General features: G+C 39.5%; 1 protein-coding gene across 1 annotated transcript; it reads right to left on the bottom strand.

The window, feature by feature from the left end:
- Window positions 1–52,865: 52,865 nt before the first annotated feature.
- On the bottom strand, window positions 52,866–53,456 carry C14H11orf87 (chromosome 14 C11orf87 homolog). The gene has a single exon (XM_046685169.1). The coding sequence runs from the start codon at window positions 53,454–53,456 to the stop codon at window positions 52,866–52,868; it is 591 nt and encodes a 196-aa protein (XP_046541125.1).
- Window positions 53,457–72,089: the final 18,633 nt, after the last annotated feature.

The raw sequence follows: 72,089 nt of genomic DNA, 5'->3' as shown, positions 1-72,089 counted from the left end.
TTTTTATTCTTCCATGCCATATCCTCATATTCTAGTCTAATCTCTCACTAACCTATATTTTTCCCCAAATTGGATTATTTTCAGCTTGAATGTGACTAAAATGTCCCTTTCCTTTTCAAATCAAAAATCTCTTCATCCTTTAAGACTCACTTCATTTGCCTTCTTTTGTCTATTTTGTTCCCTGACAGGCTCAAAAGCCCACCCTACCTCACCTCTCCATCTGTAAAGCTGATCATGTTGTGTTCTAGTTATTTTTGTGTATGTCTGTTTCTGCTTCTGAAAGTAAGCATCTTGAATTCATGCACTGCCTCATTCATTGGAATCCCCAGTACTTAGCACAATTCCTGGCAAATAGAGTGTTTACTACATGTTTATTCAATTAAATTGAAAACAATACTGACTGGAAACATCTTTTTTTTTCTTTTCTTTTATTGCTGGTACCTGAAAACACTTCCTATGCTGGGTTAACTTCCCACCCTCAGAATCTATATGGGTAAGAGAGTCTATCTCCCTTTGTTGAAGTTGAAATTAACTGGCTGTCCTAGTTTACTTTGGCATGAACATATGGACTATGACTCAGGAGCCACTGATCTGACATCCACTCTGGATTTCAAAGGAAGAGAACTCTCTCTGAAAGCCATGCATTACACAAGTTCTGGTTCTGTGGGTAGCTGTGGCAATGGTGGCTGCTGTGGCAAACAGTCTGCCATGCCAAATGCATTGAGACTGTTTGGCAGTGTGATTTGGGGCATTGCTTTAGGTTGCCTCTCAGTCTGATCCTGAGCCTTCCCAGTGGTTGCACAAGCCACTTTCAACATACCACTGAAATATTGCTGTTCCGGATATTATACAAGGCACCATGGGGATGAGATATAGAGTAGGTGTTCAGAAAATTTTCACTAATTTAAACACAATCTGATGGTTTGGCACATACTGAAGTGGAGCTTATCATTTCTGGGCCCTGCCAGGACATTTTCAAAGATAACTACAAGATCCGAATTTGCTGTGGGTTCCGTGACCTGAGGAGTGGATCAGGTGCTCACATCATTAACTTCCTGAGGCATAATACTGCTTTGGAGGTTACAGGGTTGGGGGAAGAGTTTTCCCTGTAGGTTACCTCGAAACCAACACAACCACAGGTTTCCCACAAATAAGAGTAGCATCCTGGCCTTGTATCCTTGAATGACTCATGATGGTCACGTGTTCCTTGAATATTCTTTGGATTTTTGGGGTACCATTTTTGGATTATCACTGGAGTCTAAAATACCATAGGCCCCAAGTATTTGAATCAAGAAAGGTCAAAGGACAATATATAATGGTTAAATTTTTGCAACCAGATAGATCTATGTAAAAATCCCATTTTACCCTCACAAATTTTTTGTAATCTTAGGTAAGTTATTAACCTAAGTGACTTTCCTTACTTACTAAATGAGAACTAAATTATTGACTATTGTAAGAAATCAATAAAAATCAACTAAATGAGAGTTCTGCAGGCCCAGGGATTCAGCTGTTTGATGGACCGAGATGTACAAGGATACTGCAGTGCCCGCTCCGTCTTCATCTCCCCCTACGCACACCAAACACTATTTTTATTTTAGAAGAAAACATTATATTTCTAACTCCCAATGACCTCTCCTCTTCGTCACCTCCCACAGACCTTTAATATCTGGATAATACATTTTTCATTTAATTAAACGCGATTGTGCCTCGTCCTTTAACTGCTTAATATTTATATAATCTTACTTTCCCACTTCCTCATCCTCCTCACTACTTCATGTCATGTGTCCGCCTAGGCTAGACTGTAACCTTCTAAGGACTGAGATCTAAACACGAAAATGCTTAAGGACTTTCACCAACTTATAGTGTCTGATGAAGGTTTAGACACCCAGGCATGGATAAGTCTCTGTAGAAACTGATTCCCTAATCCTGTGGCAAATATAAAAGTACTCCTAAACAAATCCTTTAGGTTTTGCAGGTTGCAGTAATGACTCTTGGAGACTATCTGGCTTCATTTCCAAGGAAGCTGGATTTCATTCACACCTTGAGGTGATCTTAGGTAAGAGGTTGTCTTACTTGCTTCATTACCCAACAAATTAGCAATTATAGCAGAATGGATAACCTCAACTCCAAATCTTTTTTATGTGGTGACTAAACCACATTGCCATAGAGGCAATGACCTGACACAGATTTTTCAAGAAGGATAAATGAATGTTTTTCTCACCTTTTCCTTTTTTCCCATGATCTTTCTTAAATAATCTAAAAAATATCAAGAAGAATTTAAAATAACAATCAACACTTGATTGACACATATAAAAGGAATAGTGTTATATGAAAGGAAAGACTTTCTGATGATTTTTCACATTAATTAAATAAAAATCAAAGCTGAATATGATGAGCCTGCTGGTAAAAATAAAATTTACGTGCAGTTCACTTGAAACAAGTAATAATCTATGGTGCCAACAGTTCAAACTATGTTTCTGAAAATCTTCAAAAACTTAAAAGTCAGTCACATTCTCTGCTACTAAAATTTGTGTACAGATTTGCAAAACTAATTTTATTTATTTTTCATTTCTTTTCCTTTTTTATTGTGATATAATATATATGCAATATATCCTAATTTCTCAGTTTAATAAGCTTTAACAATCATATACACCCATGTAATCACCAACCAAGAGAAGATTTAGGACGTTTCAATCACTCCAGAAAGTTTTCTAACAATCTTTTGCAGTCAAATCTCTCCCAAAAGGAATTATTTTCTGACTAACAATATAGGTTTGTTTTACCTGTTCTAGATTCCTATATATTTGGGATCATACAGTGTGTACTCTTGTCTCTGACTTTTTTTTACTCAGAACAATGTCTATGCGATTTAACCATATTTTTTGTGTATCAGTAGTTTGTTCTTTTTTTTTTTTATGCTGAGGAAGACTCACCCTGAGCTACCATCCGCTGACAATCTTCCCCCGTTTTTTTGTTGTTCTTTTTTTTGTGGTTGAGAAAGATTAGCCCCTGAGCTAACATGTGGGCCAATCTTCCTGTATTTTGTATGTAGGTCACCGCCACAGCATAGATGATGAATGGTGTAGGTCCATGACTGGGATCCGAACCCACAAACCTGGGCTGCTGAAGTGGAGCACACCAAACTTAAGCACTAAGCCATGGGCCTGGCCCTCGTAGTTTATTCTTTTAGTTGCTGAGTAGTATTACATTGACGAGCACAGCAGTTTGTTTACCTATTCTCCTCTTGATGGACATTTAAACTGTTTCCAGGTTTTGACTATTATGAATAAAGCTGCTGAAAACATGCATACTGAGGAGATAAGCTTTCCTTTCTCTTGGATATACTTATGGGAGTAGAATTGCTAAATTGTAGGATAGATATATCTTTAATGTTGTAACAAACAAAAACATTCTCCAAAGTGGTTGTACCTTTCCGCATTCCCACCAACAATGGATGGAAGTTTCAGTAGCCCCACAACCCTGCCAACAGTCAGTGGTGTCAGACTTTTTGATTTTAACTTCCTAGAGTGCATGAACTGATTTCAAATTATAGTTTTACTTTGCATTTATCTGATGACTAATAATGTTGAACATCTTTTCACGTGCTTAGTGGTCATTCTTATATCTCCTTTGGTGAAATGTCTGCTCAAAATTTTTGGTCACTAAAAATTTTTTATTGTGGTAAAATATATATACTATAAAATTTGCCATTTTAATCTTTTGTGTGTGTGTGAAGAAGATGAGCCAGGAGCTAACATCTGTTGCCAATCTTCCTCTTTGTTTTTTTTTTTTGCCTAAGGAAGATTACCCCTGATCTAATGTCTATGTATGCCAATCTCCCTCCACTTTGCACTTGGGATGCCTCCACAGCATGGCTGATGAGCGGAGTAGGTCTGCACCTGGGATCCAAACCTGCAAACCTGGCCCACCAAACAGGAGCAGGCAGAACTTTAACAACTCAGCCACAGGGCTGGCCCCATTTTAATCATTTTTAAGTGTACAATTCAGTGGTATTGATTATATTTACAATGTTGTGCAACTGTCACCATTATCTATTTCCAAAACTTATCATCAACCCAAACAGAAGCTCTTGTAACCATTAAGAAATATCTCATGTTCCCTCTCCTTCAGTCCCTGGTAATGCCTAATATACTTTTTGTCTCTATGAATTTGCCTATTCTAGACATTTCCTCTAAGGGGAACCATATCATATTTTTCCTTTTGCGTGTGGCTTACTTCACTTAGCATAATGTTTTCAAGACTTATCCATGTTATAGTATGTATCAAAACTTCATTCCTTTTTATGGCTGAAAAATATTCCACTGTATGTATAGTATGTCTTGTGTGTGTGTGTGTGTGTGTGTATGTGGGTGTGGGTGTGTGAGGAAGATTGGTCCTGAACTAACATCTGCTGCCAATCTTCCTCTTTTTGCTTGAGGAGGATTGTTGCTGAGCTAACATCTGTGCCAATCTTCCTCTATTTTTTGTGGGATGCCGCCACAGCACGGCTTGACAAGTGGTGCTAGGTCCACATCCAGGATCTGAACCTGCAAGCTCCAGGCTGCCAAAGCAGAGCATGCAGACTTAACCACTACACCACCGGGCTGGCCCCTAGTATGTCATATTTTATTTATCCATTCATCCACTGATAGACACTTGGCTTGTTTCCACCTTTTTGCTATTGTGAATAATGCTGCAGTGAACATTTATGTGCAGATATCTGCGCTCCTGTTTTCAACTTTATTGGGTATATAACCAGGAATTGCTGAGTCATATAGTAATTCTATGTTTAGATTTTTGAGGAACCACCAAACTCTTCTCCACAGCAGCTGCACCATTGTACATTTCCACTAGCAACGTAGGAGGGTTCCAGTTTCTCCACATCCTCACCAATGCTCATTATTTTCTGCTTTCTTTTTTTTTCTTTTTTTTAAGATTGGCACCTGGGATAACAACTGTTGCCAATCCTTTTTTTTTCTTTTTTCTGCTTTATCTCCCCAACCGCCTCCACCCCTGTACACAGTTGTATATCTTAGTTGCAGGTCCTACTAGTTGTGGGATGTGGGACGCCACCTCAACGTGGCCCGATGAGCAGTGCCATGTCCGTGCCCAGGATCCGAACCCTGGGCTGCCGCAGCGGAGCAAGCGAACTTAACCACTCGGCCACGGAGGTGGCCCCTCTGCTTTCTTTTTTAGATTATTATTATTATAGCCATCCTGGTAATTGTGAAGTGTTATCTCATTGTGGTTTTGATTTGCATTCCCGTAATGACTAATGATGTTGAACATTTTTTCATGTTCCTATTGGCTATTTGTATATCTTCTTTGAAGAAATATCTGCTCAATTCCTCTATCAATTTTTTAATTTGTTTTGTCTTTTAAGTTGTAGAAGTTCCTTATGTATTCTAGATATTGTCTTTATCAGATAAGTAATTTGTAAATATTTTCTCCCTTTATGTAGGTTGTCTTTTCATTTGCTTGATAATATCCTTTGATACACAAAATCTTTTAATTTTGATGAAGCCTAATTTATCTTTTTTCTTTTCTTGCTTGTGTTTTGGTGTCATGTCTAAGAATCCATTGCCAAATCCAGTCATTAATATTTTCCCCTATGTTTTCTTCTAATATTTTTGTGGTTTTAGCTCTAATATTTAGGTCATTGGCCCAATTTGAGTTAATTTTTGTATATGATGTGAAGTAGTGGTCCAAATTCATTCTGTTGCATGTGGAAATCCGGCTGACCCAGAACCATTTGTTGAAGACACTTTTCTTCCCACATTGAAAGGACTTGGCACCCTTGTCAAAAAGCAAGTGACCATAGATGTAGAGGTTTGTTTCTGGACTCTAAATTATATTCCATTGGTCAACATGTTTATCTCTATGCCAGTGCCACACTGTTTTGATTACTCTAGATTTGTGGGAACTTTTGAAATTGGGAAGTGTGCATCCAAGAAATGTGTTCTTTTGCAGGATTGTTTTGTCTATTTGGGGTCCATTGCAATTACATACAACTTTAAGGACTGGCTTTTCCATTTCTTCAAAAAGGTTTTTGAAATTTTCACAAAAATTGCAGTGAATCTGTAGGTAGCTTTGGATAATATTGACATCTTAACAAGATTAAATCTTTCTACCCATGAATACAGAATGTCTTTCCGTTTGTTTAGGACTACTTTAATTTCTTTCAGCAATATTTTGTAGTTTTAGTGTATAAATCTTTTACCTCCTTGGTCAAATTTATTCCTAGCAGTTTATTCTTTTACATACTATTATAAATGGAATTGTTTTCTTAATTTTCTTTTCAAATTGTTCTTTGCAGGTGTATAGAAACACAACTGATTTTTGTATGTTAGTCTTGCACCCTGCAATTTTGCTGAATTCATTTATTATCTCTGGTAGCTTTGTTGTTGATTATTTGGGATTTCTATGTATAGGACCATATCAGCTGAGAATACAGATAGTTTTACATCTTGCTTTCCAATTTGGATTCTCTTTATTTCTTTTTTTTTGTCTAATTGCTCTGGCTAGAACCTCCAGTACAGTGTTGAATGGCATTGGTGAAAGTGGGCATCCTTGTCTTGTTCCTGATCTTAGGGTCAGAGTTTTCAGTCTTTCACCATTGAGTATGATCTTATTTGTGAGTTTTCCATAAATGCTCTTTATCATGTTGAAGAAGTCCCTTCAATTCCTAGTTTTCTGAATCTTTTGATTATGAAATGTGTGGGATTTTGTCAAATGCTGTTTATTTTTTGTCAATTAAGCTAATCACATATTTTTTCCTTTATTCTATCAATCTAATGTATTAAGTTGATTGACTTCGCTATGTTGAACCATTCTTGCATTCCTGGGGTAAATCCCACTTGGTCATAGTGCATAATCCTTTTAAAATGCCGTTGGATTTGGTGTGCTAGTATTCTGTTGAGGATTTTTTATCTATTTTCATAAGAGGTATTCATCTATTATTTCATTTTCTTCTGATGCCTTTATCTGGCTTTGATACCAGGGTAATGCTTGCCTCAGAGAATGAGTTGGAAGTATTGCCTCCTTTTAAATTTTTGGAAGAATTTGAGAAATATTGGTGTTAATTCTTCTTTAAATGTTTGGTAAAATTCACCAGTGAAGTCATCTGGTCCTGCACTTTTCTGTGTTAGGAGGTTTTTAGTTACTGATTTTATTTATTAAAGATCTGTTGAGGTTTTCTAATTTTTAAGTCAATTTAGGTAATATGTGAATTTTTAGGAATTTTTCTATTTCATCTAAGTTATCTAATTTGTGTATAATTGTTCATAGTATTCTCTTTCAATTCTTTTCATTTGTATAAGGTAGGTAGCAACGTCTCCACTTTTATTTCTGATTTTAATTATTTTGTCTTCTCTTCTTAGTTGTCATTCTAGCTAAAAGATGGCAGTTTTGTTGATATTTTCAAAGAAACAACTCTTATTTTCATTGATTTTTCTCATTTTTTTCTTTGTCTTCTTTTCTATTTTATTTATCTCTGCTCTAATCTTTATTATTTCCTTCTTTTTACTAGTTTTGAGTTTAGTTTGTTTTTTTCCTAGTTCCTTAAGGTGTAAAGTTAGATTGCTGATTTGAGATCTTTCTTCTTTTCCAGTGTAAATGTTTACAGCTGAATAATTTAATGTTAGCTAATATATAAGTGTAATATATAAATATATATTACAGCCATATAAATAACTTTCTATATAACTATATTTGTATGTGTACACATAACCATATATATACAACTATATATATATATAAACTATGTATATACATAACTAAATATGCCTCTCTCTATACATATATACACATGTTTTAGCCTTGCTTTTACTGCATTCCCATAAATTTTGGTATGTGTGTTAGGTAGAATTTTATTTTCATTTAATTTGAAATGTTTTTAATTTCCCTTGAGATTTCCTATTTGGCCCGATAGTTATTTGGAAGTGTGTTGTTTAATTTTCTTGTGTTTGGGGATTTTCCAACTATCTTTCCATTGTTGATTTCTAGTTTAATTCCATTGTGGTCTGAGAACATACTTTGTATGATTTTTATTCTTTTAAATTTAAGTTGTGTTTTATGGCTATGAATGTGTTCTGCCTTGGTTAACCTTCCATGTGAGCTCGAGATAAAAGTGTATTCTGTTTTGGGGAAGAGTATTCTATAAATGTCAATGAGATCAAGTTGATTGATAGTGCTGATCAGGTCAACTACATTCTTAATGATTTTCTGTCTGCTTGATCTATCAATTACTGAAAAAAGTTGATATCTCCAACTATGGTAGTAAATTTGTCTGTTTCTCCTTTCAGTTCCATCAACTTTTGCCTCCTGCATTTTGACAATGCTGTTAGGTGCATACACATTTCAGATTGTCATTGGAGAATTGACCTTTTATCATTATGTGATGCCTTCCTTATTACTGATAATTTTCCTTGTTCTGAAGTCTGCTTTGTTTGAATTAATGTAGCTACTTCAGCTTTCTTTTGATCAGTGGTAACATGCTACATCTTTCTCCATCCCTTTACTATTAACCTGTCTACATCTTTATAATTAAACTGGATTTCTTGTAAACAAATCAGAGTTTTGTCTTATTTTATCTACTTTGACATTCTTTCCTTTAATTGCTGTATTGAGACCATTCATATTTACATTGTTGGATGATATCTACCATATTTTTACCATTTTCTATTTGTGGCTTTTATTTATTATATCTTCCCCCCACTTTTTCTCTTTTTTCTGATTTTAATCAAGCAGTTTAGGATTTCATTTTACCTTCAGTCTTAGCATATCTATTATACCTCTTTTAAAAAAATTTTGGTGGTTTCTCTATAGTTTTCAATATACTTTTTTTGTGTGTGAGGAAGATTGGCCCTGGGCTAACATCTGTTGCCAATCTTCATCTATTTTATGTGGGACGCTGCTACAGCATGGCTTGACGAGTGGTGGTAGGTCTGTGCCCAGGATCCGAATCTGAGAACCCTGGGCCACAAAAGCAGAGCATGCAAACTTAACCACTTTGCCACCAGGTTGGCCCCTCAATACACATTTTTAATTAATCTAAGTCTCTACTTAAAAAACACTACACCACTTCATGTGTAATATGGTACCTTATAACAGAGTATTTCCAAATCCTCCCATTCCTCATGACATTGCTGAAATTCATCTCACTTATCAACATGTTATGATGAACCAATACATTATCACTGTTAATACTTTAAATAAACTGCTGTCTTTTAGATCCACTAAGAACAAGAAAAATAAAAGATTTTATTTATTTCTTCTCTAGCATTATATCCACTGTGATATAGACACAGGTTTCTGATCAATATAATTTTCCATGTCTCTGAAGAATTCTTTTAGCATTTCCTGCAGGGAAGATTTGATGGTGATAAATGCCTTCAGTTTTTGTTTGTCTGACAAAAATCTTAATTTCTTCCTCACTTTTGAAGGATGATTTTTCTGAACATAACATTCTAGGTTGCTGGGGTCTTTTTCTTTTAATACCTTAAATATCTTACTACATCATCTTTTTGCTTGCATAGTTTCTGATAGAAACACTGCTTTTTTTAATCTTTTTTTTCCTGTATAGGTAATGTCCTCCTTTCCTCCACTTTTGGCTTTTCTCAACCTTTTCTCTGTGTCTTTGGTTTTATGCAGATTGAATATGAATTCCTGGATATAGTTTTTTGGGAGTGTGTATCGTTTTTGCTATTCTCTGAGCTTTCTGAATCTGTAATGTTGTCTGTCACTAATTTTGGAAAATTTGGCTATTATTACTCCTTGTGTTTTTCCTGCTCTTTTCTCTTTCTCCTCCTCTAGCATTCCATTTTACATATGTAATATCTTTTGAAACTTTCCCACAGTTTTTAGATGTTCTGTCCTTTTTTTTCTCTTCTTTTTCTTTTTTCTTGTTGCATTTCAGTTTGGGAAACTTCTGCTTCTGTTGCCCTACCTTCAAGCTTATTGATTCTTTCCTCATCTGTGTTGAGTCTATTGATGATCCAGTTAAATGCTTTCTTCATTTCTGTTAGTGTTTTTTATTTTTGGTGTTTCCTTTTGATACTTTCTTAGAGTTCTATCTCTCTGCTTACGTTATTCATCTGTTCTTGGATGATATCTACTTTTTCTATTAGAACCCTTAGCAAATTAATTGTGGCTATTTAAAATTGTCTTCTATTACCAACAACTATGTCATATCTGATTCTGGTTTAGACGTTTGCTTTTTCTTTCAATACTGTGTTTTTTCTTGCCTTTGACATGCTTTCTAATTTTTTTCTGAAAGCCAGACATGTTGTATTGGATAATAGGAACTGGAGTCAATAGGCCTCTTGTGTAAAGATTTACGTTAATCTAGCCAGGAGTTGGGTTGTGTATTTAATATTATCAAGGCCAGAGCCTTGAAATTCCTCTAGTGTCCTTGTTGTTGTCTTCTCTCTTGATTTGGGGCCTTCCTAAGTACTCTTCCTCAGAGAGAATCTATATCTTGCAGCTCTGTCAGCTTTAGTTCCATAATTGCACAGGAACCCTGGTAGTATGGTGGTTAAAGGTGGGGATGGGGTGTGTCATTTAGTCTCAATGTTTTAGGGGTTCTCTGTCTCTGAGCTGTGACCTTCACAAATGTTTCTCCAATGGTATAGTTCTACCATCCCACCAAGGCAAGACAAGAATGCTATAGAGGCCTGGAGTTGGGTAAACACCCTTACCTCAGTTAAGATAACAGTCTGGTAAAATCATTCCCCCTGGAAAGTCAGCCTTGTTTTGGAGAAATTCTCTGAAGTATTTCACAATGTTAACTCTATCCCTCCTCCTATCAGTGCCACAGGGAAATCTTTCTTGGATCTTCACTGTGAGAGCCTGGTGATTTTCCTGGAGGTAACGTCTTCAAAATTCAGGACATGGACCTCTCCACAGGGTGCCTTAATTGACCTTTTGTTATGGTGTCTGGCTTCTCCCAGAGGATGCAATTAAAGGACTAAAGTTCCAGTCTCCACAGAACTCAAACACTCCCATGAGTGTCTTGGAATCATGACTCCATGTATGTCATGATGATCTCACTATTTAGACATGTGGTATTAATTTCCAAATATTTTGGGATTCCAAAGATATCATATTGTTACTAATTTCTAATTTAATTCCACAGTGTCATAGCATACACATAGCATGCTTCAATCTTTTGGCATTTATTGAGACATATTTCATAGATCAGCATGTGATTCGCACTTGCAAACAATGAATGTGTATTCTGAAGTTGTTGGGTGTAGTGTTCTATAAATGTCAACTTGGCTAAGTTGTTGGACTCTTCTATATCTTTACTGATTTTTCTGTCTATCTCTTGTGTCAATTACAGAAACTACTTAATAAAATTTCTAAAAATGAATGCAGATTTTTCTCCTTTTCCCCTAAAGTTCTGTCCCTTTTTCTACATAAATTTTTCAGCTCTATTATTAGCTGTATACACATTTAGGATAATTTCATCTTGCAGATGAGTTGATCCTTGTATCATCATGAAATAACCCTCTTTATTTCTAATAATATACTTTGTCTCAAAATCTACTTGTCTGATATTGTTGTGGCCATACCGGCTCCTCTGTTGTTAGCATTTGCATGATGTAACTTTTTTCACCTTTTTACTTTCAACCTGTTTCTTTACATTTAAAATATTTTTCTTGATGAAATCTGGCCATTTGTGACAACATGGATGGACCTTCAGGGTATTATGCTAAGTGAAATAAATCAGAGGGACAAAGTCAAATACCATATGATCTCAGTCATAAGTAGAAGACACAAACAGCAACAAACAAACATGTAGCAACAGAGACTGGATTAGTGGTTACCAGAGGTGAGTGGGGGAGGGAGGGGTGACTAAGCATATTCATGTAGCGATGGATTGTAATTAATCTTTGGGTGGTGAACATGATGTAATCTACACAGAATTCAAAATATATTATGATGTACACCCAAAATTTGTATAATGTTATAAACCAATGTTACTGCAATAAAAAAATAAAATAAAATATTTTTCTGATAAATCACAAATATTGTTTTTCATTCAGCCTGATAATCTTTTCCTTTTAACTTAAGAGTTAATACATTTACACTTAATGTAAATATTGATATGACCAGGTTTAAGTCTCCCATGATATTTAGCTGTCATTTGATGTATTTGTGCTCTGTTCCTGTTTTCCTTTTCCTACTTTCTTTTTAGTATATATTTAATTTTTTTTCCTATCTTATCTCTTTTATTTACATTTTAATTTTTAATGGTTGCTAAGAGATTTTATTATGCATCTTTCAGTTATCACAGTCTACCTTCAAATAATACTTTACTACTTTATGAAGAGAGTAAAAAAACTACTTTTACTTTGATTTATCCTTCCATTCCTTTTAAGTCCTTGCTGTCTTCTATGTATGCTGTAAACCCATAATACATTGCTGTTGTTTTAAATAGTCAATGGGCTTTTAAAGTATACATTAACAAATAATTTTATATTTACTCTTTCTGGTGCCGTTAATTCCCTCTGACAGATCCTCAGTTTCATGTGCTATCATTTCCCTTCAGACTTAAGCACATTTTGCTTTTTAGCATTTCTTGTAATGCAGGTTTGCTGAAGATGAATTTTCTCAGTTTTTGTGTGTCTGCAAACATTTTTGTTTTATCTTCATTTTCATTTGCATTTTTGTACTTTGAAATAAACATAGACTTACAGAAAAGATGCAAAAATAGTGCAGAGTTCACATATACATTTCACCAGCTTCCTCTAATATTAACACTTACATTATGAAAAACCAAGAAACTACCATTCATACGATACTATTAACTAAACTATACTATACTACAAACTAAATTCTAGATCTTTTTCAAATTTTGTCAGTTTCCCCGCTAATGTTAGTTTTTTTGTCCAGGATCCAATCGAATACCTCACATTGCATTCAATTTGTGAGGAGCCTTAGTCTCCTCCAGTAAGTGACAGTTTCTCATTCTTTCTTTGACTTTCATGACCTTGAAAGTTTTTACGAGTACTGGTTGGTTCTTTTGTAGGACATCTTATGACTTTCGTTTGAGTAAATTGTCGTTACACGTTTTTGTCAAGAATACCATAGACTTGATATTGTGTCCCTGTCTCAGGGCTTCTACGATCACTTAGTAGTTTAGCAATTACTCATGGGACTTAACATAAGTCAGACTCATGGTTAAAATCATTGCAGCAGAGGATACTGTGCCGGAACAGCAGGAAGAAGAGATACAGAGGTGTATGCTGAAAAGATCAAACTCAGGCTTTGTCAGGACAAAGTTGCACAGACACATCTTTCTTTCCAGCTGTGAACTGGAGGAGTATGTGTGAGATGGTCCTCGCCCAGGAAAGCCAGCTTGAGTCTTGTAGTCCAAGTTCTTAAAGGTTGCTGGTCACATAGGGGCATCTCTGCCATATGACCAGACCCCAAACCAGGTACTAGGTAAATACCATCAATCTTCATATTTACTGTAAACATGCCAACAACCTGATTCATCTTGACTCACTGCTTTAGGCATATAGAATAACATCATTACCAAGTAACTGTGATCATTCCAGTAGTTCTCAGAATTTGACAAAAGGTCATCACTATGGATCCAGAGATAAGCAAGAACTGAGCAAAACAGATCTGCTGCATTAACTCTACTCGCTGTCTTTCTAACTGCATTATATTAGGGGAGTACAAAATGTTAATTTGTCTTACTACTAGTTTTATTAATTGACCCTTTAGTTAGGGTGGTGTCTGCTGGGCATTTATCTTAGAGATATGTTCACACAAATATGTTTATGTTCACACAAAAAACTGTCCATGAATGTTCATAGCAGCTTTATTCGTAATAGCATTTCCTTTTTAACTGACAAATACCTTGGGAGAGATACTTTGCGGCTATATTAGTAGCCTGTTTCTCCTCAAATTTTTGCCCACAGATTTTAGAATAATTGTGGATGTTACCTACAATACTTATTTTTGAGTTATTTACCTAATGGTTATTTTATATTTCTCTAATTTCTTCTGCATTTGTACTTGGGATTCCTCTGTATAGAAGAATTGTCTCTTCTCTTCCATTTATATATTTATTCACTATTTGTATCAGTTTCACCTCATGGATATTTACTTTATTTTATAGATTACAATCTAATACTCAAGATATTCATTTTGTTGTTCAGATTGTTCCAGCATCAGCCATTGGGAGCCCCTTCTGTTGGCATTTGTGCTCTTTTTTCATTTCACCATCCTTTTTCTTTAATTAAAGCTTTTGTTTAGAGATAATTGTAGATTTACATGCAGTTGTAAGAAATAATACAGGGAGTTCCTTTGTACCTTTCACTCAGCTCTCCCCAGTGGGAGAGCTTGCAAAACTAAAGTACAATATCACAGTCAGGATACTGACACCGATATGAATCTTATTTGTATTTCCCATTTCACTTGTACTTGTTTGTGTGTGTGTGTTTGCATATTTAGTTCTATGCAGTTTTACCACATGTTTACATTTATGTATTCACCACTATTCCATTTTATAAACCCCATCTCCTTCTCACCACCCTCCCCATCATGGCCCCTAACTCTTAGCAACCACTAATTCGTTTTTCGTTTCTAAAATTTGTCATCTCAAAAATGTTATACAAACGGACTCACAGTATATAACCTTTTGGGAATGGATTTTTTTCACTCAGTATAATTCCCTGGAGATTAATCTAAGTTTTTGTGTGTATCAATAATTCATTCTTTTTTATTACTGAGTGATATGCCATGGTATAGATGTACAATAGGTTTTTTGACCATTCACCCATTGAAGGACATCTGGGTTGTTTCCACTTTGGGGCTATTATGAATAAAGTTGCTATGAACATTCATGTACAGATTTTTGTGTGAACATAAGTTTTCATTTCTTTTGAATAAATGCCCAGAGTGAAATTTCTAGGTCTTAAGATAATTGCATGTTTAATTTTATATAAGAAACTGTTAAACTGTTTTCCAGAGTGGCTGTACAATTTTACATTCCTACCAGCAATGTATGAGTGATCCAATTTTTCTCCATACATTTTTAAGTACTTTATATTCTGACATCACAAGACATTTTAGGCTCACCTTGTACTTCCCATGTTTCTGTCCTAGAACCAACTTCTCCAAGGATCTCTTTTGTTCTTCTATTGCAAAATGATATTTCTCAATATCTGGGCTCCAGCTATTCTCATTGCTCCTAGGCCCTCTCAGCAAAAAGAGCTATGAAATATATGTAAATATGTTAAGTATCCTAAACTGCACACACACACGTGTATATGCGTGTGTGTATACTCACAGTGTGAAGTATTTCTATATCTATCTATCTGTATATACATTAGTCCCCCCTTATCTGCAGTTTCGCTTTCCATGATTTCAGTTACCCACAGTCAACTGCGGTTCACAAATGTTAAATGGAAAATTCCAGAAATAAGCAAATCATAATTTTTAAATTGCACACCTTTCTGAATACTGTGATGTCCTGCTTCATCTCACCTGGGACATGACTCATCCCTTTGTCCAGCATACCACACTGTATACACTACCTACCTGTTAGTCACTTAGTCTCTTTCTCAGTTATCAGATGGAGTGTCCCAGTATCCCAGTGTTTGTGTTCAAGTAACCCTTATTTTACTTGATAATGATCCCAAAGCACAAGAGTAGTGATGCTGGTAAATCGAATATGCCAAAGAGAAGCCATAAAATGCTTCCTTTAAGTGAAAAGTTGAAAGTTCTAGACTTAATAAAGAAAAAAAAGAACCATATGCTGAGGTTACTAGGATCTATGGTAACTTTTATTAGAATATATTGCTATAATTGTTCTATTTTATTATTAGTTATTGTTGCTAATCTCTTACTGTGTCTAGTTTATAAATTAAGCTTTATCAATCATTGGTATATATGTATAGAAAGAAACATAGTATACATAGGGTTCAGTACTATCCACAGTTTTGGGCATCCACTGGGGGTATTGGAACCCATCCCCCATGGGTAAGGGGGGACTACTATATATTTTTAAAAACATCTGAGCAGCACATACTGATATGTTTCACTGCAAGCCAATACTACAAGTTTTACTCTAGTTTTTCCTGATTCCTTATTTGTAAATTCTTTCTCTAACAGTGAGAAATCTTGCTCTCCTTATCTATAATATATTCACTTATATGTTTAATCACAGTATAGACATAAAGTAATTAGAGTTGGTAACCCATATGCCTCTGAATAACAGAATTACTAGCTAGACTACAGTATTTTAGTGCAGATCTTTTTGTCTTTAACCTTACAGTATCCAGTCAAAATACTGCTTTCAAAAATTACTTAGGTTAGTTCTTTTCTTCTTTATCCCTTTCAATGAGGTTATATTATTTATTCATATACTGCGTTTGTAATAAAGTTGGATTAATTGGATATTGCTTGGATTCCATTTTGAGTTTTCCCTACAACCTGGTTAATTTTAATTATTTATTTTCTGGAGCATATGAAATCTTACTACGGTTCTGAAAGCCAAAATTATACAAAAAGTTATGCTTCAAGAAGTATCACTCTGGAGTCCGCCCCGTGGCCGAGTGGTTAAGTTTGCGCACTCCACTCGGTAGCCTGGTGTTTCGCAGGTTCGAATCCTGGGCAGAGACATTGCACCGCTCATCAGGCCACGCTGAGGCAGCATCCCACATGGCACAACCAGAGGCACATCACAACTGGAATATACAACTATGCACTGGGGGACTTTCAGGAGAAGAATTAAAAAAAAAGAAAGATTGGCAACAGTCGTTAGCTCAGGTGCCAATCTCAAAAAAAAAAAAAAGAGAGAGAAGTATCACTCTATCCTCATCTCTACTAATCTGCTCCCGTTCCCCACTCCTTTTCACCCCTTTCCCACCCTCCTATATGTCATATATGTATCCAATCTCTTTAGTATCTGGTGTAGCCTTCACATATTTCTTTTGCACAAATGACTGAAAGCATGTGTATATTATTATATCCCCTTCTTTCTTCTTGAAAGGTAGCACAACAGCTACTCTTACACTTTGCTTTTTTTCACTCAATTATATATCCTAGAAATCATTCCAAATCTGTTCATACAGATCTACCTTATTCTTTTTGACAATTACTTAATACTTCCTTGTGTGGATATACTATTTATTCAACCACCACTTTCCTATGCGTAGACATTTAGATTATTTTCAATATTTTGCTATTACAAACAATGCTGCAATGAATAAGCTTGCACATAGGTATGTTTGTATTGTTCGAGGTGTATCTTCAGGTTTTTTTCCTAGGAGTGGGACTCATGGGTCAGAGGTAAGTGCATATGTAGTTTTAGTAGGTATTACCAAATTTTCTTTTAGAAAGGATAAAACAATTTGCATTTCCACAATAGCACTGTATCAGTGACTATTTCTCCACAACATTGCCAGGAGAATTTTAATTTTGTCAGTCTAATAAGTCATTAATGGTTCCTCAGTGTTGTTTTATTTGCATTTTCTAATTATGAGTGACTTGGGGAGCCATTTTTTATAGCTTTGTTTGCAAATTATCTCTCCATATCCCTTTGTTATTTTTTATTGAATTTTTAGTCTTTTGTCCCTCAAATTTTTATGTAGTCAAACATCAATTTTTATTTTATTGTCTCAGAATTTTGAATTATTTTTAGATAGCATTTCCCTACACTAAGGGTAGGTAAGAATTTATCTCTACTTTCTTATAGTATTTATAATTTAGTCTTGTATATGGTGTAAGATATGGATCTAATTTTAACTTCTTGCAAACTGCTATCCAGTTGTCTCAGAATCATTTCTTTAAAAGTCTATCTTTAACCATGATCAAGTGAGATTTATTCCAGGGATGCAAGGATGGTTTAACATTCACAAATCAATCATGCTATACCATATTAACAAAACGAAGGATAAAAATCGTATTATCACCTCAATAGATGCGAAAAAAGCATTTGACAAAATTCAATATCCATTTATGATAAACCCTCTCAACAAAGTAGGTATAGAGGGAATGTACCTCAACATAGTACAGGTCATATATGACAAGACCACAGCTAACACCATTCTCAATGGTGAAAAGCTGAAAGCTTTTCCTCTAAGATTAGGAACAAGACAAGGATGCACACTCTCACCACTTTTATTCAACATAGTATTGGAAGTCCCAGCCAGAGCAATTAGGCAAAAAAAGGAAAGAAATAAAATTCATACAAATTGGAAGAGAAGAAGTAAAATTTTCACTATTTTCCAATGAGATATTACATATAGAAAACTCTAAAGACTTCATCAAAAAACTGTTAGAACTAATAAACAAATTCAGTAAGGTTGCAGGATACAAAATTAGTATACAAAAGTCTGTCGTGTTTCTATACACTAATAACAAACTGTCAGAAAGTGAAATTAAGCAAACAGTCCCATTTAGAATTGCATCAAAAAGAATAAAATACTCAGGATAAATTTAACCAAGGATGTGAAAAATATGAAATCCGAAAAGTTGTTTTTGTTGTTTTTATTAGGGTCATCAAGTCAGTTCTGACTCCTAGCAACCTTGTGTACAGTGGAGCTGAATCCTGACTGGTCTTTTCTGCACCATCCTCTCACCTTCTAGAGCTATATCAGACAATGCTCTGGTGCTGCTCATAGGGTTTCTATGGTTAATTTTTTCAGAGGTGAGAGACCATGTTCTTCTTCCTAGTCTGTATTAGTCCGGGAGCTCCACTTAAACCTGTCAACCTGTCGGTGTCACAATCCAATGTACACATCAGGATAGATGCGGAGAGGGCTGATGGCCACTCTGAGTTTATTATAACCAGTGTTTCAATATATACATAGCTTACATCTGTTAAACATACACAGGTGTTCTGGATGAAGTAATTAGCGAATGCCAAGAATTCTTAGTGATTTCTCAAGGAGCCCTCCCTTGGCTTCTGTTTTGATATTATCATGCTATTGCTGTGCTCCTATATTTTTATCTCGGAGCAGGCAATGTCTCTTAGGCAAAGGTCCCTCCTGCTCCCGATATCGATATCATTTCTCCATCTGTGCCCCCAGGCGGCCGCCCCCTGGCTTAGGTTGCCCCCCCAGGGGGTCTTACCCGTCATTGGCTAACCGGCCTTCTCACCTCCGGGTCACAGTTTGTTGGCAAGCTTTTTCCAGTGATTATTAACCCTTCCTGTGTCAGGGGCGGCTACCTAACTATGGGTGACCCTGCTGGTATTTGAAGTACTGTTGGCATAGCTTTCAGTATCGTAGCAACATGCAGTTGGCACAGCATGACAACTGACAGACAGGTACTGTGGTTCCCTGATGGGGAAACAAACCTGGGCCACAGCAGTGACAGCACTGAATCTTAACCACTAAACCACCAGGGCTGGCTACTCTGAAAACTATAAGAAATTAATAAAGGAAATTGAAGAAGATACAAGTAAATGGAAAAATATTCTGTGCTTATAGATTAGTAACGTTAAAATGTCCATATTACCCAAAGCAATCTGTAGATTCATTGCAATTCTTATCAAAATTCCCATGGTATTTTTCACATAAATAAAACAAACAGTCCTAAAATTTGTATGGAACCACAAAAGACCCTGAATAGCCAAAGCAATCCGCAGAAAGAAGAACAAAACTGGAGGCATCATGCTCCCTGATTTCAAACTCTATTAAAAGCTATAGTAATCAAAACAGTATGGTATTGGCATAAAAACAGACACAGAGATCAATGCAACAGAAAAGAGAGCCCAGAGATAAACCCACAATATGTATGTGGGTTTATATACATCAAAGACAGTCTTTAATAAACAGTATTGGAGAAGACTGGACAGCCAGATGCAAAAGAATGAAACTAGACTACTATCTTACACCACACACAAAACTTAGTTCAAAATGGATTAAAGATTTAAATCTAAGACCTGAAAACACAAAACTCCTAGAAGAAAACATAGAAGGTAAGCTCCTTGACATCAGTCTTAGAGATGACTTTTTGGATCTGACTCCAAAAGCAAAGACAACAAAAGCAAATATAAACAAGGGAGACTATTTCAAACTAAAAAGGTTCTGTGCAGCAAAAGAAATCATCAACAAAATGAAAAGTTAATCTACTGAATGTGAGAAAATATTTGCAGATTATATATCTGATAAAGGGTTAATATCCAAAATATATAAAGCATTCGTACAACTCAAAAGGAAAAAACAAACAATCTGATTAAAAAGTGGTTAGAGGATCTGAGTAAACCTTTTTCCAAAAGATGGCCAACAGGCACATGAAAAGATGCTCAGCATCACTAATCATCAGGGAAATACAAGTCAAAACTATGATGAGATATCACCTAACACATATTAGAATGGCTATTATCAAAAAGACAAGACATAACAAATGTTGGGGAGCATGTGGAGAAAAGGGAACTCTTGTGCACTGTTGGTAGGAATGTAAATTGTGCAGCCACTATGGAGTTTCCTCAAAAAATTAAAAATAGAACTACCATATGGTGCAGCAATTTCACTTTTGGGTATTTATCCAAATAAAACAAAAGATATATGCCCACCCATGTTCACTGCAGCATTATTTACAATAGCCAACATATGGAAACAACCTAAGTGTCCATCAATGAATTGGTGGATAAAGAAAATTTTGACCCCCTCACCTCTTCCCCAACCCCCACCTTCCACCTCTGGCAATGACGAATCTGTTCCCTTATCTAGGAGCTTGGTTTTTTGATGTTGTTGCTGTTTTACATTCCACATATAAATGAGATCATACAGCATTTGTCTTTGTCTGACTTATGTCACTTAGCATAATGCCTTCAAGGTCTATCTATGTTGTCACAAATGGCAATATTTTGTTCTGTTTTATGGCTTGATAGTTCTTCATTTGTTGTATCTAGTCTGTCCATCTATTGAACTCTTATTTCTGTTGTTTTGCTTTTCAGTTCTAGCATTCCCATTTGATTCTTTTTTCAGTTTCCATGTCTCTGCCAAAGTTTCCCATCAGCTCACACATTTTGTCTCCCTTTCCATAGATCCTTTAGCACTTTTTTAAAAATCACATTTATTTTGACTTTTCTGTTTGATAATACCAATGTTTACATCATCTCTGGGTCTGCTTCAGTTGACTATTTCTTCTGTTGTCCATGGGTCATATTTTCTTTGGGCTTCATATGTATTGTAATGGTTTTATGAAAGATATTTTATATTAAATAAAAAATAGACACAAGTAAATAATATTCACCTCCAGAAAAAGGGCACATTCCTTGTTGTGTCAGGCTTCTAGATTGGCTGCTTAGTTTTACTTAGTTCTGCTTTAGCTTCACATGTTTTAATGGTAGAATCAGGGCTTTTCCTTCTGTATGACTTAAGGTCTGAGCACTGGTGAGTTTCCAGAGTTCTCATTATGATTTAAAGTTGAACTACCAGCTTTCTTAACCATAAAAGATCTCTCTTTCTGCATTACAGCTAGCTGCCAGCTTATTAAGTAACTGCAGAGTTCTTAATGCTCTCTGGCACCATCATCAGTTTTCTGTACCTTGGGAATTTCTCTCATCCCTGCTTCTCTGTCCCCAATCTTTGGAGTAGAGGTACCTTACATTTGATGAAGGTCTTCAATGCCTCAGAGGGCTCTCTCTCAGTTCTCTTGCCCATCCCCCAAGCCTTTGGTGGATGAATTCTCAAAGGGCCTCAGATGGATTTCTCTCAGCAATCACACCCTTTCCCTCTCTTACCGAGAGTGGCTGATTTTCATTTAGCGTAAACACTGTGCTTCAGGGGGTGTGTGTCTCAGTTCTCCTGTCCCATCTCCAGGCTTTAGTTTACTATCTCTGAGCCCCCGGTGAATCCCTGAAAGAAACAGTTGGAGGATGGTTCAGATTCACTCTGTGACTGGGTCATCTTGGAATTCTTGGAACTCTAATCTATCATGACTCCCTTTCTGCTGTTAAATTACTTAACATTTTGGCTAGTTTCTCCTTTTACTTGTCTATGGCAGATTCCACCTCCCACCACTCTATTTGAGTTGAGAGTAGCCATGAGTCTCCTTTCTTCTATGAAATATTTGTCATTTTTCTGGAGGCTAGTTAATTTAAGTTTCTTTATATCATATTCTCATCTCTTTGATGAGTTAAAAAGACAATATGATTTTCTAGCTTATCCAGATTATTTTGGTTGTTAGGATAAGAGTTATGGTCTATTGTGTTTTCCACTTGCCAGGTCAATCTTGGAACCAAAGATAGACCTCCCTGGAGAGATCCACAACCCACTCGTACCATCATTTTTTCTCACATTGAAACATCAGGTATCATATCATAATAAGGAATGGAAATTACTCTTGACATTACTCATAAATACCATGAAATTCTCATTTCCCTTTAAATATATATTATAGATACTTTATTTATATGACTTTTTTCTTGACATATTTATATCTGTAAAGTTTACTTTCTGTGGAGGTTAATGTGTACTGTATGCTCACTATGCAATATGTGAAGCATCACTTCTTTTTGAAAAATAATTCCCAATCTTATAATTAGTTGTGACTTTGTTACAATTAGTTGTTCACAACTCTAGCCAACGCTTACTACGGCATGTAATGATGTCTTCATACTCTCCTTAGAGATATATTTTTAGTTCTGTACTTCTAGAGCCATGAAATTCTAACTAATTAAAATATTATCAGAGTATTTATAAGTAATGGGATCACTCATATTTTCAGAGATGACTCCCCTCCATTTTCAGATGTCTATGTTTGTTGCTGGGTTATATAAACCCTGTGGCTGCCTCCACACAATGTCATGCTGCTGTGAGGATACATATGTTTGTTTGATTTCCTGTTGTTTTAGAGATATCTATAGAACTATGTGCATGCCTCAATTAGAACATTTAATGCTTCTCTGTCTTGCAGTAGAGCCACTCAGATGTTTGACTGTGTGTGTCTCCCCCAACCAAGATGGGAGTGCTTAAGGTCAGGGACTGATTTCCCTCAACTTTCTATTCTGGATTCCCAAAACAGTCAGGGCTCCTACATAAGGCTAGGCAGCTTGTTCACCACACAAATGTGCCTGATCAACATGGCAAGCCTGTGTTGAAAATGATCACTAGCTCTACTAGCCAAGCTTTACACCCTGGTTCAGGGCTTAAAGAAAGGTGCAAATTACCATTCTGTCAGACAAAAGCTTTATCTCATAATTTATCCTCCTGGAGGTGATGCGCTTTTTTTTTTTTTTTTAGCTTTACAAAAGCATAGTAGCCTTGAGTACAGTCCATTGCACATAGTAGGTGCTCAGGATACATTTTTCTGTCAGATTGAATCCCGTGAAAAGCTTTAAATTATAGCCCTACCTCCTTGTTAGTGTTCTTGGAGTGCAGAAATGCTATCAGGAGTCCCTTAATTTGATTTTCTAAAGAATCCTTTCCATGAACGTGGGCATCTTTGTTGTATTCCTACCCCATCAGAGGATCTTCTGCCCTCTAGACATGCCAGCAAGTGCTGGAGACATAATACACACATGCTCATAGAGAAAATCCTCATAATTCATTCTGTACATATTTCTGAGTTTCTTGAGATCAACTGCAAAACAACAAAGAAGGCTCCCTCCTACTGACCCTTTCTCTAGAATCTATAATGTAATAAAAGAACATAAAAGGACATTTCCTTTATTTGTGGTACTTGTAAACAGTTGTGCCTCAAGAAAAGCTAGGACCATGACTAACTCGAAAGGCTATTAAACCCCAAATGATTCATAGTCTTAAACACACATTTACTCTCACGCTGGATCCATATGAGATACTGACCCATTACTGAGTTGCGAGAAACAAACCACATTTATTGATTATCTACTAAGCTTCATTTACCATACCAGATATGAGTATATAAAAAAAGAAGAAGACATTAGGGCCCGCCCACAAGAATCCTATAGTTTGGTTACAATGGCAGTGGAAGAGATAGTGTTCAACTCCTTTGCAGTAAGAAGTGTATGATAATAAGCTTCTTACCTCATTATCTGTATTTGTAGATAGATAGCTGACAAATAAGTCTCAGAATTCCATGGAAAAGAAGACCCTCCTCCCGTGAAGGTCTAATTCCTACCTCAGCTCTAGATTTAATTCCCTTCTGACTCCTTGGGACCTCACTCCAGCAATGATCCCCTCTCTCACTCTTCTCTACAACCTCTCCTACTCTTCTTGATATATGCTTCGAAAATATCCCTTTATTCAGCCCATACATCTCTTTCAGGCCCTCACCACATGGAAGGATGCCACAACCTTCTAAGTCATCTCCCTGAATATAGGCATGACATCCTGTGCAGCCAGTGCCATACTTTCAAAATCTAAATCTAACCACATTACCCTCCTACTCAAAACGTTCACATTTTTTTATAGAATGAAATCTCAACTCTTGCATAACATACAGGGTTCTTTATGATTTGACTCCATTTATCTCTCTAGTCCCATTTCCCACCATCTCTCTTTTTTAAAAAACAGCTTCATGGAAGTATAAGTGATGCATGAAGAACTATACATATTTAATGCGTACAATTTGATGAATTTGGCCATAGGTAAACATCCATGATACCCTCACCACAATGAAGGTAACAGGCATATCCAACACCTCCCAGAGTTTCCTTGTATCCTTTGTTTTTTGTTTTTTTGTTTTTTTTTTACGGTAAGAACATTTAACATGAGATATACCCTTTTAAAACATTTTGAAGTGTACAACACTGTGTTGTTAACTACAGGCACTGTGCTATGCAGTACATCTCTAAAACTTATTCATGATGCGGAACTGAAACTTGATACCCACTGAATAAAATCTCCCCATTTCCCCCACCCTTCCAGCCCCTTGCAGCCACTATTTTATTCTCTGCTTCTAAGAGTTTGACTGTTTTAGATACTTTTATAAGTGGAATCATGCAGTATTTGTCCTTCTGTGACTGGGTTATTTCACTTAGAATAACGTCCTCTAGGTTTACAATGTTGTTGTAAATAGCAAGAGTTCCTTCTTTTTTTAAGGCTAAATAACATTCCATTGTATATATACACCACGTTTTCTTTACCCATTCATCTGTTGATCGGGCACATTATCTGTTTCCGTATCTTAGCTGTTGTGAATAGCACTGCATTGAACATTTCCCACCATCTTTTTTTAATCTCCTTTCCTTATCCTTGCCTTGTATGCTACACTTAGCTAATTTTTCGTTACCAGTACACCTCATGATCTCTTGCCTCCCAACATTGCAAGAAACATCTTTCTTCTCCATTAGTACACAGATAACCTGATTCTTACTTGTCTTATAATATTCAGCCAAGGCATTACTTTCTCTTTGAAATATTCCCTGAAAACTGGTTCTACCTTATCCCATACACTCTGGGTTCTTTCTTCCATGGTTCCATAGCACTTTACACATACCTTAATAATAATGCCTACACCACATTGTAATTGTATGTTTCAGCATCTGTCTCGCTCAAAGATTGTAAACACCTTCAGGATAAAGACTGTGTCTTTTCATCTTCCTATTTCCAAGACTTTTTACAGAGCCTGGCACAAAATAGACTCTTAATAGATATTTGATGAATAAGTAATTTAATTATTTTCTACATTTTATCTGAATCTTATTCTATTCTTCAAAAATCTTACCCTGTTGTATGGAAAATATACAATAGGGGAGAAAGAGTAGAAGCCTTATTTAGTCGTCTGAAAAATAAAAATGATTGCCTATTTTATAACCCAATTGGATGGTTAGCAATTACTCAAATCCATTACTTAGGCAAGCAACTGTGTATGGAGCATCAGTTAGTTACCACTACTGAGAAAACAACTCTAAGGCTGAGGTGGGTATGGAGATGTCAGTTAGCATCAGTAGCTTCAGATACACACACACATGTGAACACGCAAATTCATTTGACACTGTATTGAACATCTATTTTGCCCCATGCTCTTCCTTCTTTTAACAAATATTTATTGATGGTCTACAGAGTACTGGTGGATGCTCAGTGCTGGGATAGAAAGATGAGCAGACATAGACTCTACCATCATGAAACTTTAGTGCTCTTAGAATGCCTTCCATCCATACACTATGCTCCCACCTCTTTGGAAATTCAGAACAATGCTTTCTTCCCTGAAATCCTTGCCTGACTCCCAAAGATGGGTGCCTCTGGGCCTGAATTCCTCTACCTGGAATTGTAATTTCATCTCATTTCTCTACCCCACTTGACTAGCAGCTGCAAAAGAAGAGTAGAAGTGTCTTTCTTTTTTGTTTTGTTTCCCCAGTGCTCAAACAGTTCCCAGTGAAAAGGAAGCACTAAATAAATGTTTTCTTAATAACTAAGGGAGCAGATAATCACCTGGCATGAAACAAGGCACTCACTGCACTAAAAAGCACATATTTCACCACGAACAGCAAAAGTCTATGATAGAGTGCCCTGCCACTTTACAGATCATTTCAAAAGGGAAAACAATGCCGTTTTAACTCTTTGAAGCTGCAGCTTTAACATGTTGTTTTTTATTTTTTCCCCAGAATAAGAAGCAGACATAATATTTCATGGCTGTCCTGCTGTTAACTTCCATATTAGGTGGTCGTCAAGCTACTAGAGCCTGACATCCCATTACTATCCCATTGATAACTACGCCATTGATTTATACATCACTCTAATGTGCCCTCTTCATGGTAAGTTAATATCTCTCAGGAAAGAACTAAAAATAATGAATGTTTGTCAAACACGTAACAGGATCCATTTCTATAAGAGGCCTATCGTGAGAAGGTAATAGGAGCAAACCATTGACCCCAGAAATTTAAATGCTAAGTCCTTGGGGAAAAAAGCTTAAACTCTGTAGTAGAATGTTGACTTTTCTGCATTTAGATAGGCTAGATAACAATGTTAGGCAAACTGGATACCAATTTTCCATATACAATTATTTGCAAGGCTAGGAAAATAGGAAGAGCTAGGTAGAATTATTGGGAAACTGATTTCAAAATGTTAAACAAATTGTGTTTGAAAAAGGTATTGTGTGTTATTTTATTAATATCTTCTAATAGAATTGGAGTGCTTGTAGCAGTGATCTCTAGGGATCAGAGAAACCCTTACCAATAAGATGTCTTGAAACTGAGTCCACTTAGGGATATCTAAATTTTTCATAAGCCTGTTTAGCCTAACAGACCTGAAGAAGAACAAGATCTACAATTGTGTTAGAAAATACAGTTAGAATTTCATTTAACCTTAGTGGGTTAAGCATATATATTTATCTTTGCTCTCTTCCCAAGACCTCACTAAAATGACTATAAAGGAATTTTTTTAAGTAAAAACCCAAGATATTAAACAGAAAAAGATGGTAGGTGAGAGAGGACACCTTATCAGAGAGACGTTCCTGACCGCTCTGTATGAAATAGCACCCCAACCCCAATTCCCAGCTTGACCACCCTGCTTGTTTCACTCTATAGTACTTAACACATCATAAGTTGTATTATATATTTATGGCTTTATTATCTGTCTCCTTCCACTATAATTTAAGCTTCAGGAGGGCAGGGGCTTTCTTTCTGCTATATTCTTAACACCTAAAATATTTCCTGATATAGTCACGTAATAAATATTTGTTGAACAAAACAGCAACGTATATTTGGAAGAAGGAAAGCAGATAGAATAATGGAAGCTAATTCACCAGAATGGAGAAGCTAAAACCTAGGAGCTCAAAGAGAGACATTCTGATAAAATGCAAGTAGATTCTTAGTGAAGAATACCAGGAAAACTCAGAAAATCAAGACAGGGGTTCTTTGGAGTACAGAGATGAGGGAAGGGCAAAAGTTAGAAAAAATGACTGAAAATTGGAATAAGGAGAAATTAGACACCTAGATCCTTTTTCTGGCCCCTATTATACCAATAATCACATTAGATGTTAATGGCATAAGTACTGCAATTAAAAGGAGGAGTTTGACAGACTGAATTAAAATAAGCAAGATTTGACTATATGCTGTATACAGGAGATATACTTTGAATGTAAAGACATAGTTTGAAAGTAAGTGGATGCAGAATATGTACCATGCAAACCATAAGTATAAGAAGACTAGCACAATTAGATGAATATCAGACAAAATAGATTTCAAGAGACAGAGTATTACCAAGGATAAAGAGAGACATTTTATGATGAAACATGTAACAGTCATAGATATGTATATACCTAATAAAAGAAGATCAATGTGCAAAAAGCAAAGATTGAGAGAATCACGCACAGAAATAAGCAACTTAAGATTTTTCTCTTCATTTTTCAGAAATTTTATTTGGATGTACTTAAGTTTACTTTTGTTTTTCTTGCTTAAGATTAACTGAGCATCTTGAATCTGTAAATTTGTTTCCTCCCTGTGGGTATTTTCAACCATTACTATTTAAAACATTTTTCTACTCCATTGTCTCTCTCCTTTTCTTCTGAGATTCTAATTATGTATATGTTTGTTTTTTCTTTATTTTCCAAAGGCCCCTTGACCCTGTTACGTGTTTGTTTGTTTGTTGGATAATCATTTTTTTCCTCTCTCCTTCAGACTGGATAATTTTTATTGATCTATTTTCAAGGTCACTGATTCCCTCTTCTGTCACCTCCACTCTGCTTTTGGGCCTAGCCCATAAATTTTTATTTCAGATATTTTTCCTTTTAGTTCGATAATTTCTATTTAGCTCTCTTTTATAGTTTCTCCCTACTTATAAGCACTTTTTACTCTACCTCATTGAGCACAGTTATAAGAGCTGCTTTGAAGTCTCCATCTGCTATTTCCAACATCTAAGTCTTCTAGGGTATATTCTGTGTTGATTGTATTTTCCCTCAGAAATGAGTCAACTTTCTTAGTCCTTCAAATGTTAAGTAATTTTGGATTGTCTCCTGGCTGTTGTGAATGGTATGTTGCAAAGATTCTGGATTCTATTATATTCCTCTCAAAAGTGTTGCAACTTTGTTTAAGAAGTCAATTAACTTGGTTGGACTCAAATTGAAAATTCTGTCCCTTGGGGTGGCAGTTCAAGCCCTTTGGTCCTTAGCTGGGTTCTCTGAGTGTGCTTTGTGCATGAGTGGTTCAGAGGTCAATCTGAGATTTGAAGAGAGTTTACATAAAGAATTCAAGGATTTACCTCTCTCCTACTTTTCTTTCCAGAACTCTTCTCTCACTTTTTCAGCAGCCATAATTGCCCTGACCTTTGCTGTTTGGTTTTTCAGGTCAGAAAAATTGCAGGTTTTCTATCAGGGTTTTGTTGCTTAAGCAGTCTGGATATACCCTTCGCACATGCTAAAAGATGTCAAAACAGGAAACTCAACTGTGATGCCCTCTTTTTCCTCTTCTGCCTGCAGTGCAAAATTTGCCTGCTTTGTTCACTCTCCAGAGCCTTTAGGCAGTTGCTTTTGTCTTTTGTCTAGAGTTTATAGTTGTAAACTAAAGATCAGTCTGTTAGGAAGTTACTAAGCCATGCTAGAAGCAGAACTCTTCTTACATCTTTTTAAACTGTCAAATCATGTTGAGTGCTGAAAGCAAGACATAATATTTGGAGAGTAAGAGAACAGTAAGTTATAATGAAAGCAAGGTGTTTGTACTGAGTGTCTAAAAAAGGTAATAAGGGAATCAGAAAATACAGCAATGACAAATCTCTAACCAGGTCACCCTTAGAAATCCAGGCAGTATCTGGATGTCTCTCAGCAGGAAGGATGACTCCAGACTGGAATCAAGACAAACTTCAGTCTTTAATGAAGCAACTGGAGATGGCAGGACTGGCAAGTTAGGGCCCCACTGATTAAGACTAAGACTCAGGTGCGGGGAAACAAGGCAGAAGGCCAGGTAGTCTCAGAAAGAGGACCAAAGCACAGGACCAGACAAAGAGCAGGTGTGTTGATGCTGAGTCACTGTGCGCTGGTGAGAGATCTAGTCTTGGGTAAGAGTGGGAACCCAGAGCCTGGGTAGAGGACCTTCAGAAGGACATCAAATATCCTCAATTTTAGAAGCACTGAGACTAGAGTTAGGGCCTGGCCCCTTCCGTTGTTATAAAACTGGCCCTTAACAAAAAATTTTTAAAGTGCTGAAAGAAATAAAGAAAAAAATAGTTACTAGAATACTAAACAAAGTTGCATGTGAAACCTCCCTTATTTGCAAGTGTGTTATACTTATATCTTTGGTACTCATCACACTACATTAAAATGATCAATCTATTTTTCTGCTTCTTCCACTATAAATTGAACTTCTTAAAGTAAAGCTCTCTCTCTTTTATTTACTTTTTTTTTTAAAGATTGGCAACTGAGCTAACATGTTGCCAATCTTCTTTTTTGTTTTCTTCTTCTTCTTCTTCTTCTCTCCAAAGCCCCCCCAGCACATAGCTGCATATTCTAGTTGTAGGTCTTTCTATTTGTGGCATGTGTGACACCACCTCAGCATGGCCTGATGAATGGTGCCACGTCGGTGCCCAGGATCTGAACCTGTGAAATCCCAGGCCGCCGAAGCAGGGTGTGTGAACTTAACCACTCGGCCATGAGGCTGGCCCCAAAATAAAGCTCTCTTTGTGGAAAAAAAACCAAAACTGGTTCACGTATTTGTGAAGTTCCCTATAACTCTATTGCCTCATTCCTTAACGAAGAGACCTCGTCTTATGTACGTTTTCTTTAAAGTAGTGTTTATTAACCATAATGTGCAACTACCTAGGATATTTTAAAATGAAAATTCTGATTCAGTACCTTTGGAATGGGCTTAAAATTCTGCATGTCCAGCAAGCTTCCGGGGGATACCAACGCTGCTGATCTGTGGACCACATTTTGAGCGGCAAGGTTTTATGCAACCTTAGTTATAGAAGTAAACTCATTTATCTGATCTTTTTGCTTGCCTTCAAAACCAGATAGTATCCTCCATGTTCTAATATGCCACCCTTCTAGGGTTCCAAAGAGCCCCTGTGTGGCAGAATGCCGGCATAGCAATCTAGTGTGTCATGACTGGCTAGTCACATCCGCAGTCTTCTTTCTGGTGGTCCTCTTCTCTCCTCACCATCCTTGTATATTCCTCCCATGCTTTATCTTCCCAGCTCCATTTCCTAGTTTGTGTTTCTTTCAAAATGGGGATTGTCTTCACCTAGGTCAAGGCCCTTTTTACACAGAATGTGGTCCATAAACGTTTGAGTTACAAATTAATGCAATAGGTTCAATAATCTATATCCAAACAAAGTGAACTGAAGACTTTCAATAATTTCACAAATAGTCTCAAATATCAGATCTCGAGGAAAACTTTTGGCAGCCTCCCCCCACACACACAGTACTATTCAGTACCTTCAATGCACCAACATCCATAGCTCCTATCAATGACTGCAAAGTGTCCTGTGAATATTTCAGATATGATGTATGTAATTCGTACATATGTCAGACATGATGGTACTGAAGGGTTCTCGGTACAGCTCTGAAAGAAAAGTTAACTTTTGTATCAAAAATAATAAACTGAATAAATATTTTGATGTTAAATTATCCATTTTAAAGGATTTTGAAATTATCTTCCCTAGTGTAGCAGCATAATTCTATTTCTCTGGAAAGCTAATCTTGGATAAAAGTTGGGTAACTTTTAACCAGGGAAGGAGGACTTCAGCTGACTGGACTCTGTAGCAAGGCATCTCATTGAATCTTTCCATTGGCCTCTCCCTAGTAAATCACTTGCGGAGCCTGAGAAAATCTCTTTCTTTGTAACCCCAGAGGAATTATTTGGATGTCAGAGATAAGGGAAAATGGATCACTAAAGACAATGCTCGGGGGAAAGTGGAGTCATTGCCATAGCTTTCATAGGGATTCTCATAGACAATTATTTTGGTTTATATCACACATTAACCAAAGTCATAAGGCTAGAGACAGTCAAAGGTAAATATACTAATAATTGCAATAGCAATGACATTAATAACTTACCTTGGGACAGTGTTTTATAAAGCCCCTTAGTATATGCTTTCTCACTTGATCACCCAATGACCCTGTGAAGGACTCAGGGCAGGTCTTTTAAACCAGTCTTATAAAGAAGGAAAAGGATGCCCAAGAGAAAAGTGATTGCTCAGGCTCATGCAACTAGGAAGTGGTAAAACCAGGATTCACACTCAGGCCTCTTAATTCCTAATCCAGTGTTCTCCCTCCCACTACCCGACTTTGCTCACCAACTCTGTTAGCCACCAGTAAACACAGCAGCTATGGGCATGAAGGGAAAGATTAATAGAAAATGACTTTTCAGAATTAGGATGTGTTGTGTTCAAGATTTTAGTCCCTGGACCCAAATCAAGTTGCTGTGCAATATAGACAGTCTGTCTAAAAACAGGCTGGTGGATTTCTCATAAACCCACTGGATGGTGAAATTGCCTTCCCACCCCAAGAATTTTCTGGATGCAGAGATGCTGCCCAAATGAGATCTGAGAGCAAAATCAGAATCCCCAAGAATAGCAAGAAGTTTTAGGAGGAAGCAGAGGGAGCAGTGCTTATACAAGTCTTCCCTGGTAATAGCCTATGGCTACTATGTCCAGCAAGAAGTCACATTCTTGGGGACTGGGGAGGGAGGAAACAGACTACTGATGTACTTTGTGTTACTAATTGATCAAGAAGCAGGATAAGCACTAGCAGATCTTTTTTTCTAATTACTATAGCAGAAAAGACAGTAGAACTCTGCTATTCACATATGATATACATTTTATGGGAATAGAGGAGTTCAGAAGCGGCTGTTGAGGTCCCACTTAAATCATCTTTATCAAGCAGTGCACCCAGCCCTCAGCTACTGGGCATGTTGGCTGCTAACAGTTCACAGCTGCACCCTTCTGCTGAGAATTGTCCTCAGCAAATGAAAGTCACCTCCCCTGGAAACACTTAGGAGGTTGTGCCTTTCCCCTGGAGGTGTACCACACAGGGACTAACTGCCATGGGGTAAAAAGGGCTGCCCTGTTGCCTCAGTGTGGAATAACTCTATAGAGCCATTCACACTCCAAAGCTCCCCAGGGTTAGGGAATAGGCTGAGTCTAGATTCAGCTGAATCTACATCTTTGTTTAGCTACTTTCTGGGCCCTCTCCTGCCTTCCTCACTCCCTTACAAGTATTAGCTGAGAGCTCTCCCACAGTGAATCACTTGTACAAGAATGCCCATATCAGGCTCTGCTTCTAAGGAACAAGTCCTAATACCAGGAGCCATATGTTAATCCAAAGAAATCATATTTTTCCCCCAAATTTCCACTTACTATGTAGCAGGAAACGGAATCTACAGATTTCTTTGTTTATCCACACATGCCCTATTTTATGCCTTGGGACATACTATGGCATATCAGTGATAGCAAATCCTTATTTGGATGCGTGTAATGTGTTAGGCTCTGTGAAAAGAGCTTTAGTGTTATGGTATTTAACTCTCACAACTCTCTGAGGTAGATTCTATTATTATCATTCCCGTTTTATAGATAAGGGAACTATGAGCTAGAGAGATTAGGTACCTGCTCCAAAGTCACATAGATGGCATGAGTCAGAACTGGGGTTTGAAGCCAGTTTTATGTGACTCCAGAGCCCAGGCTCTTAACCATCATGTTGTACCCCCTCACTATACCAAACTATGTTCATACAAAATGATTGCTCAAATAATCAAGTAATTTGGGAAAGTTCTTCACAAACTGTCTATTTGGTTTATTCACTTGCATAAATCATGAAATTTTGCGGCAATTTGTTTGTAATGCCTCAAGCTCCTCCTGCATAGAGGAACCTGGGTGAAGAGCAGGTTTGACTGGGGCATTTTCCAGGGGACTATGGTGGGACTTAAGGCCTGGGATCTCTTACTCTAGGTCTCAGGAGACAGATATAAGTTCATGTACTAGAGGAAGCTCATGTCTAAAACTGGGATGTTATTACAGGTTGGGTATCCTGAGAGGCAGACCCTGAAACAAATATTTAAGTAGGATTAGTTTATTTGGGAGGTGATTCCAGGAATCACCAGTAGAGGAGGGGAAAAATGAGTCAAGGAGAGTCTCTAGGAGACTGTACAGAATATATCTCAGAATCAGTCCATCCCAGGGGCAAGGAAGCTGGGGAATTTACCTGCCAGCTCCCATCTGTCATTGGCGGCAGTCTTTTCCTGGGGGCATTAATTCCCTGGAACTTCTGACTACCATGGGAGGAGGCTCAGCATGTTCCTGCAGCCTGAAAACGCACTCAGGCAGAGAGTTGTGTTTGCAGTAAGAAGCCATTCACATGTAAGGGAATCCACATGACATTCACTGATGTCAAGGGAGTATGGGGGAGGCACTGACAGCATCTGCCACAGATAACAAGGCTGAAACTGGGTCAGATCCAAGGGTCAGAAGGAAAGCAGGAGCCATAGTATGCAGCCAATGTGGAGCACACTGTAATAACAAGAAAGAGCAAAGACAAAAGTAGCAGAGCAAGTAAGTGGGGGTGGCCTGAAGTAATCTTGGAGAGATTGCTGGTGGCTGCTGAGAAATACTCACCCAGGTTGTATTGGTGTATTGGACCCATTTAATGGGGACAGATGTGGTAGGCTGTTAGGATAGCGAGTGGTGCTTCATATTTCTCAGTATATCCCCCATTCCTAAGACCGTCTCTGTCAAGTGGCAAAAATACCTACCTACCTCCAGAGTGGGAGGATGAATAACCATAATCGTTTTAGAAGAAAAGCCTCATTTCTGCACAAAAGTTTTTCTAACTGGAAAAGCAAAAGTCTCACACAGTGTGAGATATGTCAGATATGTGCAAATGTGTGTGCTGTGCATGTGAATTTCATTTTGGTTTTAAGTCTAAGGAGAATGTCCTGAAGCCCCCTAGGGAGGGAATACTGCCTGTGCTATGGGTTACTGTTTTATTTGCTTATTACTTCCTAAGCTGGGGTAGGGAAGTCAGTTTACATAGGGGAATTCCCTGGTTAACTGAGCCACTCTTCTCAAGCTGTAAAACCAACACTTCACTGAATGTCTGGGTGCATTAGGTTCCAAATTTGGAGGCCATTACCCTTGTTTGGATTTACTAATTGAAGAAGGAAAAATAGAAGTCAAGAAGGTGCTAATACACCCAGTGAGGTATTGGAAAGTGTGTGAAGGCCTCATTAAAAAAAAACCAAAAGAGAGTGAAAATATCACTGACGACCATGTACTGGCATTTTAATCGGAGGCCTCAGATTAAGCCAGTATGATACCTCCAAACCAGCTGCGGAACAGTAAACTCAGCCTTTCTTTTCTGGAGCAGGTTATTTCAGAACTACAGGATAAGAAGACCTGAAGCTCAGCCCCTCAAATGCATCTTCCTTCTGGAGATAAGCTGCATTCAACAGGATCAATCAGGTCTGCTGCCCGGCTCTGCTCTGCTCACCCCCAGCTGCCTTGACGTTTACTAAAGTTCTGGGCTGAGTTTATGGATCGTTAATAGTGTAGTCCGTATATTTGCTCTAAGAATGGGTGGTCTTCAATGCCATATGGTTGCCTTTGGAGGCCTGAAGGAATTGGAATGAAACAGAGAGATGGAGAGGAGAAAGAGGTATGAAAGTAGGTGAGGAAGTGCACAATTTAGACTCAGATAAAACCAGGATCAAATCATGGCTCCCACGGGTCCTAGCCATGTGACTTTGGGCAAGTTATTTAATCTTGCCAACCATAAATTTTCTCATCTATAGAAAAAAAATTAATAGAACTTATCTCATAGAACCTTGTGGAGACAACGTGAAATAAGGCATCTTAAGTACCTAACTCCACGCCTGCGCATTTGGCAAGAACACGATAAATGATAGCTCTGCTGCTGACGGAGAACCACCATCTATGTTCCAGTTCTGCGTTAGATGCAGCAAATGAATTCTTTTACTATGACATCAAAGTTATTTTATAAGTAGGTATTGTTATCCCCATTTTAAGGTTGAAGAAATAAAGGCACAGAGTGTCTGAGTAAATTGTCCCAGGTCCCATGGCTGGTAAGTGATGGGGCAGTAATTCAATGCAGCCTTAACTAATTCCAAAGTCCATGCTCTTTGCACCATCAGATGCTTCCTTCTACGTCCTGCAGAGGTGCTCACCCAAATGCTCATACCCACGGGACACTTAACAAGGTTTAGGCATTGACGAGGGATGCTCTCCCTCCCTGGTTTGGGGTTGCCATGGGCACAGCCTGAAATCCATCTGTGAATGGCTGGATATGCTGCTGCCCTGCTCCCACATTTTCCATGGCATGAAGGGGGATTTTCACACTCTCAGAGGAAGATGATATAGCTCAAGTCTCACACTTCTCAAAGTGTAACCTGTGGCCTATGGTGGGCTATATGAGTTCTCTTTAAGGTCAGAGAACTATTCCAAAAATGCAAGTGCTTTTTCAGTTCTCATATTGCATCAATTTTACTTTTGTGCATGATCACATAAGCCACTAAGGCCTTTAGTCTAAGGGTTACAAAAATTTGGTATTCGTAAATTGAGGTTAACATATTACCAGAATTTGCTAACAAGTCTGGCTTTAACAGCTGGCAAAGCTGCAGTGGCCACAAACATAGAATAGATGGTTAGAAAATGCACAATGTCAAGAAGGGACCTCGAGAGTGTCATCTTAAGTTGGTCCTTTTAGTTGTTGCTTATAAACCAACACTTAGGCTATTCTTACTATGTGCCAGGCATTTTCTAAGCACTTTAGAAATGTTAACTTGTTTTTGATCCTCATAATATTCCCATGAAGTAAATACTCTTATTATTACCATTTTTCAGATGGGAAAATTGAGGCATGAAACAGTTGAGTAAGTCACCCCAAATCACACACCTACTGAGTGACAAGCCAAGATTTGAAGACAAGTGGTCTAGTTGAAAAAGCACAGTCTTAGTCACTGGGTCTCTCCTTGTTTTGTCTCTGAAAGTTACTGTTGGTTTCACTTGTGGTGTGAATTGTTTGGGTAATGTTATATATCAACATACAGATGGCCTCACAGTTTCTAATTACTAATCTTTAACAACAACACTGCAACAACATCTATTGAGCATCTACTTTGTGCTAGTCACAGCTCTAAGCACATATGAATTCATGTGTACTAACTCATTTAATCCTCCCTGCAACCCTTTCACCCTTTCATCCTCATATCAGTTTTGCAAATTGGAAGACTGAGGAGTAGAGAAGTTAGGTAACCTGCACAAAATCACCTTCACACAGCTAGTGAGTCATGGGGGCAGGGTTCAAACCCAGGCTCTTAACCATATCCTGTCACAGCTCAAAAATGAGTCATCTGCACCCAGTGAGCTCTTTCTCCACCAGAAAGTAGGGACAGGCAAGGTAAATAAACTGGGAGGGATTTAGAACCCCTTGCTATAGGCCATTTTCAAAACAGTAGCAAGAGGAGTTGGTTAGAGTCAGCATTCATGGAATAGCCAACCACAGAGGAACAATTCTCATTCTGGACCAGGCACAGCCTGATGTTAGCAAAGAACCTGCAGGAGGTGCAGAGACAATACGGGAATAGGGCGAGTCTGCCAGAATAGAGGGGCACCAGGCTCAGGAGCCAGATAGGCTCTGCCACTCACCATGTGGCCACAGGCAAGTCACTCACCTTCTCTAAGCCCTGGTTTCCTCACCAGTAAAATATGGTGGAGGACAATACCCACTCCATGGAGTTTTGTGAAGAATGAATAAGATAATAAAAGTAAAACTCTTAGTATCATTTAGGCAACTCATTATTATTGAATAAATGATAGTGAAACATTTCCAACCATTCCATTTACATCGTTTTTTAAAAACGAGCAAGCTCAAATCTCCACTTCCAACACATAATCGCTATGTCTCTACCTTCCTTATAGAAGCCCCTTTCCTCATTCTTCCCTCCATCTGGGCCCAATTTGAATTTTTGTCCTCTTTTTCTGGCTCCTTGGGAAGGAATGATATTATTAGTACTTCTAATACAGCTTATGACCTTCTTCAGTGCTAAAGGAGTAACTGATTATTTTCGCCAGTGATACAGATCCCAACAGTAGTATTGGCAGCATTTTACTTTACTGCATCGCAGCTTGTGTACTGCTTCTGGGCCACAGGTCTATTTTACGCAATTTGGTAGGTGGATGTGGCTTTTGGGTTTGTTTCAGAGGGAATGACTTCGCCAACCCAATCTGCATAATTCTATTTACTTATCTTTAGAAGGCAAGAGCTTACCAGGTCTATTGACTCTTACAGTCGTGAGGGTCTGTAGGGCCGTGAGGTTCTTTTGTCTCTTTATATGCCAACAAAAAGGAACAGGGCTCCAAAAGCTGGGTCATTCCATTCGATTTCAAAGCTACATCTTAGGACACAGAGAAATAGCATTTCTGTTCCACCAGTACAATAAATAGTTAATGAGCATGTGCCCTCCATAGACTCCTGAAAAATAACCCATTTCCTACCCAAATTTTGATAAAATGTACAGAAATTAGATTTCCCTCAAGATCCTCATCAGACATCCTTCCAGAATGGGGATTTTAGCTTGCAATTAGAATCACTTGGGGGCTAAAGACACAAATTGCTAAGACTTATCTCCAGAGATTCAGATCCAATAAGTATTGGGTTGGGCCCAGGTTACCTATAGATTTAATAGGCTTGACAATCCTCTATCCTCCACACACATCCCTCAGATCCTGATAAATGGGTCGCCGCACTACATTTTGAGAAGGAGCACTCTAACAGGCTACATACATTTTTGTTTTATGTCCCTGTGTTATTGAGGTGAGTTTCACAGGGCTCTTAGTCTCAGAGAAATAATTTAATTATTTGAAATTGATAAGAAAAGTTACAGAAATGGCATTCTGGCCTAGTGGCATGGAAAAGAAAGATGGAGTTAGGCAAACCTTAATTCAAATCCAAACTCGATCATTTACTACCTGGTTGAGCTAGGGGAAATTAATCTCTCTGAGCCTCAGTTTTTCATCTATAAAATGGAAATAATAACCTCTGAAAGTTTACCCTGAAGATTAACTGAGACATCTTCAACAAATACAAAACAGGTGCAAACAAAGGCACCCACTTTGAGTCTGGATAGAATAGATCATAAGTGGTGCTAAAGTGTCCTTTCCTTTAAACGATGTTGATACATGTCTACCAGGAAAAAGAACAAAGGTCAATGATGCTGTTGGGTTGAAACAAGGTCTTCCTGAAGATTTCAACCCTTGCTTTTTTTTTTTCTTCTGCATTCCAGGAAAGGGAATGAAGGCTGGGCAGACTCCACTGCAGGCCCACAGGTAGAGTGACCCAGAGGAAACCTAAGTCAGAGACAACTGATGGCCCTGGACTAGCTCCCTAGGAAGTTCTGGCACCCAAAGAGGCAAACAGCCTCTTTGGTCCTAGGCTGCAGGAGTGAGCAAGCTCTTATGTTCCACCTAGCCAAGGTGACCCTCAAACCTGAGGCAGAGTGTAGAAATCAGCGTCAACCAGGCCTGACAAGACCCTGTGGTCCCAGTGTTTCCTCCCTACACAGGAAAAACTATGTCAATGTGAAGCCAAAGGTGTTCCTTCCTGGGGGATGGAGCACAGCAGGTTTCGAGGGTTGGTTGATGAACTTTCCACAGAGGGCCCCTCAGTCACTATCTGAGATGTTAGCCCTTGTAGAGGTCATACTAGGCTACCGAGTTACTCTGTTAGGGCTGCTTGGTACTGGCTAGATTTTCCATCAGGCAGACTAAGCATGAAAAAAATAAAAACTGTTGTTTTAACAAAGTATTAAAACAGTTGTCATGGGAAAAAACAGAACTTTATTAATGGACTTCCTTATATATTTTATGGTTTTATGTTATTTTTATATTAAATCACATGATGGAGATAGATTGGGAAGCCACACTTTTGTCAAGGCCTGAGGCCTCTCTAGGTCTTAGTGTGTCCTGGGTCTTGACACTGAGGGCAGAGTTGGGTAGGTGGTTACTCCCTTGACAGGATCAGAAGGGTTTCGAGATCAACCCTCCTGCACCCAAAGCTCTGCTCTGAAATATGCCCCAACCTAAGGCATTGGAGGCTTCTGCGAAAATGAGAATGTCATCTTAAATCATCAATAATCATGATTGATTAGTACCAAATACATAGGCTCAATATTGCAAAGAGTATGGTTCTAAAAAGGAAAGGAGCAGGCTCCAGATATTATGAGAGGGATACACTTTCATTTTGAATTTTCAAGAGACGATGTTCCTAAATAGAAAGTGTGACTTTGGTAGGTGAGATATTCTGATTTCTAAGAAAAATATATATATTTGGTCATTCAGATGACCAAAATATATTTCTGATATATATTTGGTCTTGTCTGTGGTTCCTGGCTCCCAGTTGAAACCCTTGGAATTTCCTAAGTGTTGAATGATAAAGCTGTCTTTTGTTATGTTAATGAGTTAACTTCCAGAAAGTGCCTAAGGATGGAGGCTGGGTCAGAGAAATCAACCACTTGATGAAAGGGTTGGAACTTTCAGTTCTACCTCAGACCTCTAGGGAGCAGGAGGGGCTGGAGATGAAGCTCAATCACCAATGGCCAATGATTTAATCAATAACGCCTATAGAATAAAGCCTCTATAAAACCCAAAAAAGATGGGGCTCAGCAACCTTCTGGGTTGGAGAACAAATGGAGATTCAGGGAGAATGGCACATCTGGAGACGGCCTTTTCCCCATACCTTGCTCCATACATCTCTTCCATCTGGCTGTTCCTGAGTTATATCGTTTTATAATAAACCAGTGATGTAAATAAAATGTTTCTCTGAGTTCTGTGAGCACTTTAGCAAATTAATTGAACCTGAGGAGGAGGTCATGAGACCCTCTGATTTATAGCCAGTGGGTCAGAAGCATGAGAACAACTTGAGCTTGTGAGAGTGGGGGCAGTCTTGTGGGACTGAGCTTTTTACCTATGGAATCTGATACTATCTTTGGGTAGATAGTGTCAGAACTGAGTTGAATTGTAAGACACCCAGCTGGTATCCAAGAACTGCTTGTTGGTGGTGTGGGAAACACCCTCCTTCACACGTTGGAATCGGGTCAAGCAATTGAAAAAGAAGAGGACAGACTTCAGGTGGCAGTAGGGTACAGAGTGCGACACTGCGTGGTTTGGAGAAAATAAAAGCATCCCATAGTAGTTGGAAGTATTAAAAAAGAATGATAGCTTGTGGCAATGCTGCCAAGCACCAGTAGTTTTCATAAACACTGAGGGACAGCAACATGGTTTCTAGTCCAAATGGACAGAGCCTCAGCCTCTCTTTGCCTCACCTCCAAATCTTGCTGTGAGACCCAGATTTCTCTGTCTACATGTAAGTGGAATCCTATGGCTCCCTTTCTGAACATGAAAGTGAAAGAGAACTATACAATTAATGATTAGTTTGTGCTCATTCAACTGGGCTTATTATTCCTTCATAATTGCCACTTGAACTTGCTTTTGCTTACATTATTTCATTCTAGAAGTCTTGCCTCCTTAACTGAGTGATATCTCTTTGAGTGGATTGGGTCCTACCTTCTTCTTTAGCATCTCCCCCAGTGCAGAAGGCTTGGCGGACGCTGAGAAAATGACAGGTGACTGATTACTTACCTGATCCTTTTCCTTCAACAAATGTTCATTTGACCTCAGCTCCTATGGTTGACTCACTGCATTGTACCAGCCATGAGAACTATTAAGGTTCTATTCAGACAAGCATGGAGCAGGGATAGTGTGTGGTGGAAGAGCACTGTATCTGTAAAACATTTCTTTGAAGATATAGATCCTTGAAAAATGCCAAAGATTCCAAGGATGCCACTCTTATTGCCATCCAGAAGTCAAGTGAAATTGGCACTGTCACAAATATCCTGTGGATTTTTGCTTTCCTGTTGCTGGTATGATTCCGGCTAGACTGCTACAATAACATCAGAGTACTTCATCAGGCATGTGTCTATAGAATTTCAATTCATTTGTTTACTCAACAACATTTTTATTGAATAACCATTGTGTGCCAGTCACTTTGCTAGAGACTGGAATGTGACTTCAGAGCACAAAGAACAGGAGCTTGCTAATAATGACCTACCAGAAAATCACCTCCTCCCTTTGCCACCCAATCTCCATAAAGGAAGCAAAAATAGGAACTACCATCCATTCATTGCCCACTCTTGGTAGACTCTTGCATATATTTTCTCATTTAATGCACACAGCAAATCATCATAAAACTGAAGCATGAAAAGTTTAGGACCGTGTCCAAGGTCTCATGGCTACCAAGCGGCGAAGCCAGATTTAAACTCAGGCTTTTCCTCCATAATCCTGGTTGCACTGGTTTTTCAAAAATTCACTAGTACCCTGGGATTCCTTCTCAGCAGTATATTGATTCTTATTGCTGTCAATGATGTCTTATCTGATCATTTCTCTATTCCAAGAGAGCTACGCAGGGTTTATAGTAGACCCTGCAAAACTTCACAATTCTCTGCAGACATGTCAGAATTGCAACAAATGGCCTAGAAGCTAACATCAGAACATACACTCTTCCAGACATATGGAGAATTCCTTCAACTTGACAGACGATGAGTAGTCATCCAGGAATTACATGATAGTGATAGTGCTATTTCTTGAAGCTCATTTGCCAAATTGCAGGCTGCTCTATAGAGCTGGGCTTCACCACAGTCTGAGCACGGCCTGGAGACAAACCCATTCAGGCTGTGCCAGCAAAGCCCAGACCTCCATTTGAACTCCCTGTTATTAATGATTAACTTTGTTCCCAAGTCATGACAGCTAAGCAACACCCAGGCCAAGGTTGCCCTCATTCACAAAATAGAAAGCATAAATCTACCCTCTGCCTTTTCCTCCTCTTTCTGCTGCCTCTTTCTCACACCATGCATCTATTAATCACCAACTCCATCAATTTCATAACTTAACATGTTCTTGAATATATCCTTGTTCTTCATCTCCATCTCTATTGGTTCACACCTTCATCATTCATTGCAGGATTACTGCAGTTGCTTTCCATCTGGTGTCTCTAAATCCAGTTCTGCCACCACTGTTGCATCTATTCCATACACTGATGCTGCCAGGGTAATCTTTGAAAAATCCAAATCCGTAACTCTGCTCTGTATCCAAAATTCCTCTCTGACTCCCCACTGACAACAGAAAAGCATATTCTCAAAAGTTACTCTTAAAGGGCTTCTACTTTTCAGACTTCTTATATGTTACTCCCAGTGTGAAACATCACAACATTCCTCAAATATGCTCAACATTCTTACCTTTGTGCCTTTGGACCTGCTTTTCTTTCTGCCTAAAATGCTTTTCCTTCTCTTGATGAACTCCTATTCATCCCTCAAAACCCAATTAAAGCATTGCCTCCTCTGGTAAACCTTTCCTAACCCTCCCTTACAGACTCAGTTGTTAACTTATTTTGTGTCCTGAAGTACTTCTACATATACTTATTACCACAACTGAATGGAATTGAAATTTATTGGTTAATTAGGCTATAAGCTTCAGGAGTTTACAGGCAGATTTTACCCCTCTTCCATACTTGGGGAGTGTCCGTGCTTGACACATTGTTCAGTAAGCATCAGTCTCTTGCCTTCTTCCTACCAAAATCTCTATTTGCTCATTTACAAAATTACGGGCTTGGGTGAAATGGTTTTACAAATCCTTCTAGCCAAACAACCTTTAATCAATTAGCTCATATATTTGTATGGCTTCTTCAAGTCCTTGCTCAGATATCATTTTCTCAGTGAGTCCTTTCCTGGCCACCCTATTTAAAATCCAGCACTCTCTCCTGGCACATTCCTTACCCCCCTTCCCTGCTCTATTGTCTTTATAGTTCTTTTCTCCCTATAACATACCCCATAATTAACTTATATGTTTTATTTATTGTCTCTCCACTCGAATGAAACCCCCAGAAGGGCAGAACATTTTGCCCATATTGTTCATTGCTGTATTTCTGTCATCAAAAATTATGCCTGGTGTTTAGTTGGCTCGCAACAAATATCTGTTGACAGAATGAACTCCCAAATATTAGAGTTCAAGATTCAAAAGGATCATCTCATCAACCAGATAAAAAAAATCAGTCAATGACACCTAGTCAGTGGCCAAACCAGGGTTGGATATAGGAATGTAGCCAAACACTGGGGACTGTAGGCTGACTGACAACTGTCAGACGGGGCAATATAACTGGAGCAAAGGAATGAAGCTACCTATGAGCCTAAGAACAGGACTAACTCAGGTAGACCCTGCAAATAATCCTGCCCCAGCATGGCCACATTCTCATACATAGGGCATAATCACCATCCTTTGTGCATCGCCCCACAGGACACACTGTGACAGAGGGAGCGGGTCCAGCCCACAAGGGCAAAGCTAAAGAAGTGTATCTTCCAGCCTCTCCTTTCTTTGTTCTTTCCTGATGATGTCTGCCCCTTTAGAACTTAGGGACCTACACTTCCTCCTCTCCTTCTAGCACAGGTTCACTAGAAAAAGCTGATCCATGTCTCAAGTGTGCTTGACAGGAGCCTACAACATAAACCACTGGAACCAAGCTCTTAAGTTAGTTAAGAGCCTAACAGGGACTTCACACACTGGCAAGAAGAGTGGGGAGATGGTGTCTCTCTGACATCACTGAATTCCTGCCATTCAACTTGAAATAACCACCTATGTGTAAACAAGTATAACTAATAAAATATTTCTGAATTTTATATTTAAAAATATTTCTGCATTCCCAGTGCAGGCCTGTTTGTCAGTAGGTCAATCACTCTTCCACACCCTATCCTCTACCGTAAGACCTAACTCTGAAATTGGAGTCAGGGTATAGGATATGGCATTTAGAAAGCAAAAAACCCAAAATCTACCCATTCCTGTCTGGCTGTACCAGAGGCAGTCCTTAAGGAACTATATAGAAAAGTCTATCCTCTCCAGTCCTAGGTAATTCAGGGGGAAATAAAGGAATCAAATACTGATTGAAGAGGGCAGATTCCAAGATTCTTTCTCTCCAAAACCCTTGATTCAGGGACAAACAGCAATAGAGAGGGTCCTTTGATAAGCATTCTGATGGGATCAGAGAGCCTGAGGACTTTGAGGCTGGTTGGGGCTTTGGAAAATCTCTCTTGCTATACAGGAGGGAGCCTTTGCCAGGGAGAGTACCTGTACTCTCTCCTACAGGAAGGCAGTAGGACTGGGTTGGCAATGGGGACAATAGGCAACTAGAAGTCTTCCTGTTTCCCATTGTCTGAATAGGATGTACTAAGGGACCCAGAAATTCCCATTTGCCCCAGTTGAGGGGGCCAAGAGATGCTTAGAACACAGTAAAATAGCAAAATCCTGTGCTTGGAACAAAAAAGCCACTGTAGACTCAGAATTTGAGACTACATAAAACTGTCCAGGATCACAGGCTTCACTGGTGGGTGCTAGCAGGAACTCGCTTCCCAGGAGACAGACAGGACTGGCCACTCTTTAGCCCTAACCAGCAAGAATCCCTTTAACACTGCACAGGTCTGAGGACACTTCCTCTTCTGCCATCACAAGGATAAATAAGTCATATCTAGACATCACCTTGGAAAGGAACAGAGGAAAGAGAGAAAACTTGAGAGTTTGAAAATTTTCTTCAAAGACCTACCCTGCAAGTGAGTCCCAGTGAGAAAGATAAAATTATAGAAAATAGGAGGCTGGCCCTGTGGCTGGGTGGTTGAGTTCACGTGCTCCACTGCAGGCGGCCCAGGGTTTCGTTGGTTCAAATCCTGGGCATGGACATGGCACTGCTCATCAGGCCACGCTGAGGCAGCGTCCCACATACCAAAACTGGAAGGACCCACAACGAAGAATATACAACCATGTACTGGGGGGCTTTTGGGAGAAAAAGGAAAAAATAAAAAATAAAAAATAAAAATTATAGGAAAATAGAGTAGCCACATTTGCTTTGCATAGCTGTTTGTGAAAAGTGAGTATTTTTGCCACCTCAGTGCCTTTGAGGGTGTTTCCCAAGAATTTTGAGAACCTGTGTGCAGCAAATTTTCATACCATGGAGCGATTATAAACCTCTAGGCTACAATTAAAAATTTTGAATCAAGACCATGACCCAGAGAGAGAGAGGATTTGCAGATATAAACAGAGGATGTTCAGCATAAGGTAGAAAAGCGGGGTTAAGAAAAGTTATTACCAGAGCCTCTTCTTAGTCTGTAAAGCTTTGAAAAGTAGAGCCAGCTTTTCAGAAAGGGAAGCCTAGTACTATCAGCATCAGTTTAAGACTGGGACATATTTGGAGATGGTATTTTTGGATGAAGAGATTGGACTTCAACAATTAATCAGAAAGAGAACACCCAGCTAGTATTTCATCCATTAAGTCCACCCAGGGAGAGCCAAGAAGTCAGTGAGTAGATTCATTGTCAGTCTTGTGAGAGCTAACTAAGTGAATACCCATCCCTCTCTTGAGCCAAACAGCTGAGGTTAAAGAATATTTATCTCCTGAGAGTAAAGAAGAACATGGTTAGAGATTGGGATGTGGCTAATTCATATTTCCTGCTGCCTTTAGGTAGAGATAGCTACTCATCTCCACGCCAGTATTCAGCATCCACTAGAAATTTATCCCCTAGTTCAAGGGGAACATTTGTAACATTTGTAATCTGCAGCTTCTAAGGGGTGAGGGTAGGGTGATGTAATGGGCCAGTATTCGGAAGAGACTATCCCTTCTTGGAGACCAAATAGTGATATAAGATAAAAGACTCAATCAGTACCCAGGTTTTCTAGCCAGACTTGTAAGGATTGGGTAGAAGTTAATAGAGAAATAAATGTAGGATAATAATCAAGCTCTCATCTTCTTGGAAAAAGGGAGGGTAAGACCTTAATCATGAGTAAATGTCCTTTGCAAGAATACAAAAGTTTACTATGGTAGCATTGTATGTTTCAACTATCTCCCAGTTAAGATTCCTTATCAAGAAACTTATCTCTCTGTCTCCTACAGCTTGCCCAACTGCCATTAAGAGTTAGTCATAAGCGTAAAGTCAAGAAGAGGAGACAAAGTCCATTGCAGAAGTGGGATGTTAACTATAGTAGGAGTCGTCTCAGGTAGAGAAAGGGGTGCCTTAAGAGGAAAATCTTCTTCTTGCAGTCTGGGGCAATTTTGAGAAAAAATGAGACAGAAAAGAAAAGTGAGGCAGACAGTTGTTAAGGCTTTCATGCTTCCCCTCTCCACACACAGTTAGGAATCAAAAAGAAGGAGGTGGTGTTTCATACACATCTAAATAGCTTTGGAGAAGCCCAAGGATTAGGGTGAAATGGCAACTTCTCCGTCTGGAATGTATTAGAGTGGAGTTATAAGACTTCAGAAGAAATCCTTTTTCCTGGCATCATCTGACATGGAGGAAGACTAGTAGAGCTGGGGTGGCAGTGAGGTGGATAGATGAATGATGCTGAGCTAGAACCCATGCCTTTCTACAGTAGGTCTGTGGCATGCAGGACATCCAGAAGATCCTATATCTGCAAGAAGGGGACAAGGTGTAAGAGCACTTCTGTACCTAGGGATGGTAGAGGGCAAGATGTATAGATTCCTGGGAATGATGACTTTGAGACTGGGGACAAAAATCCAGGGTCTAGGACTGCAGTGGTGAACATCAGCACAAAAGCTGGATAAGACAATAGCTCCTCAGACTACACAGCCATTCCAATCAGCTGCTTTTCAGCAAGGTTCAGCTAGGATCCAGAGGAATTTGTATGAATCTGAGGCTCCCCTTTCTCCCAACTGCCACAAAATCATGCCAAGCATCTCCTTTCCCTGTACACCTGGTTATATTAGTGAAGTACAGGCAGGGAAAGACGATATCAGAGAGACGAAGCATATGACCTAGAGCCCGAGTATCTGCCTAAAGGGATTACTAGATATTGTACTGGACTCAGCTTGTTGAGTTATACCCAAATTTATCCACTTCTCATTTCTCAGATGCAGTTGGTTTGTGAGGAAGATCTGATGAATGATATAATTTTTTTAAAACAACTAATTTCTTTGAGCATCTGAGAGTAATAGAATGAGCAATTTTGTAATCCTAATTATACATTAATAAGGAAATAGTGTCCAAAAAAGCAATTAGCAAGAAAACTCTTTTATTGATAGAAAAGCAAAACGAATTTTCCATGAATTCTAATATCTATTTTATTCTGTCTGTTGGATATACTCAAGTTCAAAAATCAGTTTTTTGTTGTTCTTGTTGTTGTCATCGTTGTTTTTGTGGTTAATCTCTCCATAGAAATAACCCGATGAGATCACAAGCGTCCCTGCCTCAAACCAGTAGGACCACCTTGACAAGCCATTGTCCCCAATTAAAGTTAATTAAATTCCTATTCTTAGCTAAGCATTCCTACATGGCACCAATTGTATTACTAGGTTGGTGACATTAATAACTATTGATGTCAAGCCATCCAAGCTATTTCTCAAATGTTATCAAATAAATCAAAAACCAAATCAGAATCAGATTTATGTTCAATCCAATGATTAAATGCCCCTCTATAGATAATTTAATTCATTCTCCTGTGAACTAAGACACCTATGAGCCACAATCACCAAAAATCCAAAAACGGATAGCTCAGATAAGTGGCTCTCCAGATTCAGATTGAGAGTCCAGATTCACATGGGAATGGACCCGAGGAGCCTGACCAGATTAGACTAAACTTTTTGGTTCTAATTTAGCCTATAACTTTCACATAATATCAGCTAGCAGTTGCTCAACTGTTACCCACAGAAAAGCATTTAAAGCATATATGTCTGCACAATGGAAAAAAATGGAATTTTAACCATTATCTAATTAATTGAATTGATATAAATATAAATGGTGGAAAAGGCAGATGTCAAAGGTTTTTAAAGCTAATTTATCCATATTTTCCAAAAACTACTTATCAAACTAAACAGGTAATGGTCATTTTTTCACTTTACCTTTAGCTATGCAGATATAAGTTGTGTCTCCACATGACATATAGGTTGAAAATAAAAAATCAAGCCACAATGCAGGTTTGTGGTCTAAATGGCCCTAAACCTGTTCTAGATATTTTTGCTTTCCATCTAGATATTTAGACCACATAGATATGGTCATAAGTTCATTATCACTGCTACATTTGAGTTACTAAATAGGAAAGGAAGCTTATCTAATTACCAATTCCCCGAGCCAACCAGGACTCTCCCCTTTCATTAAATAAAGAGAAAGTCATTCAGATTTGACCCCAGAGAAATAAGTACATGCATATACCTGACTTCTTAGTATCCTCTCTGGATAAGAGGATGGAACAACTATTTGGTTTCCATCTCATTCTTGTAATGACAGAAAAGAGAATACAAAAAGTCCATTGTAAATTTGTACAAAATGTATGCATATATAAATACACATCTATGGGTGTATATAAATTCTAAATAAGATTATATCCATCTACATCTTTAAGATTCAAAGTCCCATACAGATGACATAATGGTATTCTCTCTCCAATTGTCTCATTTTTAAAAACAATAAGAATCAAGCATGCCACCTTATTAATACTGAACAGCAAGTGCAGAAGTTGAGATGTAGCTATAGGGATTTGAAGCAATTAGTTTGACGGGACATCAGTGAATAAAATCCTTAAAATAAATTTAGCTATTTCCAAATTGCCTTTTGTTTCATATAAATGAAATCCAAAATGCCCTGTTGGTAGCATCCCAAACTCCTGAGACTGTCAATAGAGCTTATAAAAAGCAATGCTTTAAACAGGGTCTGTGCAAATTGCTTGGAAATGTGCTTATTGCAATAATTTGGGGTGGGGACTGGCATTACTAGAATTTTATGTAATTCGCTATCTCATAAAAAATCTCAAGTAACACCAACAGAAGCGTAGGGTTCTGAGTATATTAAACTCAGCATGAAATTTGACTCACAAACCATATCATCTTTACACAGAGTACTATTAAAAGTATTAAACCATAGTCAATTAATGGAGAAAGGTATACATATTTAAAGGTGCACAATCAGAGCATATTATGGATGTGTGCCCATGTTTAGAGGTATCAAGATCTTTTTTTAAAACAATATTCATAATGCTTTCTGTTTCTCCTGTTTCCTCTGTTCCTTTGGGGAGAAATTATATAGGACAATTTCATAATTACCCCCTACGGTGTACAGGCTGCTCCTTGGAAGGGGATTATTATTGCATGCCTTGAATGCACTATGATTCATAAGGCAAGAATGTATGAGTAGCTTCAGCACCAAGGAAATGGAATCATCATCCAGCACGGCTCACAACAGAACATCTTATTGCTTTAATAAAATTGGAAATTATTCACTGTAAAAAGTGCACCAAATAAGGAGGGGAAAGTAATATCCATGTACTTAGTGGAGCTCATTGGAAATGAGGAAGCTCCCTTCTGAGTCCCTGATTCTATTCAAATTTCAAGTCCAAAAGTCATTCCGTAATAAGGTATTAAAGAGCTACAGCTGGATGAGGGTGAGCTACAAAAATTAATGGATTTTCTTCTTCACAGTGCCTTAGTCATTCTGATGTACAATGTAGAGCTCTGATGCACTAAAGGATTCCCTAGTGGCCTGAGGGAGTTAATGCACTCTTTTACCTATTACTAGGAAGTGACTAAGGCACTGGAGAGAATCTGGTTCATTGTTTAATATATTGTACCCAAAGATTTTACCTGGTCTTCCTAATATTACAACATGGCATGCTTAAATGGTGATCCCCTGTGCTTCAGGAAAGGACTTGAGTGAATATCTAATGAGTGATTAAAATTAAGCTTATTAAGTTATTTTTATAAAAGATGCAGACTGAGCTTGGGGATTTTAATAGATGACCTAAAACCTCAGAGGTAATATTTACCCTAGATACAAGCACATATTCCTGGAACCAAGAGAGAGACTACAGAACTACTGGTTACTTGGGAGAGGGATGCACTTAGGGGCACTGTTGCCTTACACCCTGCAGGTTAGTAAGAACTCTTTTGGTTGAGCTTTTTTGAGAACATTCTCATTCATACATTTTCCAAATGTTTGAACAGCAGTCAAAGAATTGGTTCCCAAGAAAGGATGCCACTGCATATAATTAAGATTATAATATGCTTCTGGCCCCTTCTATCATCAATTCAAGGGAAACAAAGTGGTAAATAACCATAGGTGGACTCCATTTCTAACATAGATGGCCTTGTCTGGCATTAGCAGAGAGAAGAAAATTATTGATCTTCTTCTCTCACTTTCTTTTTTTCTCAATCTTTCCTCACATAATCAGTGAAGTTAGGCACACCAGACTCAGAAGGAGACAGAGAGCCCTTCCTTTGCTGCATCTCTGATGCAGGCACAGATTTCTAACTAAACAAGCTGCAAACATTTTTATGCTACGTGTAGTCACCGGATTTAACTTCTCTTGAAATTTGCATGTCCTGTCATCCAAATTGCCCAACATCCCCACCAGTCTCACCCCCAAACGCATACAGTACAAGCAAGCACACGCACCACTGCCTCCAGGTGGTAATTGCATGCAGGGAGGACTACAGGCACTGTTTAAATATTAACCAAGTTTTAATAGATGGCATTCCTGCACATCCATTATTTGTTTGTTTTCTCTTGTGGTTGTTTCTGTTATTCGCAAAAGAAAAAAGAAAACATGTGTCATATTTTTATAACAGTCTACTACAGAGTAAGGTACAAAAGAACACTTCTGGAAACAGCAGAAGCCAGGCCTGCACCACTGAATTCTTCATCCAGTGGTAACCTTTATATCAACAGCTGGAAATTAAGAACAAGAATATACAGTTTGGAGGACGTAGTACAGAACTATAGTTTGCTTCTGCATTTGGTACCAATATAATAAATATATAACAAAGGTGCACTTGTTCTAAAAATTAAACAGAAACATTCTGGTTGGTTAGATACTGCACTTTCAGGACTGCACATCACCTAATACTTCGTTGGTTTGTTTTTTTTACAAAAAAGGTAACTTACGCAATGTTTAATAATAAGAAAACCAATAGTACACGCAAACCCGATTGTAGAAAAAGAAGAAAGAAACCAACAAAAAGCTAGAGTAGTCACTTTCCAAAACAGCCCCTCCTCCACCTGCACAACCAAAGTAAGTAACCAGTTGGGTGAGGCAATTTCAGCACCACACCTGGCTGGACAGCTCCTGGGTCCCTTGTGAATCCTGAAAATGCCACAAGTCAAAGGTGTACAGGAGGGGGCGGGGCAGGAAGCCAAAGAAGTAGGTTCTTTAAAAAAAAAAAAAATCACTTAAAGATTTCTAATGTACTTATGCTCGGCCAGCGAGGGACATTTCTAAAAGTAAATTAAAATGCCTGGTCCTGAAAAAGGGAATGGTTAAGGAAGGGGTGAGAAGAGGGCTGACTGGAGAGCAGTACCTGTCATAAACGTTTTTCTGGGACTGTCTCTGCGGCCTCTTGTACTCCTGGTGCTTAACGTAGACATTTTCTTTATAATATACTATTGCCTGAGCCCGGCTGAGGGTGGGAATGGGGAAGGGAGGGAAGCTGAAGGAAAAGTAAAAGCTTGGAGGGCGGAGGGAAAGGAAGGTAACTGAACCTTAACTTGACAGCTATGTACAACACACTGGGCCCCCTCCACTCCCTTCGCCCCGGGGGTCAATGCCTTTTATATATTTGGTAGCTTGTGCAGTTTCTCCTCCTTGTTGTAGGGGGCACAGGGTGGAGAGGGAAGATACATCCTTCATTGACAATGAGAAATTATGTGATTTGTCATGCGCTTGGATTGTGTTATTAGTATTATAATTACTATAAATGTTAATAATAAAGTATTATTATCAGCGTTATTTCTTCTTCCGAGACTTTCCTCGCCCAATATTTACAAATACCGCACAGTGCCTCGGCGGAGGAAAAACAGAGTAAGGAGAGGGCAGATAAGGAAAGAAGGAAGAGGAAAGAGAGGCCAGAGGAAAGTGGAAGAGGAAGGACGGAGGAAACAAAGCGAGGACGGCAAAGATGCTGGAAACAAGGAAGGGGAGAGGTGAGGGGCTAGACAATCAGGACAGTACCACCGTTTGCAAAAGGCCCTCGCCAGCTGTGTCCAAACAGGAGGAGGCTTCGTGTGCTCCTTGCGGACTGGGGGCCGGTGGTGGAGGCGGAGGAGCACAGGGACCCTGGCACGGGATGCCAGGGGACGAAGAGAAGGAGGAGGTGTTGGAGGGAGCGCAGAAGGCTGAGTCCCGGGGCTGCCTCTCCAGCCGGGTTTCTTTTGCTTGGGTTGGGGCCTGGCGGCCCGCCTGGGGCAGCCCCCTGCCGCCACGGTTGCCGCTGCAATGATCCCGCTCGTATTCCTCCTGAGCCCTCTGCATCTTCCGCTTCTTCATCCGACGCTTGTGGATGTGGAAGGTGGAGAGGGACAGCACGATGAGGCAGAAGATGAGGGTGACCAGGACAATCAGCACCAGCGTGGAGGAGAAGGACTGGAAGAGCTGCTGTCCCACCTGCGTGATGCAGGTGCCGCCACCGCCTGCGCCCGGGCCACGGGCACTCGCGTTGCCGCTGCCGCTGGCGTTGGGGGAAGCAAAGGTCCGGTTGAGGAGACACGGCGGCAACGCCAGCCTCAGCTCCTTGGGCGCCCTGGCACTCATCGGCGCTGGGCTGGGAGGGGCCGGGCCCACCAGACTTCCTCTTTTGGGCACACCGTTCCTACCAGCCAAGAAGAGGACTGAGCCCACGCCACCCAAAACTACTCCCTGGTGTGGGAGGGGATGCGCGCGAGCGAAGGACTGAGGGAGCAACTGCGGGCAAGCAAGCCGGCCAGGGAGCGAGCGGTGCCCAGGAGATCCTCTCCGGCCCCGCCTCGAACGCGTGTCGGCGCGCCCTTTTCCTTTGCCAAGGCACCAGGCTGCAAAGAGAACAGGCTTAGTTAGGATCCCGGCCGCTGCCCAGGGGAGTGCAGAGGACTGGAAGGATCAGCCGCCACTGCAAAGCGGCCCTCTGGGCACCCTGCCTCAGCTGGGCGCTACCGGTCTTCTCCGCAGCCCGCGGACCCCAGCCCGCCCGCCCCTGGCTGCGCACCAGTTTCGGGATCGCGCCCCCGCAGGGAAGGGGTCTGCGCCGGCACCGCGGAGATGTGGATTACTCAGCAGATAAGGCAGCCTCCCTGCGCCCTCCACAACTTTCTAATTGCAACAGCCACGCAGCCGCCTCAAAACGCGGTCTCTGCTACCCAGAGCACGGACTCTCTTTCCTGCGCCCTATCAATGGACGTCTTCGCCTGGATGCTATCCTACCCAGCCCACACCCTGCCCCCGAGCGGGCTCGCAATCCTCGCTTCCCGTCCCTTCCCCTTCCGACTCTCCCTTCCCGGACGGCGTCAGCTCCCTTAGGTCCCATTCCCGTGAGGGTGCCGCTGGCACCACACCGCTCTCCACCTCTGCCCGCCGCCGCGGCTGACGCGCAGGATCGCGCTCCATCCTTTCGCCAGCCTTCTTCCCTGGTACTTCCCCTCCACCAAAAAAAGGAACTGAAGCACCTTTCTCAGCTAAAGCACATCCCCGGAAATGCTCCCTTTTCCCCATCTCCCTGTGCCCCCCACTTGACAGTATCCTGCTTCTTTCTAGGGGAGCTGGAAATGGAAAGGGGAGGGTTCCTGCCTGCCAAGTTGGGGGAACGGACCTTCTCTCCGGCCTTCCCAGACCCAGCCCGAGGGCCCCGAGGCTCTTCCCGGAGATGAGAGGCAAGTAGACCCGCAGCGCGCAGCAGAGCCCCCTTGCCGCTCTCAAGAAGCAGCTGCAAACTGTTGCACTGCGGAGCAGCGAGGCGGCGCGCAAGCCTGGGCCGGGGCAGGGGCGGGGGCCGAAGCTACGGCCAGGGGTGCCTGCGCAGGCCGCCGGGGCTGTCCTACCCACTCGCGCCCGGCCACCCGGCCGCCCAAAGCCTTTAGCCGCATGGCGTCCCTTACCTGGGGCCGCCAGCTGGCTGCAGGGAGGGAGCCCCCGCCGCGTGGCTGCAGAGGCGGCTGCAGAAGGCGCGGAGTGAAGGGGCCAGAGACCAAGCCGCGCTGCCGCCGCCGCCGCCGCCGCCGCTGCCGCTTTGGGGAGCTCAGCTCGCAGCCTATTGCCAGAGAGGCCGGTGACGTCAGACAGGCACCGCCAGGGCTCCAAGCCACCCCTCAGGCCCCCACCTCACCCTCATACCCCAACACCTCGTCCTGGCAGAGCGAGCCTCCGCCTCACACGTTCCCAGTTCCCTGCCCAGGGGCTATGAAGAGCAGCCCCCACCGCCAGCCTGTGACCAAGCCACCTACCTTCTGCACTCCGACGCCTGGAAGGAGGGCTGAAGCCTCAGTTCTTTGGCTGCCCAGTTCCTCACCCTCAACCCTTTCCCACGTGGTCCCAGGTACACCTTTTTACAATCTAGAGATCCATCTCCCGTCAGGGCACACACTAGATTTTTCTCCCTCCGTTGATGAGGATCACCCCGCTCCCCAGTCCTGTCTATGCTGGCCTGGTTCTGAACAGAAACTGCGTGCTTAGGAGAGATGAGAGGGGCATTTCTGAACGCAGGAGTGGAAGAACCTGAAGTACAAACCTGGACATGTATTTAACATCCAACAATCCAAATTAACCGTTTTCCTCTCCATTGGAGTCTCCAACTTGCCCTTCAGTCCACCTGACTCATGATCCTCCTCTCTTCGCTCACACGCTCATCTCCAGGCGCAAGACCCGCTCAATGTACTAAACTCTCCTATTCTGACTACCTGGAGGCTCATGAACACGCAAAGCACACACGCGGTTTACAAGGCAGGAAGACGAAAGTCACCCAGAGGAGCACAGAAATGAACCGCCCTACAAAAATTCTGAGAATTGTGCCTCTTACAACGTACGCCTTCATCGACCCCAGTGCTTTATAAGTGCTTGGTCCTTTGCTGTAGTATTAACAATAGGCTTTCAGCAAATGGATAGAACTTCCTAAAAGATTCTCCTCAACCTGTCTAAATCTGGGCAGAGACTAATCAACTATTGGTTTGGAACCCTTGGGTAGATATTAATAGTGCATTTGGTGACAGTAGCCAGCTTCAAAATGAGGTATTCTCATTTTTCTACTGGATAAGCTAGTTTGGAATAGCACCTAAAAACAGTGTATGGTCTTTGAAGACACTCAGGTGTCAGAATAAACGTGCATTTGCTTTTTCCCTCCCTGTTTGTTTCCTTCCCATCTTTGAGTCTAACACAGTGCCTGTACGATATTTACTTGCTAAACTGAGTGGCGCGGTATGCGTTGCTGATTTTTCCTGCGATGCATCAGAATTGAGAGAGAGCAGGAATGACTGACACCCTCCTATCTGCTTGTATTTGCAAGCAGAGGGTTGTGTGAGAAAGGTTTGACATGGACAGTAAAAATTGTTTGTCTGTAATTGGAGTGTCCCTCCTTCTTACCCTTGGCTTCCTATTTAGTCCTACTCCAACATCTTTTCTTATGCTTGCCCTTGGCTTATATATGGAGGAAGAAATACATCATTTCTCCCCAAAATTCTGTTTTCATTTATTTGAATAAAAGTCATCAGCTTTTTCTTCATAATTGTCTCAAAAAAAAAAAAAGGGATCCGTATTTAAGCGAATAGTTCAGTATGTGCTGAATAATGCGTGATTACTTCAGAGCACAGATTGATGCCCTTGGATACCAGAGTCACACAATTAACGATGGCCAATGACCCTAATGCTGGCTTAGCCTTGAACGAGGACACCAATGTCCTGTAAAAGCCACCCACCACATTTGGACATCCTGACTTTGATGGGCTCAGGACACGAAGTGGTGAGCCTTGTTTTCACTGTAATCACTAAGTGAGACCACCTGACATGCAGTGCCCCTTTTTTGCGCATTCTCTTTGCTCCTGAAAAGTTGAATCTAATCAACATTTTGGAAAGCAAATCCAATTTTGAATACTCTAAAAAGGGATTCGGCTATATAAAGAGACTCTTAAGAAAAACTGTCTTGTAAAGCAAAGAATCTTTACATAATTAGAATTAACTCTCACTGGTCTATCTGTTTTCTAGACTTGGAGGAATGACTTATCAGGTTTTCCCAGTGAGGGCCATACATATCTTTACCATATGTTATCATGGGATTTCAATACGAATAAAATGGGATTCCTTTTGCACACCAAGCTTCTAGGACATGTGATGAGGCTGCCATTGTTCTTACTCTTTTATTGTAAACGATAACCATCCGTTATACCAGGAGTGCTAAAAGTGTCTGCACCATTTTATACAACCTCTGAAAAGACAAGGTATTGCCCTCGAAAACTTACAATCTTCAGCAGATAAATGTGATCCATAAGTCAATGGTATTTAACTGGAAATGATTTAGGTAGATTAAAGACATCAATTTTCAGGTCAAAAGCCCAGCAAACTTTTTTTTTTCCTTTCTCTTTCAAAAAGAATAGGCTGTGGGTGCACAATTTGTTCTTACCCAGAGAATGAATGTGCTAAATGCATACACTTGGATGTCTCCGGGTAGTGTGATTCAAGCCCCGGGAATACCAGTGAGAGCAAACATGCACACTTCTTGGGTGGCAGAAATTGATCTTACTGAGTTGCTATATGATTTTGGCACATCTTGCACAATGGCAAGGCTTCTCCCAGACAACCACACTTCTAAGAGTGGAAGACCAAAAAATGTCTGAGATTCCCAGAATCTTCCCTTGTGACAGGAAAGCCCCTCTGGACTCAGGCACTTTCCAAATATTCAGCGACATATAATACTTGCTTTCAAGTTTGATGAGGGATGTCCATCTAGCTTAGATGCCACATGAGCACCTGATATGTCAAACCAAAAATGCACTGAATCAATAATAACAATAATAAAAATAATAACAAAAATAATAAATGCTATTGTTATTATTATTTGCAAAGTACCTACTACGTGCCAGTCTGTACTACACTCTCCCTATAGTATAGAAGGAAAGTACCTCAACACAACAAAGGCCATATATGGTAAACCCACAGTTAGCATCATACTCAATGGTGAAAAACTGAAAGCTATCCCTCTAAGAACAGGAACAAGACAAGGATCCTCACTGTCACCACTCTTATATAATATGATATTGGAAGTCCTAGCCAGAGCAATCAGGCAAGAAAAAGAAATAAAAGGCATCCAAATTGGAAAGGAAGAAGTAAAACTGTCACTATTTGCAGATGACGTTTTATATATAGAAAACTCTAAAAAAATCCACAAAACCTATTAGTAATAATAAACAAATACAGTAAAGTTGCAGTGTACAAAATCAGTTGTGTTTCTATACACTAACAACGAAATAGCAGAAAGAGAAACTAAGAATACAATCCCATTTACAATAGCAACAAAAAGAATAAAATACATTGGGATAAATTTAACCAAGGAGGTGAAAGACCTGTACACTGAAAACTATAAGACATTGTTGAAAGAAATTAAAGAAGACACAAAGAAATGCAAAGATATTCTATGCTCATGGATTCGAAGAATTAATGTAGTTAAAATGTTCATGCTTTCTAAAGCAATCTACAGATTCAATCAATCCCTATCAAAGTTTCAACAATATTTTCCACAGAAATAGAACAAAGAATCCTAAAATTTATATGAAACAACAAAAGACCCCGAATAGCTAAAGCAATCCTGATACAAAAAAAAAAAAAAGAACAAAGCTGGAGGTATCACATTACCTGACTTCAAAATATACTACAAAGCTATAGTAATCAAAACAGCGTGGTACTGATACAAAGACAGACACGTAAATTAATGAAACAGAATCAAGAGCCCAGAAATAAACTTTTACACCTATAGACAGATAATTTTCAACAAGTGAGCCAAGAACATACAATAGCGAAAGGAAAGCACTTCAAAAACTGGTGTTGGAGAAAGCCGGACAGCCACATGCAAAAGAATGAAGGTAGACCATTATCTTACACCATACACAAAAATTAACTCAAAATGGATTAAAGACTTGAATGCAAGACCTGAAACCATAAAACTCCTAGAAGAAAACATAGGAAGTATGCTCTTTGATATCAGTCTTAGAAGTATCTTTTTGAATACCATGTCTCACCAGGCAAGGAAAACAAAGAAAAAATTAAAAAATGGGATTAGATTAAACTAGAAAGTTTCTGCACAGCAAAGGAAACCATCAACAGAATGAAAAGACAACCTAACAATTGGGAGAAGATATTTGCAAATCATATATCTGATAAGGGGTTAATATCCAAAATACATAAAGAACACATACAATTCAACAACTGAAAAAAAAACAACCTGATTACAAAATGGGCAAAGTATCTGAACAGACATTTCTCCAAAGAAGATATACAGATGGCCAACAGGCACATGAAAAGATGTTCGACCTCACTTATTAGTAAGGAAATGCAAATCAAAACTACAATGAGATAGCACCTTATGCCTGTCAGAATGGCTATAATTAACAAGACAAGAAGTAACAAATGTTGGAGAGGATGTGGAGAAAAGGGAACCCTCATACGCTGCTGGTGGGAGTGTAAACTTATGCAGACACTATGGAAAACAGTATGGAGATTCTTAAAAATATTAAGAATAGAACTACCATATGGTCTAGCTATTCCACTTCTGGGTATTTCTCCAAAGAACACAAAAACACTAAGTCCAAAAGATATTTGCACCCCTATGTTCATTGCAGCATTATTCACAATAGCCAAGACTTGGAAACAACCTAAGTGCCCATCAAGGGATGAATGGATAAAGAAGTGGTATAAATACACAAAGGAATACTACTCTGCCAATAAAAAAAAAACATGAAATTTTGCCATTTACGACAACATGTGTGGACCTTGAGGGTATTATGCTAAGCAAAGTAAGTCAGATGGAGAAAGTCGAATATCATGTGATTTCACTCATAAGTGGAAGATAACAACAACAACAAACAAACACACAGATACAGAGATTAGATTGGTGGTTACCAGAGGGGAAGCAGGAGATGTGGGGAAGGCAAAAGAGATGACTGGGCACATGTGTACAGTGACGGATGGTAATTAGTTCTTTGGGTGGTGAACATGATGTAGCCTATATAGAAATCAAAATATAACGATGTACACCTGAAATTTATATGTTATAAAACAATGTGACCTCCATAAGAAAATAAAATAAAATGAAATAAATTCTCTCTATATTAACATTAATCCTCAACATAACCCTGCAAGGCTATTTTTGCCAAAAAGCAAAATTATTTACTTATTCATTCATTCATTTAGTTGTTGAAAAAAAATCTTTGAGTACCTGCTATATGTCAGGTGAGGAAACTAAAGCTCAGAGTAGCTAAAGACCATGTGCAAGGCACTTCACAGAAGAATGTTACTGGAATCAAACCCGAGCAAACTGATTCCAAGCTTAGTATTCTTTCCATGAATAGTGGTCTCTGTCTCTCGCACACACACATACATCTCTATTTCTGTCTCTATTTCATTTATTTCTATCTCTATCTACTTCTGATTGGGGAAGCGTAAACAAGTAAAACCAGCAAAAAGCAGAGCTGTTTGATTGGAGCAGAGGAGGGGACATGAGAGGCCCCATTGTGGGGGTTCTCCCCTCCCCCAGCAGCAGTCCACAAGATGCTCCACACACTCCCTTGGACGGAGCAGAGTTCCATTTGGAAACCCTTGCTCTGCGCTAGGTCACCTAGGCATGACATTCTGGACCACAGTGCAGCATGACACATGCCAGGCTCCTCTTATGCTTACAGGGACCTTTCCAGAGGATGCCCAGGTGATCCTGACATTTTGCCTAATCATGTATCTCGATTCCTCTGGTCCTGCATATCTACAGAGGTATGCCCCATATGTTGTCATATTCCTGTTAAATCAACTACTGGCCCAGCTGGAAACTAATTAATAAACAAGGTTCTGAATGAGGCTCTTAATCTTGTTCAAGTTATCTAGTCCTTTTTTGATTCAGTCTTCTCATCTGTAAAATGAGAATAATAATAATAGTATCTCCCTTGCAGTGTTATTTTAACCACTGAGCATACAGTAAGCATTCAGTAAACGGTAACTCTTTACATTGTAAAGAAAATTGCTCAGATTAATATTTTATCCCTGGCAATAGAAGCATTATCCTGTTTTGGACACCAAAATTAGGAAATTTTGGAAACTTTTAGGAAAATTTGGAAATAATTCAAGAAAATTTTGATAAGTTTGAGTATCCTTTATGAGAGGATAACTATAAAGGTAAAGGGACTAAAAACAATGTAGATAATGAACAATTCAAGGAACCTGGAATATTCATCCTAGAGAGGGAAAAATGTGGGGGATGCGTCATAGAATCTACAAATGTTGGAGCATCATCATCAGAAGATGAATTTACCCTACTCTAGGTACTCAAGAGAGCACTGAAATAAAGTGGAACAGATATAGGAAGGAAATATATTTCAATTCTATTTCAGTATAGGAAAGAGCTTTCTAACCATGTAGCAGGTTAACATCTAAACCAGTAGTCTTCAAACTGGAGGACTCAAATCCCTGGAAGCACATAAAGATTTTTTCCAGGGGTATATGGTTATCTACATTTTAAAGGAATCATTTCCCAAATTCTCAATCTCTATGTGTACCTTTCCCCAAAATGTATCTATCTGAGGTTAAACTTATCCTTGTCTCCTCTCCTTGCATTTCTGCTACTTTACAAAAGAAAAACCTATGTCCACCGATCCTCAGTGTTCCCACCGTGTGTTACTCAGGGTGCAGAAATCTTGGGAAACTAAACAAAGGAATATCTTGAGGATATATAACTGTTGAGGAGGTGACAGCAAAGCAAAAAGTCATGTATGAGCAATATTGATGGGATAATGCCTTATTTCCTCCAGGTGACGAACTCATTTTAAGGCTCTAGACTGTCTTTATATCGATCTATCTTAGAATTTAGAAGTGAGATGGTTGTCACAGGGATACAAGTATTCCCGTTTATTTAAATTGAAGATGAATCCAGACTTTTGCTCACAGAAAGTAAGCCTGATTTGTCTATTTGGATTGATAATTTGAACTTCATTTGTCTGATAGATAGTATGGAAGACATATTATACCAACTGAATGTACTAAATCTATCAATCTGATGTTTTGATAAAATATATTTAAAGTACATATATGATATAGAATATGCCAGAAATTACATTCTTTGCAACTAAATGATTAAAAAGTTTTAAACGTCAAATTAAAATGTGCAGAGGCGTCCATGATTTTCCAAAATTCTTTTAGGAACTATTCAGGCAAAAAACTTTGAAGATTTTTATTCCAAAGTGTCCAACTCCTGTGACACCATCTGGAAGGGATCAAACACAAACTAGACCCATCAGAGGTGTCACAGAGGAGATTTCTTACTAGGGTGGGAGTTTAAAGCAGGTGACTTCTCTAATTTTAAGAAAGGCTGAGAGCCTACACACCTTTATATACCCATCAGGGTACTTCTAAGTTCTAGTCGCATAAATATATGTTTCATCCCTTTACACTTCATAATAAAAGCGTTCTCCAGTCAAGCTTCAGACCTACTAAATCTGGATATTTGTGCAAAAAAAATCAAGATTCCTCTTGCTATATTATGCTTGACTGGAAAAACTCGTTCATTCAACAAATATTCATTGTGTTCCTACCATGTGTCACAAATTGTGCTAGGTGCTCAGGACATCAGTGACCAAAGAAAAGTCTCTGTAATCAGGAACTTGCATTCTTGTTACACACATGATCACATTCTGACTATCTGGCCAAAGGCAAAGAATGCTAAAATTCCTCTCTTTTCCTGATATTTTAAATGAAATATCACTTGTGTCAAGGAACAGAAGAATGTAAACTAAACAGACTGATGGATGTGAAGCTAGAGAGGTAGATGGGTAAAGATAGATGGGCCAGCAGGTGTCAAACAACTCGTAAGATCTTTGTGACCAATAGCTCCTGGAAAATGAGAATTGTGGATCATGACCAGAAACCCAGTGGCATCTGCTTCTTTCAAGTGCTGCAGGCTGTGAATCTGCCTTTCATGAGAAAGATAAACTGAAAATATTTCCACCATACACAAAAAGATATGCCTACACCAGGTTTCTCAATCTCAGCAGTATTGGCTTTTGGGGCCAGATAATTCTTTGTTGTGAGAGGCTGTCTTGTGCATTATAAGCAGAATACTAAAGATGGTCCCCTGAGATTAAGTCCCCTGATTATTCAATCAAAAACTAATCTAGGTACTGCTGTGAAGAGATTTTTGTGGGTGTAATTAAAGTCCCAAATAATTGATCTTAAGATATGGAGATTATTCAGATAGGCCTGATCTACTCAGGCCTCTCAATTCTCCTTAAAAGAAGAGAACTTTCTCTGGCTAGTGGCAGAAGAGGAAGTCAGAGATTCAAAGCACAAGGGGGATTCAACATGTGGTTGTTGACTTAGAAGATGAAGAGGGCATAAACAAACTAATGTGGGTGCCCTTTAGTTGCTGAGAATGTCTAACAACCAGCAAGGAAATGGGGACCTTGGTCTTATGATTGCAAGGAACTGAATTCTGACAACAACCTGAATGAGCTTAGAAGTGGATTTTTCCCCAGAATTTCCATATAAAAGCCTAGTATGGCCAACACTTGGTTTCAGCCCTGTGAGACTTTAAGTAGAGAACCTGGCTGAGCTCCTCTCCCAATCCCCCAGACTTCTGACCTAAAGAACTGTGAGACAACAAATGAGCGTTGTTTTAAGCTGCTAGGTTACACAGCAATAGGAAACTACTACATATATGTTTAGCAGCATCCCAGGCCCCTACCCACTAGATGCCAGTAGCAACCCTCTCCAGTCAAGACAATCAAAAATATCTCTAGACGTTCCCAAATGTCACAGGGGAGTGGGAGTGCAAAACCACCCTTGGTTGAGAACCACTGGCCTAGACGTATGACTTGCCTGTGTACAGTTAGGAAACAATGGTCCAAAGGAAGAGATAGGCATCTTGAGCCCTACTCATATTTTATGATAATTTCAATGATTGTTCTCTCTGAGTCGTTGAATTTGACCAAGAAAGACTCTGAAGTGGAATGAAAGTATCAAGAATTCTCTAATAAATAAATCTGTAACAAATTCAAAAAATCATTAGGTTCTAGGGATCAATCAAAAGGGTTTGGAGGAGAATAAACAGTACCAACAAAAATTGTTACCTTCCATGGTAAATGAAGGTTCATGCAGAGAAAAGGGAAGTGATCTTGCTGGATTTGAGAACAGCTTTGGGTTCTGTTTTCTATAACACAAAAGTTCACAACAAGAGAGAAACACTTGGTTTGGGTCACAGATCTATTGGTGGAAGATTCTGATGGAACACAGTGATAGTAAGTGACTTACTCCCCATTGTGGGTGGCCATCTCAACTCCTCCTGTTTCTCTCTCCCTCATGAAGCAAACATTACTGTATTTATTTTGAGAATCAAGAAAGAAACCCAAATGGTCCCAAGATTTTTAACCTTTTACCTCTTTTAGTTCTTTTTTCTTCATTGTCTTTATATATCATTTTATGCTTGGAAAAGAAAACAAATGAAGCAATGTGAATAGGGCTTTGAAATAGCCTGGGAGTTATCAAGCACAAAGTATGACTTGAGTAGGAAAGAAACAGATGAGCCAGCCTAGATTTCTTCCTGTACTCTTTGTTACCTTTTCTCTACGTCAGTTGCTATAAACTGTGCTTTTTATTACTGTAACAAAGTGTATGGGGAACAAAGCCAGAGCGTTTCAGAGGAAGACAAAAACAATGATGGAGCAGCAGAGGGGGCATGTTCAACAGGTACATTTGATGTGATCAAATGAAACTTTGTTTGTCTTTGTTTGTTTCACTGTACCTTTAGATACTGTCCAGAAATATCTTCTCTGTTGTTGAGTGAAAAATTCATAGGTATCACGACCTGTTGGATCACTTTTAGTTAAAAGACAATGCTACATCCTTTTAAATCATAACACAATGTCAATTTAGTAATTAGAACAGCTAGTCTAAGACACTTATTAAAAAAACATTAAATAAACGCCCATGCATGGGCTTATTTTCGACTGAAAGCCTAGAACCATGAAAAGGAGTAACTCTTGGTTTCTTGTTTATTTCTCTGGCTTGTATTTCTCCTCCTTTTTCCTCACCATTCATCCCTGGATTGCTAGATAGTTTCTTATCTCTCTGGAGTCAAAGCAAAGGAGAGGGGAAAATGGTAAAGGGATAGAAAAATTTACCTAGACTGGTTCTGTTCCAAGATGACTTTACACTCCTGGGGCCTAATGGATGTTCAGGGTGACTTAGGATGGAGAACTTTCTCTTTGACCTGTTTATATTCACCCCTTTGCTCAGTTGTCACTGGTGACTATTTCTTCACCCCCTAGAAGTTTATTTCTTTCAGCTTCTTGCTGCTTAATCCTAAGAGAAAACTCCAGGAAAGAGTGTCCAACATCCACCTAAGAATTTTCCCATCTGAGGAGCCAGGGAGCTGGGCGTTTATACAGCAATTGCATCTCATTTGCTGCAGGCGATCATTTTCTAAGCTTCAAGGAACTATCCCAGCAGCATGTTAGAATTGACCACAGGAGTCCTTCCCAGTACATTAAAGCTGACATCACGGGAGAATGCCCCCATTTCAGAAACTCTATATCCAGCCTCATAGTCCTCACTGCTGGGCTAGCACCCTCAAAGTCCACTAACAGGTATGTTCTCCCTGATTGTGCTAGGACATAGTAGCCAAGTCTTGCAGCTCTTTTGTTAATGATACCTTTTTGTGCAGGGAAAGTATTTTCCCAGGGGTTCAAGCTGAGTTTTGACCCTATTTATTGTCCTGTAATCTGTGAGGTAGATAGAGGTAAACTTTGAAGAAAAGTATCATCTTATGAGGTGTCTGCCTAGTCATGATTTCTAGGCAACGAGAATCTACTATCCTATAACCATGGGGAGTGAACCATTTCTGTAGGCTCAGTGGTTCAGAGAATCTGTAAATTCAAGGTTCTCAAGTACATCTGCCCCAAATATCCCCATCTCACCTCTCAGGGCCACATTCTTTCCCTATCAAGGCCCTGATTTTAGCATAAGAGACTTCCCAGGCCTGAGAATTAAGTCTTTGCAATTCTACCTCTTTCATACTCAGGTCTGTACCTGACTTTCGGTTAGATGTGCCCTCTGGCTACAGGAAGTATGGCCGCTTTAAATGCTGTTAGAGGTCTTCTGGACTTCACACTAAGAATAACTTGATGGTTAGCTGAATTGAGGCTGCCATTTTTTTTTCTTCAGTGCCTCTATAACAATTAACAACAATTAATTCCACAATCCTCATAATTACCGTTGCCACCATATCTAAAAAATGCTAGAAATGTTGTGTAAGTCTTTATCCCATTGTAATTCACCACAGATGAGAATATTCATAGTTGTGATGCTCAGCATGCCAGAAATTATCATCACCTCTCTTATCATCACCAGTAATGGGGCCCCTTTTGTGATCTGCTTGGCAAGTTCCAGAATCCTATCACAAAGGTGTTCTTCCTTGGATCTCTTCTAGTGCCAATTGTCTTAGTTTGGGTACCTCCACAAGTAGACCTGAAGGCAAGGATTTGAATGCAAGTAATTTATTTGGGAGTTGCAGAGAACACCAGTCGGGTAATAAGGGAAGAGGAGACAGCCAATAAAGAGCACAACACAAAGCCAGCTACCACTAGAGTTTAACCCCACATGGAAATTTTGGGAAACAGCGTCATATACATGCCTCAGAATTATCTCAACTTAGAAATAAGGGAACTGTGGTATTTGTAGGTGGACGAATACACCTCAGTCTCACATTTCAAGTCAATCTTGTTTTAAGACTGCCCCAAGGAGCAGTTAATCCCCTGGGACTTCTGGCCTACTTCACCCCGAGGCAGAGTAGCCCCCTTCAGTTCTAGAAAAATCCTTAGCAATGGAGTTACTAGTACTTAGAAGTCAGTGGAGCACACCGAAAGGGAAAGGTCTACAGGATGTGGAAGCATTGACAACATCCATTATAAGCTCCTCCATGCAGTCCGCATTCACTCTATGGGAAACGTTCATGTACCTTCGCCCAGAATGAGATCGAAGAATGCAGATTAATGCAGTTTGAGCAACCATCCCCTGGTTCTGCCACCAAAGAAGTCCATCAGACATTTGTCCTCTAGATTTCCTGCCTGAGAATCCAACCCAGGTAAACAGAGCCCTCATCCCCACCAACAGCTGCAGCAACCTATACATCTAGTTCTTCAAAGGGCCGTATAGATGTCCCTCCTCATTAGGCTCAGACAAAGGAGGGGAAGAGCAAAGCCTTTTAACACAGCAACAGCCAACTCCTAGGAAATCTTTCCACCAATCTTCCCACCTCTCCTTATAGTTTTTTAAAATGTCTTTGATATGGTTAAGGGACCAAGGATCATGAGGGTATTTACTGAACATTTCTGGTATGAATTATCTCACATAAATATGAAGTTTAGTTTCACACTCTCTTTGGTATTCGGCATCTTTCAATTCCATACCTGAGTAGAAAAGGAGGGAGGATGGATAGTTCAATATCTTCTTACAGTAGCAATTGAGACTGTAGCCCCAAGCAACACTTCTGTAGGGACAGTCTTTGGAGTGGACAATTTTCAAAGAAGTGATTTCATAAAAGATGGTGATGAGGGTGGGAGGAGATCACAGAGGGCACTAATACTTCCCAGATACCAAGGACTTTACATGTGTTTCATTTTAATCTTTACAGCAGCTCTATGACCTAGGTTTGGTGATCCCCATTTGTGTGGAGGAATTGGGCTCACTTAAGTCTTACCCAAAGCACACAGATCGTTAGGAATTGGCTGGGCCTGAACGGAAATGCTTGACTGGCCCAAAGCCCACAATCATTGCATTACACTGGGGACAGAGATCACAAACCCTAAATACTACCAGAACCAGGGAGAGAAAATAAAGTTGTGATATATATGACAGGATATAAAAGAGTAAAAATGACTAACCAGGGAAAGTGTATCCCAGTGCTGACTGAGCAAAACAAAACACCATGACCTTGAGCTGGATCAGGCCCAGGAGCCCCTAGTTTCCTGATTTAGGCCATCTTCGGTGTAGCAGATTTGAAGCCAGATAAATTGAGATGTGAACCCTAGCTCAGCCACCACTAATTCGGAAAATTTGATGAATCATTTATTTTCTGCAAACCTCAGTTTCCACCTCTGTAATATGGGGATAATAAGCTTCCATTTTATAGTACAAAATCAAGATTTTAAAACATACATGTAAATTTCCTAGCACACAAAAGGCATTCAGCAAGTGAAAATTCTTATATCCTTCAATGTATAGTAAGATTTTAGTGTTGTCCTCTCTCCCTTGCTCCAAACCTCCCTCTCTATCCCTAGTGATTTTATACCATAGGAAGGCGAAGAAGATGTTAAGAAACATCCAGAGCACACAGGGGTTCTACACAGACCTCAGGGTTATTCAAAATTATGGAAGTATGATATCAGGGCTGGTGACATAAAATCAACCTTCGCCTGCTTCCAACGCTGACTGGTCAGAGGAACGCCTTGCGGCAGAGGAGAGATGGCCATTGCAGACTCAGGTCTGATGGATTAGTGAGAACAGGAAGCACGAGTTATTTTTTATCTCTACTCTAATGCCATTTGATCCATATTGTTTAAAAAACAGGTATATTTTCTTTCAAATAAGTTTACGATTATTATTAACATCAAAAAACCAAAAATCAAAAAAAGGACAGATCTTCTAACAGATAGTCTTAAGTTATATCATTTTTATATCACAGAATACATCCTGGCATAATTGTCTTGACTTGCAAAGATGTCTCAAGTGTAATGCTTTTATTCTTAGGAATTTGATTAGATAATCCAAAGAAACTTTCATCCTGCCTTAATAAGAGGAAAAAAGCAGAGTCTTGGGATTATGATGGTATCAGATCTCACAAGAACACCTCTTGCTCTTCGATTAAGCTTTCCAGCAAAGGCATTGAAATTTAATACACTGTAATCCATTATTTAAATCAGGTATTATATCAACAGGAGCTCATTTGTTTCTCAGAACATTAACACAATTCAAAATTATCTCCACATCTGTCATTCTTTGCTAACAATAGCAAGTTGCCATTAAGTTCTCCACCACCATCTAGGAATTAATTCACTAGAAGCAAAACTCAAGGAGAATTTAAGAGGCTAAGGTCCTTCCCAGATGGATAAGGAGTTGCTGCTTCAGCAGTGATAATCCAGGAACCCTCTTTAGCTGCAATGTGAGAGACAGAGACAGAGACAGAGACAGAAGCAGTCTGTGGATCCTAACGACCCAATGACCCAGGCGTACTTGTATTATAACATTTATCACACTCCTGAATTTATTCACCTGCATGTCCAACTCCTTCATTGTGCAGCAAGGTACTGGAAGGCAGGCGTCATGTTTGATTCCTCTCTGTTCTGTCTAGAATAGATGCATCATAAATAAAAGCCTCTTACATACTCACTTTCATTAATAGCTTTTAACCTCCTTCCAAAAGTTGTGCATACACAGAACTGAGCAGATGGATTTGAGTTTTGCTTTTTCCATGTCTTCTGGTTCATCTTTCCGTGGAGGTGATAATGAAGATCAAAATGGTCAAAGGAGGAAGCAGTAGCGGTAGGCAGAGGCAGAGCTCCCAAAGAGCAGGGGGATGGAAGTATTCCTGAAAGCACTTTCTAACACATCCTTATCCCAAACCCCAGACTAGAGAAGAGCCGAAGGCAAAGGAGCTATCAATAGAAAGGGGAAATCCCCCTTAATCCTTGGCACACCCCTATGGGATAGATAATCGCTTCCATTTTATAGATGAAGAAAATGAGAGGTTAAGTGATTTATCCAAGGGCACAAAACTACAAAACGGGATCCATGAGAATTTAAAGGTGACTCCTGGAAGTGGCCTGCCTAAAGCTTGCTCTCATGCCACACTTCTTCCTACAAAAAGCCTCTCTTAACAACCTCATTAAGGGCACCAGTTCTTTTAAACATCTTTTAGCATTGCCTTCCTGTGGGCTGCATAATCCCTGAGGGCAGAATTGGGACCAGTGAGAGGTAGCTAGGAGGCTGATTTTGACTCAATTTAAGACCTAACTTTCAAATAATTATCTTTGAATGGGGAAGTAGTTGAATTGGTAGAGATTCAAGATTGAACTCTATTAACTTCTCAGGTCAAAGTTACAAATTCCATGATTTTAAATTTAAATGTAACGAGTCACCTTGCAGTGCCTAAGGGAAGGGGACACAGGAGAGCAAAGCTTTAGTGAGACCTTCAAGCCTGGAGGGCTGTGACCCAGTGGTTTTCTTGGTGCAGAATCCTGTGAAGTCCAGCATGATCCTGAGAGCCAGTAAAAAGGTTTGCAGAGTCAGAATCCAAATGGGCTTCAAGCAGAACAGTTTATCAGAGAAGGAACTGTATGTTTGGAGGTCAGTGAAGAATAAGTTACCACGATTCTCTAAATCAGAAAGTGAAAGACAAGCCCATCCCGTCATCACTCCCCACAAATGAAACAAATCTCTAGTGGCAGAATCACAGATGATAGATCACTAAAGCCAGCGTTAAGGCAGACTCAAAATCAGAAGCTTCTAGAACAAAGACAGGGGGTAGGTTAGGAGTGGGCAGTCAGCACAGTGGAGCATGCCTGGTCAAGCCTGAATCTGGGCAGTGGGTTTCCCTACAGGCCTGCATGTTGTGCCCCACCTTCAAGTAGCAAGGCCTACTCAACACCAGAGAGAATGGCCACTTGCTCCTTGACTTTGCTGAGTGTCGTCCTGCTGAGTGGCTGGCTGCAAAGGTGCACATAACCTGAACAGATTCTCCTCCCTTGACTACAGCATCTGCCAGGTTCTGCTGATATCAGCGTAGAAAAGTGTATGACAATTTTGCAGAAGGTTTTCAATGTCTAAAAGCCAAGTCTACTTTCCCTGTCGCTTGATCTCTCTGCCTCCTTTTTGATTTAACATAACACTATGACATTCATTCTGTCTGACCTTCAAAAACAGCAGGGTGCTTTAGAAAAGGGAGAGGCTTTGGGATCTGACAAGCCTGGGTCTGAAATCTGTCGCTGCCACTTAGCCAACTGTGCAAGTAAGGATTCATTTATTAAACTCTCTGAAATTTAACCTCAATTTGCTCATCTGTGAAATGGGAATCATAATAACTTGCCGGAAGGGCTGAGAATTGGGATCAATGACAATTCAAGGGGGAAGTTATATAACATTCCCAGAGATGTTCAGTAACTGTTCCTTCTCCGCCTCTTCCTCTTTCTCTGCCCCCTTAGACTACACCATGTCCTGTAAGAAGCCAGATCCCTGACAGGGTGTGCCACTTTAAAAATAGAACACATTTTCAATGATGGCTATGTGATCTATATAAAATAAAGCAACTTCTGCCAACTAAATAAATAGAGGAGAGTTCCTATTCTAATTTAATCTGTCTGATTGCCTGGAGGTCTTTGCGAGGTAAATATTGTTTTCGCTCTGACCTTGGTGCAGCGTTCCCATTGAATTTGTCTCAGTTCGTCCTTTTGATGTCATGCTGACGCCTTCCTAATAGATTGAAAGCATTTTGTCGAGAACACAGATTAGTGAGATCTAATAACCAGTAAATACCGGCTACCCTGGGTGATTGGAGAGTGGGATGTTCTGGGTAACTTGCTTTTCTGCCTAATAGAGAGCTAGCACATAGGCTTGACCTATGAATTTTCAAAGAATAGAACCCATCAAAGCACATGACCAGTACTGAACACAATGAGATATTTGGTGATTTGGGATCCTCCTTGGAGGCTGGCAGGGCCATGGTGCTCATGGGGAGGAGTATCAATAACTCGGCTGGCACAAGGGAAGGAGCAGAGCTGTGCTCTCACATGCTCTGGAAATTTTTTAAAAGCCTATTTGACTCTGATGTATTGACTCACTACTTGATTCTTCCCCATGAAGATTTAGAGAAAACATTTGTTCTTGGCATTCCTCCATGAAATTAAAAAAAAAGAATTTACATTTAATACTCCATTTGGACAATTTTGTGAAAAACAGCTGCTCATGCTCAATGGGTCACTGATTAATGGGTCAGTACAGGTCAGACCTTCCCACCCTCTGGCTCCACGTGGATGGGGCCAGATACTCAGGAACTAAAGCGCCGTCTGGATATCCAGATAGTTTATTTTCTTTAGAAATAATTCTTTTCTTTTTTATTTTAAAGCAAATGTGCATTGATTGTAAAACAGTTAGAAAATACAGCCAACAGGAACAAGAAAAAGAACA

Source organism: Equus quagga, chromosome 14, assembly GCF_021613505.1.
Source record: "Equus quagga isolate Etosha38 chromosome 14, UCLA_HA_Equagga_1.0, whole genome shotgun sequence".
Taxonomy (NCBI): domain Eukaryota; kingdom Metazoa; phylum Chordata; class Mammalia; order Perissodactyla; family Equidae; genus Equus; species Equus quagga.
Note: the sequence above shows the minus strand (reverse complement) of the source record. Positions and strands in the feature narration are given on the sequence as shown.

What these genes read in the sequence shown, in the direction of transcription:
- C14H11orf87 (XM_046685169.1), bottom strand. Translation starts at nt 53,456, where the DNA reads ATGAGTGCCAGGGCGCCCAAGGAGCTGAGGCTGGCGTTGCCGCCGTGT.